Here is a 71,065-nt window from a genome sequence, read left to right on the forward strand (position 1 = left end):
CGATCCCCGGGAAATCGAGCATTTTGAGAGAGGCTGCAGAAATTATAGATGTTGGTAATTCCTCTGGGTCGGAATCGGGAATGAGGAATCACAGGAGCAAACCTCCGATGATCGCGCTCAGCAGAGAGACGGAGGGGGATCGCGTCAACGTCGGACTGGAGCTACGTTTCGTTCGACTGTTCGTAAAGGCGCGAACGCATTGACGAACAGTCGAACGAATGGCCGGTGGGTCGAACGTTCGTTCACTCGACCGGTCAGTAGTCGGTAGCTTCGTCTCACAAAACTCTCTCACACTCCTCTCTAGGTCTCGTTTGACTAATGGAAAACCTGCTGAAAAGAGAGAAAATGAAGAACACTTTAGAAATTCATTAATAATCCCGACAGGCAGAATTTTATGATGAGGTGCGAAAGACTATTTAAGCGACCGCGAATCTGTCTGGGTGGCCGAGCATTGGGCGCAGACTTACGGTGCGGCCGCTGCCGCCGTAGCTCGCTCTTCACGATCAGGCTTCCTCCGGCAGATTCTCTTCGAGGAAACCAGCGAGAAATCGAGCGACAGAGATTCGTACGTGAGTGGGTCAAATGAAAACAACTGATCGTGTACACAAGAAATCTTCTTCGCGTGAATCGAGCGGAAAACACCCATGAAGAACCCAAGGCCCTCAGTGCTCTCGGTGACGAAAGTCGAGCTGAAAAACTTGAAAATTGATTTAGAAAAGGAACGATTTTCTAGGAAGCGATCGTTTTCTTATTTTCTTCTCGCATCGCCACGCAGACGCCGGATACGACGAGTGCGACCGTCTCAGCTCCACTCGTGGACGGCCTCCGCGCGTCGGCGTTCATAGTTCGTTGGCGGCCAGATGCTTCGTAATTAGAATATCATATTCCGTGATACAATCGCGCAGCTTTTCTCAATGGCGTTCCTACTGGGATTATTGGCCGATGGATGCCTACCGTACGTTGATTAAAAGCAATAAATCGTCGTGTGGCAGCCTCCGGCAGCAGCATCGGGGTAGCGCTAATTTCGTAGAACACCAAATTTTCTCTCACCGCTCACACCGTTTGTTCAACCGACTCCTTGGGCTCGTTGGGTTCGCCGTTCACTTTCGTTTCCCCTCCTAAAAACTTTTGCTGCACGTCGGCTAAACGTCAATGAGCGAAATCTTCGCAGTCAGGTGCCGAATTTTCCCAGTCGATCGTCTGAAGCTGAGCCTCAACAAGGCGTCATGCTTTTCTTCGGTCACACATTTCTGCTCGGCTCACGTCCTCCAAACAGCCCGGGACTCATTCGCCATTCGAGCGGCGTTCATCGACCACGGAGTTGACGCGACATCGAACCTGCTGAGCGATGGGAGGCAAAGTTCATTGCACGCATGATTAATAAAACTTCTTTTCCGAGCGATTTGCTTCCCAGGAGCCCTCCGGATCCCGAGTCGAAACCTTCATCGAAGATTCAAGGAAGACAATTAATTATTCCCATGACTGGGAAAAAACGGATTTCTCTGCCATGGTTTCCTATCGGCGGAGAGGCTGTGTTGCCCGACCGAGCGAGCGACCGCTTACTTCCTCCCCGTTGAGGCTCGTGGATGAGGTGAAAAATCGAGCGAAATTAAGCGCGAGCCCATGTCAACAGGCTGCCGGGATAATTTTCGTTCGGCCTTCAACTACTAGAATTGAGAGCTCACCCAGTCGGCGCTGCGGATGCTGCTTTTGGAGAAGACGAAACAGCTACGGCCAATCGCCCACACCAATAAATCTTCGGGGCAATTTCAGCCGCATTGATCGCTCATTCGTTGCCTCCCGGTAGCTAAATGCTACCTCATCGGCTGGACGCTGTGTCTGTCTGATGCTTTCGAGGAACGAGCCGCTGCTGCGTAGCGTAGATGTTGCCCTGCCTTGGAGTCCATGAGTGAGCCGACGACATCCGCGGCTCGTATCGTCGGGTTCGAGAATGGGTGGACTGAGGTCGCTCGTTTCCCTTGGCCGGTAAATAAGCTAGACGGCCTTTGGACGGACGTTACACGCTCGTTCGCATTGCGTCCGGGACGAATGGCTCTGCCAGTATATACGGAACGTTTCCGATCGGACGCGAGAGTAGAGAGAAACTAAAGACGTATTGGCAGGCGGAACGAAAGAAGGACAATACTGCGCTGGCCATTCCTGGAACTCAATCCGGTTCTTCGATATATCGATCTGTTGGTCAGACCATGCTTGGCATCAACACTGGGAATCATAACACATCAGAGATCAATCGACGAAACTTGTTGATGGGCGATCAGAAAATTCGATTCAGGGTGAGGGAAATTGCCAAAAGCAGCGGCTGATGCCTCTCTAATCACACTGTGATCGAATCGTGGGAACATCGCTCGACCATCCGAACTTCATGGTAATATTATTCCGGCGCATACCAAACGAGAAAGAGTAACCGCTCGCTCGTGCAGAAGAATGGTTCGCACTGTCGAGCGTCTTGCAGATATTCAATAAACTCTCTCGCACGCGATTGCCCCGCGGAACTCGATCTCTGTCTGCAGGGAAAGGAAGGTGAGAGAGCTCTCGAGTGGGGAACATTCAGACCAAGACCGCAAGAGATCCCTCAGCTCTCAGGTCCTGATTCCCACATTAATCCTTGAATCGGTCCATGGCGATTAAGTGGTGAGAAATGGAGCTTGTTCGCCATGCTTCACATTTAGGAAGCGCTTCGATAAATAAACATACACGAAACGTAGTGTACCCGAGCCCCGAAATACACCCCACCTTTTGGCATATGTGAATCTCACACAGGGGAATAAATCAGGTCAGTCTCAATCTTCAAACTTCATGAGTCCTATCTTTGGAAAAAGTCAGACTGGACTCGCTCAGAGGTCACCGATGGGTCAACTCACTCCTGCGGAAATAAAACCCAGCGATCATCATGCAGGTGGCTAAAATCCCTCGAAAGTGCCCATTCGCGCCGAAGCTTGGGTCAGCCACTCGGCAAGATGGAGACATCAACGCATCGGTATCTGGCGCCATTCCGATTTAGTGACACGTTCCTCAAATGGTCATTTGCCACCCTCTTAAGTTGCCTTTCGAAAAGGTCTAATGTCAGCCATTTCGTTAATCGGCTCTGTATCCGCGTCAAGGGGCTTTTTGACAGCTGGGTGCTCGACCACGCTCAACGACGAACTTGCCTTTGAATTATCGGGGTTTAGACAGGGATAGCGAACGATGAAGCTTGAACGAGCCGAATCTGGGAATGGAGTGCGTCTAGCCGCAATTCCCCGGAGGAGAAGAACCTCCGAAAAACACAAAATCGACAGTAATCGGACGTGATCTCAATTGGTTCCTCGCATTCGAGAGCCTTACGTTCCGTTGGACTCAGGGAGACTTCTGTATCGCGAGCGGGAGTGGGTCTAGAACTCGACGTACTTCACACATCGTAAGGCCATGGAGTAACGGTAAAATTGCATTAAGACAGATTTTCTCAGGCGCTGCTCAGGTCTTGCGGCGATGCGTAGAGCTATCAGAAACGAGCGGTCAGTTTCTCAAGACTGTAGTGGTTGCTCGCTCTGATAACTCCGAGCGGGGATTTCATTGAATTTCCGAGGCCGCCATTGGACGGCTCCGGACTTCGGGCGCGCTCCGGTCAGAACGCCTCCGCTAGACCTAAATTAGATTATCAATCAAGCTCAACGTATTTCTAGATTGCGCAAAAATTCGGAGCGTAGGTCTTTCCCGCTCTGTCCGAGAGTTTCTGAAGCCGAACTCGACCGAGGGGAACGTGTCGAGACTTATTGAATTTCCGTGAGAAATTAAGCAGATGCGCGAGTCCTTCTCACAAACTGAAACCATACAGGGAATACAGCGCCATCTTCCGGGATCCGGTGCGACTGACTGAGCCCGCTCGTCATCGAATTCCCGCTCCGACCTTTTCGACCCCGTTCGTCTACCTCGAGTGAAAACTTTGCGCTCTCCCTGTCACCGAGAGCAGGACGGAGGTGCGTCGGAGAGGAATGATCGTTTCGCTGGGGCAGACTAATCGTGGCGTCCATATGAGACTGCTTGTTCGTGGGACGTGAATGGGAAGGACGTAATTGGAAACGGAACATTTTCCGCCTCTCAGGAGGTTTCACGAGCGGATCTCGGGGACCCCCGAGGCTCTTAGCGCCAAGTCGAGCGACCTACCGAAGCTTAACTACAGCAAACCGCTTCTCATCAAAAACGTATCGTCCGACGTCAGCGCGGGAATTCCACGAGCGTGGCCGGCCAGTCGCTCTTTGAGCTCGCTCATGAGTGCTTCTCTGAGAGCGTACTCCAGTCGCTTTGGATTTGCATGACCGCGTAGTACGGGCTATATCTGAGACGGCATATTTCCTCCGAGAGAGATTCCGGGGGAATATGAGCCGGGTGGCTCTTTGTGGGCTCAATTCGATTAATAAAATTTTCCCAAACGACCACGACGGCAAGTCGTTTGCTGGAGCCGGGACCAGGATACCCAGATGCCGAGAACCCGCGGACTCGTACTAAAAATCCGTGAAAAATCGGAGTTTTCCCCGAGCGTGCAGTGCACAATGCGGACCTCCGGAGGTCCTCGGAGTTACAAATGTCGGAAATCATCGGGGTTCTGTCTCGTACAAGCTCTACACAACGTGGACCTCTGGAGATCCTCGGAGTGACGAACTCGAAGATCATTGGAGTTTTATTCGCGGCATAGAGCTCTCACGAGAATCTTTTCCCGCTCGGTATAAGGCAGCGGAAAATTATCGGACTCCTATCCACGGCATAGAGCCCCCACGAGTTACATCTACATTGATAAGAGCTCTCCCGATAATTAGCTCCGAAGATCCCCAGGGGAGAAACCGGGAGATCGTCGGAGCTCTATGCACCAGGGACTGAGCCCCGCAAGACATCATCATCTTCAGACCCCATCATTGAAATGGTTTCAGCCCGCCTTTGGTTCAGCTTGACTCCGCAAGGCATCTCGAATGATTATCAGTCACTGCCCACGAAGCAAGTTCACCGTTTCTGCCGTATCGCCGCGAACGGCATCCCCCGTACCGAACATTCCGAAATCTCGCTCGTTCCTTCCAGACCTCTGAACACCCGGAGCTGCCGATAATGGCTGGAGCGTGTTGGCTCAAGTCGACCCAGCAGTACGCTAGAGTCCGAAATGTCTGTGATATCTTAGAACCATGGTCTGAGGTCTTCGATCAAGCGCTTAGAACATGAAAAGATCGCTTGGGATTCTGGCCGAGAGTTACCAACGGCTCATTGGGGATTCGGAAATAAGCGCGGGGAGCAAATGGTTGTGGAGTTCCCTTTTCTAATACGGTAAAGTCTGGCTTTCGAGCCGGAGGAGGTTTCGCGCAAGACTGTTCACAGTTAAAAAATGAATTCGGGGTATACGTATCTACGAACGATCGATTTAATGATTGTCGCGAGGTAGCAACCACAGACATAACTTCTTCCGTTCGGCTTTTTGTTTACCTTTATTCCTGCATTAGATTTTGCATAACTTGATGTCACAGCTTTCGACGGCAAAATCGATCCGAGACAGGAAAGAGGGTCAGGCGCTCGACACGGGACGTCCATCACGGACGACTAGCCCAGTGTTCTCCAATGGATGGATTTAACGGTTTTGATTGGTAGACATTTGACACTCACGCCGACGAGTCGAGGACCGGTGAGGACGCAGGTCCCCGCTTTGATCTCATGCGTCGACACGCTCACAACGGGCACATGCCTCGATGCCGAACCGCCAAATCGATCCGTTGCTGTGGATCTTGCATGCACCTGAGAGTACGCCGCTGTAGTGAAACATGCGGCTCTATTAGGATGAATACTGTATGCCTAATGATGCGTAACTATATTGACTAACCTATTGGCGCGCTGCCCGTCTGCGGCAACCGGAGCGATAATCGGGAACCTTCGACTCCCGGTCGCGTTCGGCGAGCATGCCGCCCCTCGACTAATGTTCGAGAATTTAGACAAAGGGGGACCACCTACACCTCTGGAAGGCGTCTCAACGTCGACGATGCCAGAATTCTCAATGATCGCGGACTGCTCCTCCTTTCATCCGCTGGAAAACTATAGTCTCGCCTCTTGGCTGGATTTACTAACCTCTTAGCTGGATTCCCCTTCTTTTTTTCGAGATTTTGCCTGGGGCTCAGCGCAACGTACGTCGCGCACATGGTGGCACGTGTAGTCGGTCTAGGACATCCTCGCGAACCCGAAGCGACAGCTGGCGGAAAAGACTCGAGATTCCACAAGAACGCGTGGACATCGAATCGATATCGGCCCCAGCGAGCGAGTGTCGCTGGTCTTATTCATTGATGTAGATTCTTTCGAAGGAAAATTGCCGCAAATATCGGGACGTTCGCGCTCGGAATGGATTTCGCCCCTTCTGAGGAATCGCCTCATACGATTTTCAGATTCACGATGCCGATGGTCCATCAAGGGAATGAATCGGTCGGGACTTCACAGCATGTCGGGATGCCTCGAATGCCCACAGATATCTCCTCGCAACATTAGATTCGCGAAAAAAAAAAAGAAAATCTCCTAAGAGATGAAGAGAGATGCGTGTCGTCAGCACCGACTTATACCATCATCATGATCATGAGAATCACCAGGGAAAGCGTATTCAGCTATTACATAGACCGATTTTTTCCGAGGACTTCTCATAGAGTAGCATCGTCTTTCTGACAGGTCTGCTCGGAAAGCGACACGGGAAGAATATCAGTGGGTGCCTCTCGCCCGTCCTGGGTATCCCAGCTTTCGCCCCGAAGCTCCTTTTCAACCGAGTTCCCCGCGGATTGATTTTTTCTGAATGAAATCTTGCGTTCTCGGATGAAGCTTCCATCGACACGGGACACCCCGAGGAGCTGATCGTTGCAGGAACGATCATCGGGCTCTCTTCTCCTCACCTCCCACAGACCAAGGGATTCGCTGGGTCTGACTTGCGCCTGCCTCTACAGTTCGGCGCGCTACCATGAGCTAGTCGCTACAGCCTCCCAGCCTGAGGTGTCAGGCAGACGGTAGCGAGTATGCCGGCTGATCGAGAAGAAATCAGGAGGTGGAAGAGGAAGGGATCGTGGGCGGCGAAGAAGACACCACGAACCCCAAACGGCGTTCAATCTATCAGATGGCGAACCGAGGAAAACTCGGAAAACAACGAGACACGGAAACCCTAGGATGAGCAAATCGAATGCTAAAGAAAAGAGCAAGGCCGTTCTTCAGCGGATGGAATATGTTACTTCCATGTTCAGGCCTCTTTCCATTTCATATTTGATATCAGTTCCAGCAAACAATCGCACGATCCCGTCTGGCGTTAACGTTTAGCTCCTTCACACGGAGTCCTTGAGACCATTTCATCATCATCGACTGTGTCTGTACCACTCTGCTGCCGCTTCTCGATCATCACCATCATGTTTGCTTCAAGCAATCGATCAGGATGATTGTGGGCTCCCCCTCCTTTCTCAGCTACCGCAACGATGGTTTGGCGCATCTTCCCTGCCTCTGCTATGACTCTTGATCCCACGCTTGCGTGAAGAAGTCGGTACCGTTCCAATGGCGGCAAAAACGGTTGGACCATGTATGTCTCCTCATCTTCATGTTCAATTCATCATGTACATCCTCCTCCGAACAAGCGTTTCGTGGTTGTCTGATCAGGGGAGAGCAGAGCCGAAATAAGCGCAACCTCATACTTGAGCTAAGAAAGAAGAGGAAGATCGGAACGCATTGAAAAAAGACCGCGAATCGATCAGCGACGCTTTCGTTTCCAGTATATGAGAGACCGTGCATATCCATTGATGTACCGAGACGTCTGTGACGTCTTGAGAAGAAGCTTCCCGACACTTCAACCCTTCGCGTTCTTCCCGAGTTTCTTCTCTCTCGAAAATACGTTCCTTCTAGAGGGCAAGCATGGTACCATCTGTGATCGCGAGAATCAACGCGAAAAGATCACATGATCTCGGGTACACGGGGCTTAGTCGGCTGAGATTGCTCGGTTTGAGGAGAATGTGTCACTTACGGCCTCTTCGACTCAGAAGACGAGTCGGCTTCCGCTTCAGGCCTATGAGGTGATCCACAGACTGCGTGAGTGAAAATTTTGGTGAAGGACTCTGCGCGAGGCCGATGCGGAAATGAATCATATCACTCACAAATGTCAGTATCCCAAGCCGAAGACTGGACTTGCGAGTTTCCAGGAATGAAGGAGCGGCACTTCTCCTAAATAAAGCATGAAGTCCTTTGAAGCAGTAGAGAGCGTCGGAGTGTCAATAATACTTGGCTTCCGAAGTTGAAAGCTGGAAGCCTTGCTCTCCGCTCGCTCTCCCAGCAGCGCGCGCGCTGAAAGACATGCTGAGCCTCCGAAGCTGCCGGACCAAAATCGCCATCTGTGCTATTTAACAAGGAAGAGATCTCTTACACGGTTCTCTATGAGACCGGGTTCCCTCCACTCTCCCGCAACGTCGAAAGCCCCCTCGATTAGTCTCCGTTCCGAATTTAAGAACAAACCTGAAAAGGGCTGCAACTTGAGATACATCGAGTCCCTGGTCCTCCCAAGGCCATTTCCCAACATCGCCCAGCAAGTCTTCAAGGGGGTAGGGGAGGGGGCGAATTTCGCGTCTTGGAGACTTTTGCCTGTGGGAGTGAGGGCCAAAAAGAGACTGACCGGGGGAGCGGGTACTGTGGGAACTTCCGTCGCGCCCGAGGCGGGAGACGCTTTGTCTCGAGACGGTTCGACTTCCGGTCTAAGTGACTGTCCGATCGATTGACTTGTTTAGTAGGCTTGGGAAATCCCTTCGATGACTTAGGGCAGAGGACCAGAGGAGAGATATTTCGCCGAGATATTTTGCCCTCGACGGCGCGGCGGTTCTCTACGGTCGTTTCTTCCCTGTTCTCCGAGGGCTCCGAGGCAACTTACGACTTTTAAGTGCTTTCGAGAAGAATCTCATTGTCGTAACTAGCTCAGCGTATAAGCCAACTACCGTCTGCGGACTTGACTCGTGAGTCTATTCGGGTCGTAAGTACGCAGTTACCTTCCGACTGCCATCACCGTTAAGCAACGTATACAATCAGCCGGCAAAATCACGGGCAGCGAAACTCGGAGTCTCGCACATACACTCTCAAAGACTAGAAACATACAATCAACTAAAGTGGATCACTGACAAGACACATCACGTCTGCTGTCGACAACCGAAGTCGCCGAGGCGGTCGACAGGGTCGGTTCACGTTCTTCTCTTAGCCTCAGAGACACTCGGGAGAGACGTCCGACTCCTTCTTCTTCTTGTTCTCGCTGGCACAGCGGAAACACCGTCGCTTGGCCTAAAACAGACCCATAGAGCTGACTTCCCCGCTCCCATTGAGAGATCTATTCCTCTCTTCCCTTACGGCAAGTCAAAAACGTGGATGTCGTCGCCGCAGCCCGCTGTCCGTAATGTTCTTCGGAAGAAAATGCTATCGATATCTCGTGGAGAGTCGACTTCCTCATTTATTTTCGCTAATCTACTCCATTTAGACCTCGTCGGCTATTCATTTATTTGCAATGGGCTCCGACTATGCTCACGCAGTGACCTTCCTACATCATTATTACATTGTTGGAGGAAATACGAAATCGGTAGAATCCTGTACAGACTGGAAGCTACATACTGAGTGAGTCATTTTCGTATATACAATCCATGTCCAACATCATATTCAGCATCGACATCGGACGCTGCCTTTTCGATCTGAGTGATCGTGAGGTGGCAAGTCCGTACGACGATGACGTGGTTTCACAAAAAATACGAAGGACTTTTTTGTTCATCTGAATCAGTGGCTGAGCATGCTACTTAAGTACACAGAGAGATCGCACGAGCTCATGCACACCGATCGGCGGACATACGGTATATACAGAGAGATACAATCGTCCGCTCGTCCATCCGTTCGTCCGAGTCCGGTCAGCTTCATCATCGCCGCGAATCGGTCCAGCGTTCGTGTCGTCTTGCGCCTCCGTCATAAATATATGCGTGATGATAATTGTAAATGGAAGTTGTCTAATCAACACTTGAGAAAGTGGCCAACAATAAATAGGCGAGGCCGAAGACCCAATGCCGGCTAGTCGTTACTCTAGCAGGAGGTCTCCGACGCTTCGAGTCGGTGGTTCTTATATGTACATGAGCGGAACAGCGGCAACGCTTCGTATTTCCATCTTAAACGTATGAAGAAGGAGCCGGCTACACTTTCGATCCCGGGGGAATCTTCCCCATTGAAGTTCGAGGCGCCGCGGTCGGCCGAGCCATTGTCGCGTACACGTGGGCAGGATTGCAGCTTTGCGCAACCGGAGGATAAGCCATCAGATTCGGTTGCATTCGACCTTTGTCGCCTCCGTAGTTCGCAGGTGGTCTTTGTTTCATCTGCGCAGTAGGTAGATATAGCTCATTGTTAGTCTCGAGAATCAGCTGGGAATCCCCTGTCAAACTCTCGGAGAGAGCGGATCGGACTTCCAGTTGGGGGTTCTCAGCGAGAAAATCCGTTGATCATCCGAATATTAATTTCTCGTGTTTGCCTTTCGACATCCGTGATTCCTAGAGACTTACGTGTTGCGCCGGTTCGCTGCTTTGTCGCTGGTGAACGAGATGCATGCTTTGCTGTTGAAGCTGGTTCACATTCGCGTAATGGGGGAACTGTCGGTTATGACTTTGCGGATGATGCTTCTGCTGCTGCTGACCAGGAGGCGACGTCGGGTCTACAACCCCCACTCTCGACCCCGGCCGTTCGATCTCCCGGTATACAGTGTATTGCTTCATCCCTCGCGTCACGATTCCGTAGTCGAGATGCGACTGAAGGGCATAAGAGAACTGGGTTATTGCAAAAGTCACTCTGAACATGGATTCAGGAGGATTTCTTCAATCAGAGTCCCTTCGCGATTTTGACGTCGCTCCCGCATGAATCGAGAAAGATAATTTCTTGGCAGTGGGGTGTGTATTCCCTTATCGTCCCAGTATGTTACTCACGTGCGATGACCGATTACTCCTCAAGCTTATACTGCGACTGAAGTGCCCCAGATCATCGGCTCGGAATTGCGATTGACTCGGTTGAGCGTGAAACTGATTCAAATTGTAAGCCGGGATAGGTGGCAACGGTCTTCCATTATGTTGGCCATACTGAAATATTTCGAAGCTCCTGATGTTGGCTCGAATCTCTCTGAAGCTCATTTCGCTCAAGCAAGAGACGATTTTATGTTTAGGCTCTACTTTCTCCGTTCCTGAGAAAGGGAGAACTTACGGGGTCAAACTGTTGTTGGTACTGTTGATGCTGCAACTGGAGTTTCCCGTGATACCACTCCTCCAGCTGCTGGGGAAGTCTTTGACTCCGCGGCTGAGTGCTCATTGGAGGGGGCCCATGGGTTTGCAGACCGTTGGCCATCACTAACGGAAGACCGTTTTGGTTCGGAGACGATCCGTAGTCAGCTGACGTTAGCCGACAAGAACTGTTCTGACTTCGCGTAGCCGCTACCTGGGTCTGAAAATACGATCAGAATCAGGCGCGGACAGGTGAAATTCACATCTCTGGCGGGACTCCTCACTCTCATCTGCTGTGAAGCTCGGGCAGATGATGACTCACCCTCTCCCAATGAGTTGGGTGCAGAACTCGATGCGAGGGGGGTCCTTGAGTTGTTGAACTGCATTGGCTAGGCAAGAGCGCTTTTTTCTGCTCTTCGACAAATAACCTCCTCCGCTCAGCTTCCATCGAGTGCTTGCTGCCACCGGGCTCCGGGATGGTTTTCCTGTTCTTCCCGAAACGGAACATGCCCCGGAAAAAACCCTTCTTGCGGGGTTTCTCATCAGGGGATAGGGGCGAGAAGGAGTCGAGAGGGATGGCTCCCCTCAATGGGGTCTGCACCGCATCGGGAGAAAGGTCTTCATCCACTGAAACGAGCAAGTTTCGCAGTCAGCATCGTGCAAGGACACACATGAGACACGGAAAATGTACTCCACAGTAACTGGAGTTTAAACATTCCCGACGAAGTTCTTTACAGGACTTCCCCAATAAATGGAGAAGAAGCGATCTTGGCCTTCCTCACCTCGTTGTACACGTTTGAAGCTCTTCGTCGGCGGCGTCGACCCATCCCATGCGGCAGGCAGACTCTTATCAACGGCTTGTCTGAAGCTGGGGTTGCCCCGCTTTTGAGGTTGGCTCAAGCTTTCGAGACTCGAACTCCGTTGCATAGAGAGCGGTAGACATCGCAGAGAAGGTTTCACGCCGTCGTACGATACCGTTGAAGACTCCGTTCCGGGCGATTCACCGTTGGCCATAGCTGTATGGTAAGGACAGGCGTTTGGTGAATTGGGCTGGTACTTCGCAGCTGCTAAGAGTTAGGACGGTGTTACGCGAGAGAATTCATCATTAGGTTCACGATCGGTCAACCCCACATGCAGCGCGACCGCGAGTCTAGAACTCGGGACGGATTATCCAAGTCACGGCTCCGTGAATTTTCCGGGCGCGACGATCGCAGGGAACGGGGGTCAGCAAACGATTCTACCATAGAGAAGCCTCCGGAGATTCGCAGCGGGAACGTTCAGAGAGACAAGCGTCATGCAGGAAGGAAGCTACAGCAATTTTTTTTCGAACGATTACATACTGCAGCACGCTGGATAAAACATCTGCACCGGGAAGAGCATTGGAGTCCTTGGCACCATAGGTAAAGGTCGTTGATAATCGACTACAGGAGGAGTAGTTAGTTTAGAGAGGGCACCAGATGGTTAGGATTTGATTACACCAAAACAGAGAATCGGCTCATGACCATCACCACGCTGGAGTCGTTCAGGAACGCTACTGGGGTTCCGACTGCCGTGCTCCCATGAGAAGTTCTTTTCGAAAAATCGATGACAGCGCCGCAAGCACTTGACCGATTCATGATAGGCCAGCCGAAAGAAATAGGTAACACCGCTGAAGGTCAGAGCCCTGACTTCAATCGTCGAGATGGAGGTCACTTGGGATACCAGCAGTCAGTCACCACAAAACAGAGAGAGACTCTGTCTCAACTCACAGTCAGGACTTGGTTTTCTGTTCTCCTTGTTGCTTCCTTGCGCAGTCTGCGGTGAGGCCACGCTATTCGCTTTCATCAAGTAATTCCCGCGACTGATCGAGTCCATCGAGTTTGAGCGGTACAGCGTTGTGCTGTTGGGCGCCCCTTGTGACACTGGAAAATGAGGGAGCATCATGAGGATTCCTGCGCGACGGTTCCCCCAAAGTGGAAGCCTTCCCGGGAGGAGGCTCGAGGTTCGGACTTCGTTGAGGAAATTGGCGGATTCCTGGCTATCCCAATCACAGGCACTTACTCGATCGCTGACGAAGATCTCCCCCGCTTCTAGATTGCTCCAAGCGATAATTGCCACCTTGCTGCTGTCGCATCATTCGATTCTCCTTATTTTTCTTATAAGTGTCGGTTGACTTGGCGTCTAGGTGTGCGTGTCGCTTCTCAGACATCGACTGTCGTCCGAATCCGTCTCTCGAAAACGCTCCATCGATGGCCAAGGACATACTGTGCAGAAGGAAGGATGTTAGTATCATATTCGCTGAATTTGAATTTATCCAGGGTTCGCCCTCCTTAATGTACGGAGATATAAAGTCAATGAAATCAACAGTCGGGATTCTCGGAAGGGATGAGGTCACGTATAACTCACTCGCTCGTGTTCAGCGCGGATTCGGAACCCCCGTCGTCGTTAGTGACGTTGGCGTTGTAGTCGTCATTGAGTAAAACACCATTCTTCTCTAGAGCTCCGGTCGAGTTATTCGGCGTTAGGTCTGGAGGACTGCTGCTCACAGGCGTGGGCCTGATGTTGCTCCTACCGTAGATTACTTGTTGCAAGCCGGCTTGACCGATCGGAGTTCCAGGGCTATCTAGGACCGAGGAAACGTCGACCTGCCCCGGAGAACCCATCAGCTTCTCGATGACGGGGTTCCGTTTGTTGATGGAGCCGTACACCTCGTTCCTGCGATCACGATCATGCGGAGGTGTGACGTTCCCATTGTACGGTGGCTGGCTGACGTTTTCTTTCGAGTCCATTATGGAACTGCTCCCAGAACTTGTGGAGAGGAATCCTTCCTCGAATTTGAGGTTTTCTTCGGAATCAGCACTTGGAAGCCTTCGAGCGACGGTTAGCTTGATGTACGGGCCGTCCATCTTGAACATTGAGTGTCGCAACGTATCCATCGCCTCCGAATTCGTTTTGCCGAGAAGGCTCTCCCCGTTGATCGAGAGCAGCTGGTCGTTGGGTTTTAATCGGCCGTCCTTGGAAGCTGCTCCTCCGTTAATGACAGACTTGATGAACAGACCCATGTCTTGCGACAGGTTGTTGTTCGTCGAGGTTTTGCCTTTCACAGAGATGCCCAACCCAGCTGACCCGGTATCGGTGGGTAAGATGTCTAACGCAATGATGTGCCGCTCCTTCCAAGGGTAGATTCCCACTTCCTCTGGAGGGGCGTCTACTTTATCCGGCGGCTGAAAAATCAAGAAAATCAATTGAGCATATCATGATGGAAGAAGCTACACCCGGGCCCAACTATCCGTGAGGGAGGCGAAGGATCACGGAGTGAGATATCATCATGATAACGGTTGATATAATCTCGAGAGCATTGAGGGAAAGATTGGACAACTCACGATTTCCCTTGGGAGGTTCTGCTCCAGGCACTCTTGTCTGGAAACTACGAGATGCACAGTATTCCCAGAAGGGATTGCTCTCAGCATGCCGACAACGTCCGGCTGGGTTTTTCCCGTAATCTCAACACCATTGACTTCGAGCAGTCGGTCTCCCGACCTCAGTCTCCCGTCATGAATGGCAGCGCCTCGGGGAAGAATGCTCTTTATATAGATTGGAGCCAATCCCCCCGAGAGGTTGTCTCTCGTCGTTAAACTGAAGCCGAGTCCCTCTTCTCCTTTCACCAACTCTATGTTGACCTTCTTGCCGATCTTTCTAGTATTGGCCGCGTTGAGAGCCGCGATCCTGCCGGGAGTGACGCCGACCACCATTTCTCGTTTGCCAGGGGACGGAGCGCTCTCCAACGAACTGTCCTTGCTCTGAACAGCGGTCTCGTCTCTGCTCCTCGACGGAATGGCCGGCGCTGCTTTCGAGATAGGAGATGCCGGTAGCGACAAAGATTTCCCAGCGACTTTAATAATTATTTGAGGATCCTTCAACGTCGAACGGAAAACCGCTTGCGCCTCAGTGAACGACAGTTGCAGGAGCGATTTGCCATTTACTTCTACGATGCGATCGCCTATCTGAAGCCGGCCGTCGCGATCTACCCGCGAGCCGGGCTCGATACCCTGGATAACTAGACCCAGACCCTCGAGGCCGTTTTGGTTCTGCTCGGGAACTACGTGTATTCCAAGAGGTTCGTCCTCGCTGGGCAAGATTACCACATTTTCTCGACCCGGATCGCTCGCTCCCGACACGTGTCGCTCATGCGATGCGGCGGGGCTCGAAGGCGTGTCTACGCCGGCCAGCGTACGATCTGCCGCCTCGTACCATTCGTAGGCACTTGCCAGCATTGAGCGACGATTGGCACTACGACTGAAATTGCTTTGGGGTCTTCGCGAAACGACTTCATCTTCGTCCGAGTCATCGATGCGGCCGGCTGAATCCTGCAATTCACGTATTGTTTCTTAGAAAGCCATCTATCGTATCCATCTTTCGGTTGGGAGCAGTCGTTGACGCCACCGTCCTCGTCTTGTTTGTATAGCCGCGGGTAGAGCGGGCGTCGTGGAACGAGAAAGTAATATATAGGCAGGTAGGAAGGAGATTGACGTTTTTAACGCGTATTTATCAAGATCATGGAAAGGAGAAAATCGCAGTTGTCATCATCAACACCTCACACCTCGCCCCTATATTGACAAGTGAGAGCCAAGACTCGCATATGAAGTTCGTTCTATTCGGGGCAACGGCTTGACGGCAGTACAGCCCGTTTTGCAAGAGCATCGATGGGGCTTCGTGGCAACTAACGAAACGCTATGGAGACGTCAAAAGTTTCCATCTGGAACTTCGTTGACAGTTGCCCGATGTGGAGCGCCGTTCACTTTCCAATTTTTTCGTCACATTCTCTTCTTCCGCTCCGACTGAAGGAATGGCGTGATTCTCCAGACCGCGGAGACTCACAAAATAATCTAAGCCTTGTGTCCGAACTTCGGAAAACTCGTCTGTATCAATTTTTTCCCACCGAATTCAAGCGAAAAATGTTCCGAGAACTCCTTGAAAAGACCCCGAAGCATCACGAGCAGACGCAAATGGCGAATTTCGCTGCTCGTGCAAGGCGCTTGAATTGTCGCGTTTTCGAACAATTCTGTATCAGGGCCCGGACTTTTCTGGTACGAAACTACGGATAAGGCAGAAAGAATCGGCTCCATGTTCGGCGATCGTGATCCATGGGGGTCGTCTGTGCTACTTGGGAAGCGAGAGCTTAAGGCCAGCTGCCAGCAAACTTCCAAGAAGTTCCTCCTCTGTTTTTACAATGCACCATCAGTGCGAAATTGTGTCTTACTTCTGGCATTCGTGAGCAGAAAATCTAGGCAGAAAAAATAAAGAATGACCCCTAAAAAGTCATCATGTATTAGATCCGAGGAAGAAGACATCGTGTGGCTCGGAAGCCTCTGATGGAGAATTCGGATGAACATCGAACGACCGTTAGGCCAGGGGGATGTGAGTGACGACTGGACTTTCCACGATTTTCGGCGGAAACTTTGGGACTTCCATACCTCGATCGAAAAAAAATGAACATCCACACTCACCCTATGCAGACTCTGACTCCGCCGACGATGGTAGCGGTTGTTCATTTGGTTGATATTGGAATTGCTGCTAACGTTGTTGATGTTGCTATTATTATTGTTGTTGTTGGTGCTGCCGCTGGAAGCGCTGTACTTCATCGACTGCTGATCACTGTTGCGGTTGTTGTTGCCATCCGTGGCTGAGATTGTACTAAAACTGCTACTGTTGTTGTTGTTGTTTTGCTGGTGATGATGAAGGTGATGGTTGCTGATCTGATGGTTGTTGAGAGCTTCTTCGGGTACGACGGCTGCGGACCATCTCTTGCCGTGATGATCAAGAGTGGCCACACCGTTTTCGCCTGCCATCAATCCTGCGGGTAGAGCAGTCCCGTTCAAGAGAGCTGGCTCGCTGCCTCGCCGAACATGCAACGTAGACATCCCTGCGTTCGGGAAGGACACGTTAGAGGATGGAGGAGGATTCACGACCTTTATGTGTAATTCCAAGAGCCGGGGATCGAGCACGCTTCCTATCGACATGCTCACTCCCCATCGGTACCTCGACTAGACTAAGACGAATTCTCGAAAGATGACTTGGCGAGCCACTGACTAGAGATATGCCGGGTCATTGTGCAGGTGAGTCAAGCATCTTTATGTAGAGCGTGGCATGCCTTACACGGATTACCACAGCGTGTGCGCAAGCGCTTGGAATAAGCTTCGATAAACACAATACCGATGATTCATGGATCGATACTCGATGATGACAAGAAATGGAAAATATCGTTTTGGATGAAGAAGAATTCGATCGCTTCCAACAATCGGTTCTATACGCTCCTCCCGTTGCTGAACTTGACCACATGGTCGCAGCTTCTTCGGAGCTTCGCACCAGACTTCTAGCGGGGAGCCGTGCAGCGATCAATACATGTGGCATGTCACAGAGACCCTTCTTCCACGCGACTGGAATCTGATCGGGACGATGCGACGGACCCTCCCATGAAAACAATGCAGTCCCCGGATCATATGAAGAGAAATCGAGTGCGATTATCGGCGCCGAATCTGACTTCAATGGGCTTCGTATACGCATTCGACTCTCGCCGGTCTTCGACTACCGGAAATCTCATCATCGTTTCCGTGATTTTCCTTATTTTTGTGCGTTGTGTGGACGTGGGTCACTCATTCTTTGAGCCGCCCTTCGATCTTTTCGCGAATAACCCACACCAGAAGCTTCGACCTAGATTTGAGCCGGGGGAAGAAACACAAAGAAGTGCGGCAGAAGACACCGAGCGCACGGCGGGAAGGAAGGAGGCGATCAAAGCGTCGGGAACCTCCAGGAGCGATCCCTGTCGTCGGATCAACCAATAGTCGAGGAATTCGGTGTTCTCCTCTATTCTCATACGGCGGTTCTCCGGTTCACAGAATGAATATGTTTAGAGGTACCATTCTCCAAGGAGAGCCGAAAGGGTTTCCGACACCTTACTCCGGCATCGATAAGACAGGGAAGTCGTCCCAGCCGTCGAATCCCCGTCGATAACTTGGCGGCGCTCAAAGTCATGCGCGGTGCACGAATGTCTGAGTCTTTAAGAGCGCATCGAATGATCTGGGATTAGACTTTAATCGAGGGCTTCCAGCATCGAGTCGGGATGAAAAGCGGAGATTCGAGCGTGGAACGAATGCTCGGGGCGGAAAATGAGTAGATGAGTTAGTCTGAGCTTCGAGTGAAAGGAGCAATCCACGAAAGATCCGTCGCGAACCCTGCGCCCCGGAGCCGGGCAAACCTATTGAATCTCTTCGCCAGCTCGAAAATATGGCGAGAATGCCAAACCTCAACCTAAGGGTACCGTTCGCGTTCCTCGTCTCTCGGAGATAATTATTCAGCTACTCTGCACTCACCTAACGATAGCTTCTCGGTCGTACAGGAGTCGGCATGATTCTCGATGAAGAGATCGGGACTCTCCGTTCCGACAGAGCTCGCGCTCGTCCCATCGCCAGTGTGATGCTGCGAACTCACGGGAGAACTTTGTTCGGCGAATAAGGCGATCAGGTTCTCCCGGTCATCACACACGTCTCCAATAAGGTCGTCTTGATCGAGAATGGCATCGTCTTTGTACGATTTCACATTGTGCACCGTGACCCAGGCGTCGTGTGGCTGGAATAGAATGGTTCGAGGTCAAGTACGGCGCGACATATGGATTCGAGTGGCTAATGAGAGGACCTTCGCTTCCCCAAGACGTTTTCCCGAGAATTCCACACTCTGATTGCGACCTCAACATTCTGTCGAGTCGGGGACATTGATCTCGGATGGTGCCCGGCAATCCGAGCATGGAGTCTAACGGGAGCTGTCCAAGCCGGATTTACCGCAATACGTCCGCCGAATTTCGGAGAGGAGCTCGTGGCAGGTATCAACGAATAAGATGCCGCGCAGGACCTAGCCCTGGAGAAACTCGTGACGGAAACTCGCGAGATGTCGTTTTGTGAGAACGCAGCAAGTGGAGGACATAATTTATTGGAAAGACAGAGCTTGCTTCCTAAATAACAGCTTGACACTGTCGAGAGAATGCGCGTAAGCAAGAGATTACTAACTCGAGCCGAATCAGTTTTCCCATGCAGCTCGTCGTGGCGAGGAGTGAAAGCCCTGAAGTCAGTTTCTCACAGTAGTCGTAGACATTTTTAGTTTGGCTGAGCCGGCGTGTATTATCTCATTAACAAGGAGCTCAACGTTTGCGGCTCAATTAAAAACGGACGGGAAGAATCTTGCTAAAAATAAAACCACTCCGCGGGCGTTACCCCAGAGCTGATACATCGGGCCGCTTCTCAACCACCGCCCGATAGTGTCTGAGCGAGGAAAAGCCTCCGAAAAACATGACTGGGGCAATAAACAAGAAGAATTCCGAATCGATAGCGATGCCAGGATCTCTGGAGAGACCGATATCGGAAGAGAGTGATCGGAGGGACACAGATGCCAGGTGTCGGTGCCCGTGTACCGTCTGCGACCGTCCCACGATCCGTGAATAATGTTCTCTCCTCGCCGCACGATTTTGCTTAGGGTTATCTCAGTCCGGGAGGGACGCTCCGACGGTGAGAGAAATCCCGAATGTCTATCACATCACTGATGATCCGATGAACGAGCAATATTCCGAATCCCTGGCAATGTCCGAAAATAATGATGGAGGGGGCGCAGGGCACTTACGCACAACTCGACCCTATAGCACGGCTTCGAAGACGATATCAAGATGAGCGTCAGCGGAAAGGTTCAGATAATCGATGGAGGGACATCAGGTCCATTCTCCAGTCGATTCGAAAAAAAAACATCACATTTTCTCACTCGGGCACCAGAAAAATGTGCGGAGCCTTCGAGGCAAAGACCTCCGGACTTGCAGTAGCTAGCCGTGATCTGGATTTTTCGGATCCTTATCGATACCCCCTCCTTGCCTTACGACCAAGGTCCTTGTCGACGTCTGCTAATAGTTTCCGACATAGAAGATGTGGAGTATAATGAATCTTTTCTATTTCGTTCAGGTCTTTCTGCCTCCAGGTCAGCGATTTCAAGGTGCTTCGCCTTCTTCTCGATGACGATATTTTAAAAATGATAATTTTACTGGGTTGGGCCCTGTGCGCCGATACAGGCCTCAATATCGGACGCAATCACAGCTCCAGAATGGTCTCATTTCTATGCGTTTGTTTTGCATGAGAAGAGGGCTTCACAGGTCATATTATGCCGAGAATGGAACTCGACTCGCTGGAACGTCCGAAAGGCGAAAACAAAAGCTGCTCATTATCTCAAATACCGCGTCGATGTTCCTGATCTCTTTCCGCTCTAAGCGTTCTATATTTCTGACACCTACATACCACCCGCTCGGGACGAATCTCGTGGGGAGGCATCTCGCAGCCGACCCGTCACCATAGAGAACATCTCGAAAGCCCAGAAACCGATTCAAAGTCTCTACGAATCTCCGTCTGCCACAGACCTCAGGGTTCGGAAGGGCAGGACTGAACGAGGTAGCATGAGATGGAACGAACTGAGACCGGGCTCCCCTTGTGAAATTTTATAGAGAAATGATCTGAAAGGCGGTTCCGGCATCGGCGACGAATGTCATGCTACCCCCACAGTTTTATCGCTTGACCCGAACCCGTTATCTCGGATGAGAGGTCAATATGTTAGGATCGCAATTCCAGAGAGACGGCAAATCCAGTCAGCTCCATATATCGTATGCTGGGGATTCGCAAACCGTGTCGGGAAAGAGACGCTATAAGATAGGGGTAGATTCCAGGTGGAGTGGGAGTGGGGGCAGGAATACAATAATGGCGAAGACGAAGAGTCGTGATCAGTGAGAGAACGATCCCCAGAAAGCGTCTCAAATCGCTTTTTCTGTGCGGGGGACCCTGTCATCGCATTGAGCAAAATCCAATGAGCATTCCAATAGTCGACCTCATGACTCATGGCGATGGACGATGCTCGTTCGCCTCCATCCCGCGACACGGCCACCGGAAAGAAATCTCAAGCAGGATGAAGGGAAGTGGCAGCACACGCGACAGGAGGAAAACGAACACGAGCTCCTCTACGCATGCAATTTTTCCGCGGAGCTCATCACCCTTCCTCCGCCGTTGTCGGTTGACTCGAATTTTGGTTATGCCCCCAATATCTTCACAAGGGATACGCGGTCCGGCTTCATAGACCCTGTACGCCGCAAGGGCGGACTACGATAGCTCGTACGTGGGGACGCAAATGGGTACTTGACGTCGGGGTAAGTCCAGCGTGTCGTCACGTGGAGGCCGTTCCATTCATTATCGTTTTCGACGAAGCAGAAACCCGCCAGGCACTCCAGGAATTCACCCGAATTGCCGAAGGATGATCGAACTTCTATTTTCGTAATTCCACTTTCGGGGATCGCGACCATCGGACATCCGTCAAACCTCAGGAATCAGTCACAGATGAGGGAACTACTCGAGAGAGCCATGGGATCGATTTATAAAAATTGGAAGCAGGACATGAATGCCCTTGCAATGGGCAGTCCACAGGAACTCTACTCGAAAATTCCGCCTCAATCTCTAGGGAGCGGAATTATCAAACTAGGCGACGAGCGACTACAAAGGTACAAAAATCTCGAGTCTCCTTTCAGCGCGTCCGCGAGCGAGCAGTCGTACCACTCGAAACTCTCACGACTGTCCAAACAAGAAAACGTCGAGGACCACCGCGACGGCAGGTCTGCTCAGCTTTCATCACGTGGCTGCACTGCAGTAAATTTTTGTTTGCTGGGAATTTTCGACGCCAAAACGGCGTGAGCGATCATTTCACTGAGAACAAGCGAAAACTCCTTGACAGCTCGCGAAGAGCCCTCTCTTGAATTATTCAAAAATACACCGTATCGCTCACGCTGTGTGTAATTCTCCCACACGTTAGCCCATGATCACGTCTCGAAATCCCAATACTTACTGTCGAATCACTGGTTCCGTTGGATCGTGTCAGATTTTTCTGATTACGAGCAACGCTATATTTCCGATGGCGACCCAAGAGGATAGACTTGACGTTGGACGTCATCTCCGTGACGTCTTCGTCAAGGACACATGGCCACCTCTGTAACGGAAATTCATCAAAGCGTGGTCACCACGGAGCCAACACTTTCACCAAGCGTAGCAGAGGATGCCTCGAAGAAACTGGCAGCTTCTGACGGTAGAATTCGCAAGACGACGCAAATAATGTTCCGTACTATGTTAATGAACTACGCGAACGGACCTCAAGTTCCCAAGAATGGCTAGACCCCCTTCGAGTCATACTCAGGACAAAAATCCAACCCTCATGCCAGTACCCGACTCGGCTCACAAGGGGATCATTGGCGCGTGTTCAATACCTAAGCTCACTGTGATGAGTTTTGCAATCCAAACACCGAACGCCGCCAGCCATAGGCACCGAGCAGGGTAATGAATCGAATCTCTACAGTCAAGTTCCGATGTCAAGACCAGCTGATTCAAATGTAATTTCCGACTCCGGCTCGATGGGATCGGAGTGAACACACGTGATCAAACGACAGAGCTGCTGGTGGAAGTCTGAGGAGAAAGCAAACAGGATCGCTCTGGGACGATGATTATGAACGTCAAACGTCGTTTTCGTTTTTCTCTCTTCATCTTTCGATTGGTTCCTGTATATCGTTCATATGGGAACCCGCGAAAGAAGGGATTCGCGCGGGGGGCGGAGCTCAAGGAAGAAAGTTGAAAAAAAAACTCTGACAATTGGCACCTCACCTTCATTTCGCTTGCAACGGGTACCTGTCGTCCGGATCGTCATCGCACTCGCCGGAGTCCCATATAGGTATATAACTCAGCGGTAATTTTTGGGGAAAAGAGGAAAAATACCGGAAGCTGCACCAAACGCCCGAGAAGACAAGCGACTTCAGTTCACATCAGCTGTGCACTGTGCCGATCGAGGCGGTAGCTCTTGAGAAACTGAAGCAAAGACTTGTAAAAGTCGAAATCGGAAAAGGTGACGGAGGAGAAAACTGGAGGAAGAAATCCAGACCTTCAGATAAGAATACAAAAAAAAAGCCAAGCTTTGAGCCGACACTGGAATGCTCCTGCGACCGAATCTTCCAAAAACAAGACTTCATTCTGGATGAATGTCGTCGCACTTGACCGGAGAAAAGGGGAACACAAATTACGTGCCAGAGAAGAGTCGGAGTAGGAAGACTCAAAGTTTTGGCCAACAATGGTGAGCCAGGGGGATGCAAAAGCTCAAGATTCTACAGGGCCGAAAGAGGGGCAAATTATCTCGGTCGCTCAGTTTATAAGCTTAGCCTTTTTTCCTAAGCGGCATTACTCGGTCGACCGATGGACGTCGCTCCTCACTGCTATTAAGCACTCGACGGAACAATGTCTTGCATTCTTTCTCGGCCAGCAGCGAGGCTCTTCGCCATTTTCTCGGATGATAAACTGTATCACAGGGGCTGGAGCTACGGCAATCCGCTCCGCGCTGACCAGAAATGGGACAAATAACCACACCGGCAACAAAGCACCCAAACATAAGCAGAGAAGGGGAAAAACAGCCCATGAGTGGGAGACTCTGACCAGCACCAGCAATGAATGCCGAGCGGATGATTAGTATGCGCGACAATCTTTCTTCTTAGGCACGCCGACCGAGAAAGCTGAAGAACGCATCGAAGACCGTATGGCCGGAGGGTCACTACTCACTACGAATCATGATGGACAACCACGTCGTTTCTACATCGACACACCGCATTGAAGCTAATGGGATGTATTTTTTAAATGATTCCCATTGGGTGAATCAAAGCGACTCCCCCGGTTTTCAGAGCAGGCTCGCCGCTTCCGAAATAATCTCAGAGCTTTAATTAGTTCTCGAAACTAATCAAAACAACGAGCGCCCACGGCATGGCAAAAACAAAGGTTCGTAAATATAGATCTTGAAGATGGAATTGCCCGGGAATTTCCATCCCAAAGAGACCCCTCGGGTTAGGGCAACGCTTGAGAAATGCTCAAGACACGGAGCGAGTCGGATTCGGGGCGGCAGCGCGGGCAAAAAATTAAGAGCTGCGACTGGAGGTAATGAGGCTCGAGAAAGCGTCCAAATCACACTGTGTTGAGAACATTATCGATGACGCTCATGAATATAAGCCCATGGAGGCTCGGAAAACACCGCTCATCTCATCGAGCCCAGTCGAACAGGGTCTCCGAAGCTATGAGAGCGAAAGACCAAGCCCCCCGTCACAAGCGTTGTTTTCTCCCAAGGCAAATATACGGTTATTTTTAAATGTTGAGCAAGCATTTGTCAAAGTCCTTCTTCTTCCTTGGGTATCGAAAGCGGACTGAACCTCACAACGATCAGACGCACAGCTTGAGACGTCGAAAGATTTCCGTTGCGAAGCCGTGAACGGTTTCGATTCGGAACGAAGACGCCGTCTAGCATTATACTGTCTGAATGTCCATCCGTCCGTCGACTGGCGGGTGGCTTACTTCGCTTGTCCGCCATGAGTCCAGCCAGCTCGCCATTCCGGAGGAAGCAAACGTACTTCCCGCCCCTGTCCATGAGCAAAAGAACGAAAGCGTCGATCCGTGCGACCCGAGAAAAGACATCCGAGCTCGAAGCACTTGTCTCTCTTCATTCCTATCACTCGCCGTCTTGCATGGAACTTTTGTCCGACACGAAGTTTTCCCCACCTCCTGTCGCCGCGGACACGTTTTGCCTCGGTTAAAAAACTGGGTTACTCGACGGAGCAGAATTCTGTCAGCTCCCGCCAGACGATATTCGGCTCAAATTCAGCGCGGAGATCGGGAGGCTGATAGCTTTCTCAAGCCCCAAAATAAAGGTCCTTTCAAAATCCTCGACAGAGCCATGTCATGGTAATTCTCAGAAGACGACTCGCACCGTCGTGCTCACCCCGTTTTCTGCTCTGTCCATACACAAAGAGGCGAATCCAAAAATATGAACGATTCGGGGTTCATATATAATCCTGGGGCGCGCACGACTACCCCATGACACGCTTCAGTGGCAGAATTTAACGATGGCGAGATACTGAGTTGAGTTTATTGCTCGCTCAGCTTTTTTTAATTTTCGAAAATGAGCCGACATGAACTTCAGAATCGAGTCGGACTAATTGCGCTTCCAGCCACGAGCAAGGCTATCCTGAGCGTTTCGAGCTTCTGTTCTGTGAAGGGTTGCGTGGGCTCTCCACGAACCGCTTTCCGATGGCTCCATACAGCCGCGATACGAAACTTGAGAATTAACTTCGCCTGTCCGCTCAGCCTGTGCCGAACTTCTGCGTCCTTGGCATTCCCGGAATCTAAGAACGGAAATAGCCACCGAGGAGAGCAGCAAGCTTTTCGTCGGGGAGGCATCATAGAGATACTTATCCTCATCGGGGTTGATACCGAAACCAAACGGACAGTTCGGGGCTCGGGAAGAGCGACCCGAAGCACGAATCGCTGCCGTTCACTAGAACTCACAGAGCGACTTATCGCTTGTGGGTCGAAGCGATGACCATCCCCACATCTAGTTCCATTAGAATTCCCTGGAACCGCTCCGCAGCTTCCGCCTCCAGGAGGCCTACTTTCCATGAATAAAAAGTTGAAGTCATTCCAAAGATCTCCACAGGAAGCGGGCAGCTCGCCTCATTGGGGGTGGGGGTGTTCTGCAGCGATCTCTGAAGAAATCTGGCACTTCATGCTGTCAAGATGTCACTTCAGCGATTTCGGGCAGCGAGCTCCCGGAATCTTCGGATAAGCAAAGACGAGCTCGGATTTGCTTTTTCGACAACAGAAGAACCCGATGGATTCTCGGATTCCAGGTACTGCTTATCTGTGCGCACAAGCCGAAACAGCCGAATCGACGATGAGAGCCGCTTTTGACGGTGGAATCTCGTCGAACGACTTCAGCCGGACGACAGACAAGGCTCGGAACATGTCTACCTTGGCCGCGATGCGCGATTCGTCATTCCCATGTAACAGTGCGGTGAGTGAACACGGTGAAGATTCATCTCCGCCCACACACCATTCGCCTTCCAATTTGCTCATCGTCTCGTCCCAGATAGGAAATACATAGGAGCGGCGCGAAGTCATTAACGGCTATTCGCAACAGAGACACGGAGATAGTCCTCTGGAATCGATGGTTTGAGTTTTGTTCCCGTCCGACTACGTGGTCGACCCCGTAAGACCCCGCGGAGGCTCGGTCGAAATGTCATCGATATGATCATAAATCATCGCGAGCTCCCCCTATTCGAACCGAACCTTTCAGTCCGTGATTGAACAAATCCGGAAGCGAGTTATTCACAACTCATGGGGAAAACGAAGCCAATACGCAAGACCCTTCGGCATCCCTCCCATTCTGGGAAGCTTGAAGAATTACGTATTGTGGATCTACACCGAAACCCCCGGGCGATCACTATGGCACCACGCGAGGAACCTGAATTTTATTCCCAACATCCCTCGACCGCGATTCTCCGGTGAATGTGGGAAAAGATTGAACAGTGTCAGTGTTTATCCAGTATGACGGATGAGCTGCCAGGCGCCCATACGACTCCGCTCCCACACCGTCACAGCAGTGTTCATCCCCTCAAGATCGATGACTAAGTGTTTTCCCGTCCTAACGGTCTTGGCAACATGCCTTGGCAAACGTGGAGTAGCGCGGTAATTGGTGCTTTCACCGCAAAGAGCTCCGCGGACAGGATCTCGCTCGAGCTGCACGCGACGTCCCTTCCCTTCCGTCGTATACATGGCACGCAGCGTCTTCATCCGATTTTTTAGCGTTTCCGATTCTAGGGCGGATAATCTCGTTCCAGAAGCACCGACAACAGAATGGAAACAAAAGCCGGAGGCAGCCAGGTAGTCAGCCATTCGGCGCGAATTGAAGCGTAACATTTGTTGAACAAAACTCGGTCAGAGCTTGGAAACAATTCCGAAAGCGAAGCAAGAACCCTTATTCCAGAAAAGCTAACTGTTCGAATAACGACAGAACGCGTTCACTAGATCGGATCAGTTCGGCCTTCAGATAAAGCGAGAGTGGAGCTTAAACATCCGGTTGTAGGTGGAATCATGAATAATTTATTCCTCGAACCTCCTTTCGACGCAGTACAAGCGTTGTACAGTTTTTGCCTCCCAGCTGTTTCGAATTTCAAACAATTGCTCGAACGCCGCGCCGATCCCTTTTCTACAAATGGGAATAATTAACGGACTTATTAATTCCCTCCGGGGAACGAACGGCTTTGAAATGGATTGCTCGCAATCAGGAATAGCGAAACGCCTCAATACGGCGCACGCCCATCGAGGAAATGTCATGAAAGGAGAGATCCCTCCCAAGTGACGAGTGAGCTCGGAGCTTTCTGCCCCGAGCTCTCGTCGGACTGCGGTGAGAAAATAAATTATTGAACCATAACGTCTGACGGATCCGTCAGGATCTAACGATCGGATGGCAAGCGTCCAACGGAGCGGGGATGAAGACGCATTAGGCGTACAATGTCACAACGATTCTTTCGGTGGTCGAACCAGCCATCCGCCAGACAAGCGTCACTCTTCATCCGAGTCGATGAAGAGAGAACAAAGATGCTGCCGAATAAAAGGGGACGAAAGTCGAAAACGCGGTTAGATCAGGCTGTCTCCGAAGCAGCGTGCAAACCTGATGGCGATTTTGAGAATCGAATCGGCTATTGTTTAATTGAAGTCTTGCGACGTTTTGAATGGGAGGCTGAACCGGGGGAATAACTGCCGCCGAAGTTGCCGCCGCTGCTGCTGTCTACTTCGACTGAGACCTTGGCCCGTGTGGGAGTTCGCCACCGCCCTCAGATTGCGCACTGACTGAGTGAGTGGTTGCTTGTATGCCTGGCTGGCTGACTTTTCGTCTTCATTTTTTTCTCGCAGTCAGCTCTCAGAGTTACGCGTCAACCACGCACCTTCGGAACAGAAAGAATATTCTATGACCCCCGCTGTCAGTTCCCCTCGACTTCGGCCACCGATACCCGATCGAGGTTCCACCGAGTCAACCTTGAGCACAGTCGAGAAGCCGATGGAGCATTCCGGGATTCAAATGCTTACAGGTACACCAACGTTGGAACCCAACGCTCCTGAGGCGATTCTTCTGCGCGCGCCGATTTCTTCTCCTCCCGATGCGCATCGCCGTCCGGAAACCCAACTCCGTTATGACCACAAATATGAGGAGCATCGCCGCTCGTGGAGGCTTGGATTCCCGGACAAACCCCCGTCTCGCCTTGCGGTATTCGGACGCATTGTTCATCATCCTTTTCATTCTCCTCGTCGCTCACATATTCTCCTAATCAACCCAATCACGGATGATCCCATTCTTCGCTGCTTGTTCTTGATGTACAGAACACCTTCGCGCCGCTCGTGCGTCAATGACGTCTCGCGTGATGTACGTATGCGAAACGGGGTTCCATCAAAAGTCAACCGGATAATCGATTGGAGCCGCAGGCTGAGAGCCGAGCGTCAATTCAACTCGATTATTAATAAGGAGAACGTGGCAGTCTGATCGATGTCGATCATGCTGCTTTCTGTGGATTTTCGCTCTGTTTCAGTCGCATCAGCGAAGAAATACGTCAACGTTTGACCGCGTTTGTTGGCGTGTTGCCGCTTGAATTTTCGCCAGAGTGAAAAGAACCGAGGAGCCATGTTGCTCTGCTCACAGTAGTCGTTATCCGGGCGCGCAATCCGCACTGAGCGAGTAACACGATTCGGCGATTCTCATGAGTCCATCCAGGAAAATCAGAATTCGCTTCTGGCTTTCCCGGAATATTCTGCAGCGTCAGAAGGTGGCGCAACCGCTCAGACAGCTGGAAGTTTCAGCTCGAGGAGGGGTGAACTAGGGGAGGACGCTGTGCCACGAATGGACAAACTCGAATCTTCCGGTGCCGCCGCATATCCTGGGCACGTGAACGTGTCCTCACAGAGGCGGATAAATGCCCCTTTCTCTGAGTTCCCTCCAACGTGACGTGTTGGCGGAGAATCGAGTCGATTGAGGAATTGGGCATCAGAAAGATGTGCCGGTAGTCTTCCGCGAGGGCATCCTCATGAGGAAAACTTCGGAAATACTCGATGCTGGCCTGTCGGTCGGGGGCTAAGAGCTCGTTTTCAGCTTGTCCAAAGCCTCGCTTGTTCCGCTTTCGCGAGCGGCGGCTTTACTACAGGAACACATGAGACGATCACATGAGCGTATTTGACGACGAGACAGCGACCGAAACCAGATTGCCGGTACTACAACAGACAGAGTCAAGCAAACAGACGGCGACTCAGAGCCAAGAGCCAACACAGACGCTCCGTATCACGATCGGCAGAACACGCGTTATTCACGACGCCGTCCTATCCACGAGCCATTGTCAGCCTGATTAAGCGGGACTTTGTCGCTTTTCTGCTAATATAAGTCTTGTATCGTTCGAGCCGAGGGGTCATCGGCTCGTCGACGTCGTGTTAGGCCAGGCCGCGGCGGCTAGTGGAATGATCGAGTTCTCGAATCGCTTGACTCCGCGAGAGACTCTCCGAACTGCGGTATTCGATGAGCAACGACATCACCATCGAACGATTAGAAAGGATTGAGACTCGCCCGGAAGCGAAGAGTGGAGACGCGTAGTGACGAGACAAGTACCACGCACTTGATAAGAAAAAAAACGCTAGAACCAAGGGGACCGCGTTCCCCAATCAAGATCGAAAGTTGAGAAGAGTTGCGAGGAAAAAACGGGACACAAGAAGAAACTACACAAAAACATTCCACGGTGTTTTTCAGTGTTTCTGAAAGGGGAGTCCCTGCGGAACCAATAGAAAAGTCTCCCGTGCAATCTCGTTGACCCCCCTGACACCTACAGCGAGCAGGAAGAATTCATTGTCGCCCACCCTCGTCCCACTTCTAGGCTGAGAGCGAACTTTCGACCCTGTGAGCGCTTACTCCTGCTTCGGGTATCGTCCGCAGGGGGGTCTTCTCCTAGCGTAGCGTGACAAGTCCGATTCAGTGGCTGGTGGTCGCATCGTTCGTCGGACGGGAAACGCTCACTGCCACGAGCAGGAACGCCTGTTTTGGTCTGACAGACTGAAAACAGTTGGCTCGGCAGGCAGGCGGACGGGCATGCAGGCAGGCAAGCAAGCGAGCGAGCACACAAGCGGGTGGACGGGCGGTCTTCTCGACGGAAGAAAAGGCAGACAGACAGACCGACTAACCAACGAGTCAAGTGGTGGCGGTCAGATAGTAGTATGTTCACTTCCATTTTGGCTCGAAAAAGGTCTTCGCATCGCTTGTCCGCCTTTCGAGCCTGTCTGTTACCGGACTCTTCTTCTTCTCCGACCGTTTCTGGTTTTCAAAACACGAACAAAATGCCAGCATCACAACAAGGGAACGCTCACACGGAACGACGTGACGACAGAACGTGTGCATAACTCCGGCTCCGCCAAGAGCTACCCCTGACGCTTCCCCGTCCCATGAGCATGCAGCGTTTAACTCGAATTTCCGTGAGTGGAATGATCAGAGCCGTATTCTGTGGAGGCGTAAAACGAATAGTGAAGAAAATCGAATGGTCGTGGTCGTGCAAGAGAACTCGACCGAGAGAGAATTCGAGATTTTCCATCGGGGAAAATGCAGCTATATGTACGTGACGTCGCGCGTTGTCTTTCTGTTCGAGCTGCCAGAGATGGTATCGGATCCACACATTCGTTGTCGGTAACACATGACATGATGACTGTGTTTCCGGCGCGCCGCCGGCGACTTGCTCGTCATGTATAGATCATGATCGAGCGGAAAATATCAAAAGCCTTCGATCTAGATGGAAATCAGGGGAACCTATGCCGCCCCCCCTTATTCCTCCAGGTCAGATCTGAACCGGACTACAGCGCGAGAATTCTATGAAGTCGCTCGTGAAGCCGATAGAGCCACGGAAGCTACACAGGCTCCCGGTCACAAGACAGATTGCGAAATGTGAACGACGATCGTCGCAAAATTATTCAGCAAAAGCATCTCGCACAATACCGCGAATATAAAACTTCAGTTTCTCACGGCAGTGTTTGCAGCGGTGGCTGAGGTTATTTTCGCTCGGACGTCAAACAACAAAAAAATATGGGTTAGACCACAAATTGGGTTGAGAAATGCTGAGCGCGAGAAGAAAAATCGCGTTATAGCCCATCGTGCCGATGTGGATTCCGACTGCGCGGTGGAGAAAACATGAAAAAACAGAACCTTCCCGGTTAGCGGGATGGAGCCGATCGGCTACCTATCTTCGATCATCCCTTCGGAAAATAAATCGCGGGGCGAGAAATCGAAGCCGTCCCTTGGGTATCCGATTCCTGCTCTTATGACTCTCGGCTGAGTCTTCGTCCGCAACAGAATTTTCCTCCTCTCATCATCTCTGAGGCGAAGCGGCCGCTTCCGCTTCGAGAAAAGTGATTCCGACCGACAGAGTGCTACTGCGGGAAACTGCGAGAATCCATGAGATAACTCCGCTGTCGAACGTCGTAAGTCCGCGAGAATCCCTCGGAGAATTCCAATCGGAAAATGGATGAGTGAATAAATAAATAGGACACCGTCGGAATATGCGGAACGATTTGTGACGGGTCAATATCAAGTCGGGAGGTTTACGTGAAAAACTTGATGATTAAATAGACACGACTTCTGAGGATGGACAGCGATATTTTAGAATTAACGATGAGGAACTTCGGAATCAGGAAAGAAGAGGATGACCCTTGTGGAGTTTCAAAGTTCACCCGACGGAGTAACTCACTGGAAGCTCCGTCCGAAAGAGTGGCTCGAAACTAGGCAAGCGTCTAGAATTTCAAAGCGGCTCCCTCTCTAGACGCGAAACTTGTCCCGCATGCCACGAATTCTAGACGATCCGCAATCGGATTTGCCGACCCTCTCAACATTCTAGCAATTCCGAACTAGACTCCTTGAGCCAATCATTCAGAGTCCCTAAACGTGATCGGAGCTGCCAGTGCGATGGAGGAGAATCTTCTCCTTTCCTATTCGATCGACGATTTTGAATTGTCTAATTTCTGGTTGCGTCTTGCGAATTCACCGTCCGTCAAAAACTCCCATCATGGAAATACTTGAGGTCCCGCGATGACTTTCGAAGTATCCAAGGGGTTGGCATCCTCTGACACGTGATGACTATATGTAGGTATACGGTATCCACAAGCTGCACTGCATACCAAACGGCACTCGAAGACACCTGCTGCGATCAGAGACACTTTTTTCGAACAGCTCGTGCACAATAACCCTGTCCGGCACTTTGACCAGCACCGAAGGCTGGCAAGCTCTTCGACCGACTGACTGACTGAGTGGCAGACGGACGGGCGGGCTGGTCGCTGACTTGCTTGCGGGGCTGGCGTTCTGTTGCCTTCGAAGCGGGCACTGGATATCCACGGAGCCGTAAGACGTCGCCGCCATTTTGGATTCGGCTCAACTATGGTGAGGGAACTGGTAGCGAGAACGTAACGCCGCGTTACCAGAGCCGCCGACAGGACGTTCGACTGACTGCTTTCGTATTTTCCTTGCTGCTGCAAGCTGGTTGCTTCCGATCAGAGAGCTGCATTAAGATCCGCAAAGAAAGGATAATGCTGTCGAGAGTCGGATAAATATCGAGTTCAACTTTCTGGCGACCGTGAAGCTCCCGACAGTTTCGAAATCCATACATCGAACTCACAGTTGGTTTTCGAGATCGAAACACGATCACTCGACTTGTTCTGGATTACTTAATCTGCTCCAAAGTAAACGAGGAAGAGTTCGTCGGTGGTTTTCGCACTCACGCAACGTCCGCCAGCCAGTCATGAAACGTAATCCGCATCGATAATTTCCACAAAGCGGACATATTCATAACAGAGACATTCTTCTGAACTGTATCGATTTGACCGCTATTAATGCTGCAGCGACAACATCAAAGAGCTCTCCGGCGCGATCACAGTATTCGTGATTCTCAATATTCTTGTAGAGTATTGTAAATAAGTGGCTCATCAGCCTTCCGTCAGGCTTGCAGAGAAAGTCAGGCGCTTTGACCTGCGAGAGGTCGCGCTGGTTCCACAGCTGGTATTCCTCCGCAGCAGTTCTTCGATAGTGTTCCGGAGTCCAAGGATGCGACCTTCGCGACCTCCGGAATCCGGGAAAATCGACCATTCAAAAAAAGAACACGCGATCTCAACAAGCTCTCTGATAGCATAATCCGAAGCTCAATCACAATCCCGCTAAAAGGAACCTGACGGATATGCTCTTGGTCCAGGTCTAGTATTTTGGGAGTAGGAAAGTCGTCTGGCTCCGAGCAGGGAGGGGCCTCTGAAAAGAGAGATCTCCAGCGGAGGAGTATTTATCGTAAATCAGCTTTATTTGGTCACCTGGTCGTCTGACGTGAGGGAGCAGCGAGCTAACGCCGCCTGGCCTCGGAACAACCTGACGTACAGCAAAACGATTCTGACCGAGCATCATTCACCGGGAGTTCCTCTGTGATCAGAAGAACAAGAAAAAACCCCACGGGTACCCTTCTGCTCGATATCTCCAACGATTGAAAAGATTTCTGCCCGTAGCGATCCAATCCTAAAATCGGGCGATGTCCACGGGTGTCGAAAGCAACCATCCACATTCTCTCCAGACTTTATCCCATAAGCGATCTCATGATCTCTATCTGCAGGCTCGAGACTGAGGAGAGTATTCGGAATCTCCCGCCTTGGGAAATGCGAGGCCATTGATCGGAATACTTCCGACGAAGATATTCACTCCGGCATCCGACACAGCAGCATCCGCCTGAATCGAAGCCGATAGAATTAGACGATCGAGGACAAAGCAATCGAGACCGAATTCTCCGCGGAGAGAACGAATGGTCATTGGCCAAGCGGCGAGGCTCGCGAAAGAACCCATTGCATTCAAACACAGAGCTCGTGAAGAATTCCAGTTGAGAATCATTCAAGAAGAATTCCGAGTTTCAACATCGATGGAGCGACGCAGCTTCTCGAATGGTGTCTGTCTTCTTGACGAACTGTCTCGTCTAATTATTTTTCCATTGGGAATCGAGTCTCGCAGCCCTAGTAAGAAATTTTATAGGAATTCGACTCGACAAGCTTCGTCACGGAGACGTCGCATTCCGCGCGCTGTCGCCTCGCTGCAAGTTTGGCTGACAGCTTGAGTCGCGCTTTCGCGGCTGATTTTCTTCCCGGGTAATCCGAGAAATGAAGCAAGTTCCAGTCAATAAGGACCTGCTCGGTACCATTAGAAGAGGATCGCGATACTTCTCTCGCACCGATTCTGCCCTTTTCCCGCCCCGAATTTCTTAGAGTCCCTCTCGTTCTGATCTGTGGAGAAGAGACTGCGCCGGGGTGGCTCTCCGGATATGTATTCTGTGTCCGATCGGTTCTTCAGTCGTTCCAAATGGGGAAATCTTCCTGTGACGCCAAGTGGAGAATCTACACCTGCATTATCACCTTCAGAACCCTCACCGGTTCTCGTCCGCGCTTGTTTTTAATTCTCTACGAGGTGAATCATCCAAGCGAGCATTTCGTGAGCCATCGTCTCCACGATTTTCGGAGCATGGCTGCGATTCCGCATTGAGAACCGCCCGAGGAAATTCCATCGTGAAACTCGAATAGATCGCGCTCTGTCATCACAGTGGACAATAAGCATGAGATCCGCTCATAAATAAGCTAATTTGATGCTCGAGATGCCCCTTCGCGTCTTTCAGGGATAAAACGGAATTGATGGTCGGGAATTTCGACCCAATTCAATGACACTGCGCTCTCACCGCGCCCAGATCGGGTTTTCATTCGGTGTCGATACTTCGCTCCAATATCTCTGCCGGGTTCCCGCTGCATCAGAAAGCGATCCGCTCTGAATTACAGGGTAAGTTACACACACAGCCGCTTTCAATGTCAAAGTCCGTCGTCGGAGGTCCAGTCAAGAAACTGACTAAGTAGCGCCCTCCGTCGGGAGCTCGCGTAAACCAAGTTCATACTCTCTCACAAACAATATCGATGTTCTCTCCCTGAATTACTGCCGAAGCTCCCTCTCTCATGTGTGACCGAGCTGCGGCATGGCCGACGGGTCAGCTGCCCTTTCTCAAATAGACGACCATTTCTGATCGTCGCTGACTTGCTGCCGCTACTCACGTGGCAAGCTCCCCTTACCTACAAGCGGCAAGGCACCTGCCTCCACCACTTTCTGGTCGGATCCAAAGTTTACTAACAGACCCTTGCCCATTGAGTCTCCCCCTCCCCCGAGCAGCTCTTCCCGTGTCAGTCGACGCTTGCCGTAAGGTGGAGCCACCTGACGCGACACGGATAAAGCCGAGACGATGAACTGATTGTCACCGGCGCTCCATGTCGGTGTCCACCAGCGAGGGGATCCATTCACGATATACACGGCAATCAAAGAATAACCCTCTGATCGGGACGACCACGAGTGAGGTGGGGGAATCGCTTTTTTCGAATAGAGCGCAGTAGGAACTCACGGACAGCGACGCATTCAATACGAAGTGACATCTATCAATCGGCAGCCACCATCAAGCTTCACTGAGTCCTCGCCTAGCAACGTCGATTGATCGATGTTTTCTCTGACCAAACACGGAACAACGCTGTGTTTATTTGTTCGTCAGATGTTAGCTGACATGAACAATAGTTTCCCGGACTAAAGCGAATCTCAAACACTTCATCACGAACTCATCGATTCGAAGCGGAACGGATTACTCTCGCCCTAAAGCTCCGAACAAGTAGGGTACAGACTCGAATTCTCTCAGTACATTGGCCTGCGAAATCACGCTAATCACGCGAGCTGGGGGCCATGCGTTTCTTCTTCGGCACTTCGAGATTCAATTACTGCGAGCGGCAGAAGTCATCGGCAGCTATTGAAATCGACTGTGGACTTTTGAATCTTGCGGCGCGTTCATGAGCCGTTCCCGGGCGTGCTAAAGCGAAGCGCTTTACTTGCACTCCGTTCTCACGCCATTATGTAGGTAATTAAGACGGACGCACGCTCTGAGAATACACCTTCATGACATTACTTGTTATGAAAGTGAAATCATTTTCGCTCTCTGCTCACCACCCATGCTGCCACAACGAAACTCTCGGCGACCACAACTGACGGTGGTTTCGCAACTCCCCAACACGGCACGCTTCGTTCTTCGCACGCTTTCTCGTGGTTTCTCACGCGCAGCTGTGATTCCGCTTAGCAAGAGACACATCCACGAGAGAATCATGGGCATGGGAGCCATGCGGACAACATGCGAATGCAGTGAATCCATCCATCGAGCGACAAGTCAACAACGAGAAAAAAACGGAGGGTTCTGATGCCCGCCCGGAAGACCCCCGGCTAATGCCTACAGAGAATCACCTACATGTCGTCCCGTCTCCCTCTTCTGAATAATCACCGGCAGGGCGGTATCTACGTATTATGTGCCGGTGAATAATTAGCGAATCAACATCAACGGTAGGTACATAAAAATTGCTCCGAGCAAAGTTTTTCTGGCACGACTTTTCGCGTGGCCGACGATTCGCAAAAGTCGTCTGAAGCGCCGATACATAACGATTACGGTCTAGTTCGTCTGCCGCGGCAAACGATAAGATGTCGAGGAATATCGCTGTTCGAGCCTTCATGTCGCCAGCAGCGGGCCACTACCTCGGTTGTCGCTCGCACGCTTGATGTGACAGTGACGTTAAATACCGAACTCATTGACAGCAACAGGACGTTGGTCCAGTTTCGGAATTCCTCCGACCCGGTCGCTCCTGATAGTGGACTGGTTCTCTTCCTTCGCCAAAGAAGCTTGTTTCCGACAGCATAGCGTAATCCTCACCTGCAAGAGAGAAGAAGCATTGTCACTTTAACTCGATACGGAACTTTCGCTAGCTGGCCTTTCAATCATCAAATCCCCCTTCCTCCCCCGTTGAAAGCCGCATGACTGCGTCAGCGAACCACCCGCGGATAATCGAGACTCGAGACACAGCATCACCTATGATTCATTCCCACTCAGCCATACGGTCGCTCCAATTCCACGCCCTTGATCTTGGGGAAATCGTGGCTACATGGATGGAGACCGGAGCAGTGTGTGCCCCTTAGCTTTCGGAGAAACTGATTGACCTAGACCGGATGATCCCTTGAAGCTTTCTAAAGACCTGTCTGGATAGCTCTGGAAGAGGATTCCAGCTTCTGATTCATGTTCCAGAGTTCTCTCCCTTATGGCCTTAAGCTCGATCATGAGCTCATAATGAATCCTCTGGTTCCGGGCAACGAAATTGATTACTGCCCGAGGTCGTCCCTTAGTTGTGGGAATGGACGAGGTGGGTCACCTGCATGGGGTAATCTCGAAGTTGTATATGCTCCAATTATGCAGTGTGGAGAACAATTCCGCTCTCTAGGTGATCTGCCGCGAGACACTCCGATCTGTTTGGGAATGCTTCTCAGGCTCTGGCAACGAGCAAGATCCAAACAAACATTCTCGAACAAGTTGTTTATGAGTCGTTCAGTGGGAAACAGAGCCTAGATAACAAAACAAACACGAGGATCCCGCTACTTTCAACCGAGACCGTTCGACTGGGACCGGGCAGCTCCTACTTTTCGGAGCGTGCTGATTCCGTGTCCGCGAGACGAGGGAGCGAGAATGGCTCCGCTAGTCCGTCAGTCCTCTTGGAACAGGTACTCCCAAGTCTGCTTGTGAGAGTTGTGGTGCCTCACGATTGAGCACGGAGTCTATCGAAGTCCCGTAGAAAATTCCTCACCTAAGGGCTCGATGGAGGAATTCGGAAAAGAAACAACTCGCCCGATGTAGGACCTGGCTTTCTTTCATTCAGCTCCGGGGCCGAATAGAGTCGGAGCCGGCACAACGGCATCGACATCAAAGCAACTCGTTCGCGATCGGGGACGAAAGGATATTGTTTATTCCATCGAGTACACAGAAGTCGACGCTGGCATCGTCCATCTTGTACACTGCTCACCAGTTTTCGCGGCCATCGCGTTGAGGAAGCGAGAGTCAGATCGTCTTCAGATTCACCCCGTGGAAACAAAAATCAAAACAGCGATTTGCCTCGTTTGTGATGCGAGCCATTCACGAAGCCGATTTCTATATCCCGACGCCTGGCGCCATTCCAGGGCATCGAGCGGCTACGATTCGGACCCCGGGGGGACCACACCCTTTGCAAGATATTAGTTCGTTTGTTCTACTTCAATGACATCGTTCCGAATTACGAATTATAAATGTCTTGGGTCCTGAGTCTTGACCATATAAGTTTGATAAGGATCAGTCACGATGATTCCCTAGCTAATGGCGCTCCCGAGCAATCGAGCAGTTTCGAGCTTTCCCACTAGGAGTCTCAGTCGCCCTCAGAAGACATTCTCGCGAATTTTTCAATCGTCCCGGTCATGTCCATTACAAGAAGCTCCCTTCGCACACCGCCTGAGTTGGTGCACACCGACCATCGACTACAGCGAGTCTGTTTCTCATTCGTGGCGCGGACCCAATCAACATCGCTCCTCGTAAGATACGATCTTGAGCGGGTCAATCAACGGCAAAATCAGACAGGTCGGACTTCGAGCAAGGTCACCAGATCATCATTCGAATGAGTCATGTCTTATTCTTGTCATGATCTCGATTATTAGATGCCTTTCTAGCTTCATTCCAAGTCTCGTTCCTTTCAACTGCTCATCTTGGCTTTCGCATTGTCGCGGAGCCTAATTGTCTCAAGGGCTCGAAGAAGTCCAGAGGAACTCAATCAGACCCGGTTGGTGACGGTGGCGCTGGATTATGGCACCCCGCCTCGTGGACGGACTGGGTCATCATTAGTTCACCTTGCGTAAGAGAACAGAGGTAGAATGCTTTTTTTTCTCGTATGCAAAACGAGGGTCAGTCCCCAGTGATCCAATTGATATTCTTGCTCCGATGTCGGCTCTGACGTCGCCGCGTTGACAATGGTGAGCTCTGCGTTCGATGGAGGCAAGCGTTTCGATTTTTTGAAAGCCTGTTATTACCAGGTTGATGGAGTACAGGTGGATGGCCATTCGCCGTCGAATCTCGGCAGGAATACATATGTATTCTGTTTTATAATTCCACGCTGCCAGTTGTCTGTCGACCCAGACCTTTTTGAGGAGCTCTCGACGATTCTTCTGGGAACGAGCGAGGAGAGGTTTCAATTAAAATCACGAGACGTCTTCTCGACATCAATCCTGGCCCGGAGTGCTTCCCAACACCGTCACCGCTTGCCCGAACGTCGTCTGCCAATTCACGTATCTGTCCAACCGTCTGTCCGACGCTGCCATTTCTCTATCTGTGGACAGAAGAGATAGTCGGATAATGACTCGAGGAAAGTCTTCAAGCGACCTCCCTGCTCCGACAGCCAGAATATTTGGACCACTTGATGAGGAGGGTCACGCATCTGTCCGCAGTGCCGACGATCGGGTGCTCTGATTGGCAAGAAAAGCGATCAAATTCCATAGTAAAGTATTTGACATCGTGGCAGGCAATAAGGGCCGTCGTGTCGCATCCAGCAAAACATGCAATCACGCAACTTTTACAGGGGGGAAGCGACGACTAACAGTTTCATATGCATTCGACTTCGGACGAGGGAATTTGTGGATCGTGCATTAATTGGTGACTTTCGCCGGAATCGTCAATCCAATCAAATCACGATCAATTCAATGAGTTCTCGGGAGGAAGAGGCGGGATTCTCTCTTCAGGAAGGGGAATGGAGAGATTCTCCCATCCCTCGGATCGCTGTCGATCCACGCACATAATTATTAAAGCGGATAATCGAGTGGCCGACTTGAGCCACTCAGGGGCATGGCGGCGATCAGTCGGAGCTTGCGATTGTCCGAGAGCTTCCTGAACTTTAGCCTGAAAATCCAAATTTATTTTGACCCCGACCGAATGGCACCGGGTCATGATCGTCATTGCATTCCCTCCGATGCGGATACCGTTCGGAAGACGCGGGAAGACCAGGAAAAATATGAAAAATGAGTCGAAGCACAGAAAGCACTCTCACAAGGGGGCCCTTAGGCTTGGAAGTCTGTTCTGTCGGAGCGCTTCCCATTCAGATGATCGTCGCGAATCGTGAGGGACGGTCGCTTGCTTTCGGCAGAACTTCCGAGGAGAAAAGAAAGCGAGAACGGAGCAAAACTCGAGCCGTCGTTCATTCTGGCATACAGCATACAATGTGTCTCGGTAGAAGAAACGATAGTCTTCATCGCATGTTCCTGGGAACAGAACTCTGACCGACAAACTGAGCCCGTGTGCACAAGAACCTGACGTTTTGCTGCGTCTTTCGGACCGGATCCGGCGGTTCTTGGTTCATTTCGGACGTTCCCAACGACCCCCGTTGTTACTTCCACACGATTGACGCTTCCGCTTTGGAAGACGTCTCCCTATCGAGATTCTTCTGCACGGAAAATGCGAGATGGAAAAGTAGGCCCACGTCTGAGGACGCACTGCCGGCCGAGCATCTCAACCTCATCGCCCAACTTATTTCGACCTTTACACCTCCCCGTTTCCTCCCCATTAGCAAATTCCCTGTAGACGAGAAGACTATGACTTGCATGCCGTCATCTTCAGTATTGGAGAGGAGGGGACAGAGGTCCCGCAATCAGCTGTATGATCCTGAAGGTTTACGCTTATGGCACCTTGATATACCATCATTTGCATGACTACGCGCGATAATCGCGACGAGTTTCATCGCCACGCGAGGCTTCATTTGAATACGATCGAAATAGAGCGAATACCGCACCCATGTAGGTACACCCATGATGTTACATCATTGATGTACGACCCGTACATCATGTCGTATATTTCCCTTTTTTGCGCGTTTTCGTAGAGGATACAGTCCTCAACCCTTATATCGATCAAAACAAATACCATGGGATCGCAGTCCCGTAGCCGAATCTGGAATTTCTTGCTCTACGTTCGCCAGGGACCGTTATTCCCGTGGAATAATCACGGTCGCCGTCATCCATCCACAGGGCTTAACAGATGCATCTTGGAACAAACCAACAGCGTAAACATTCGACTCAACGTGACTTCAAAGAGGACAACAAACAGAAACCGAAAGCGTAACTGGCGACTGGCGACCCTACGGAGTCGCGGGACACAGAATGAAGGTGGAAAAGCGGGACTCATCGCATATCAAGAGTTTTCATCCAATCAAGGGAATTCGTATGTCACGAACTGACGGAACAGGCACGACGCCGACCTCGTTGTTCTGAAGTTCTCGCTGTAAGCATTGCATCCCCGGGACCGTCACGGATGAACTTCACGCAAGGACACGTCAGAAATAGATAGCTTATCAAAAATTAGCTCTGCCATGAAATTGAGAGGGAATTCTCAAACTATAAATCTCTCGTCATCGCTCCGTCGAGCAGCGCCGATCGAAACTCTCCCACGCACCACGGAAGCATTCCGGATATTTTCGCACTGTCGTTAATTGCATCAGCCTCACCGCTTACGCCGCTTGAAAAATGATCCCGGTCACAACCCCAAAACTCCACGACTCATGCTTCGCTTCGCGTGGTTTTTCGGCTTTCTCTCGTTCGATTCTCATCATGCTTTATGATCGGCACTTATGACTGGTTTGTTGCGAAAGCTCATACAAACTTTGACGACTTCACCCAAACTCTAAGAATTTACCCGCGCGATGAACGTTCACCAGCCTTCAGTCAGGAAATGCCGCGAGCTATTTTTTCGTAGTTGATTTCCCCCTTCCCCCTCCTCGATTTGATTTTCTACAAAGCCCGATTGTACCGGGAGTTCCACTAAACGGTCTCGATATACGACCTGAGCGCTTCCGAATTTGTTTTGCAAAGTCGTAATCGTGACCGCGATTCTGCTGACCACGTACCCTGGGGAGCCGTGAGAAAGTGACCGTACTCGTAAAATGTACCTTCGGTATCTCCGTCTTCGAAGTCCGTTCGCAGAGCGAGCAACTGAAAGCTTGGGGATGATCTGCGTATGTTACCGGGAGGGTCAAGCTGAAGCCGTCCGTTCAACGGAAAACCCGTCGTCTCGCGGTGGCAACTCGCGTAGATCTGTTGAAAGCTAGTGAGTCGGACAGGATTCTTGTTTACTGCCGATTTCCAAAGCTGGAAGCTCGGAAGCCGATGACTTGAAACTTCACCTTCTGAACGAAGCGCACAAACAAGCTTCGAACCCTTCAACAAACTTCCTGGAAGGGAACGTTCTTCGAAGGAACCCACGACGTCGCGTCGCCGATCTCGCTCTCAATGCCGTGATTCCGCAGCGCATTCGCCGCATTAGACTCTTGGATCCAACGAAGCTATTCCAACTCGCACTGAATCTTCTGACGGACCGAATTCTGGCGAAGCATACTCAGGGAAATTTTCCGAGAAAAGCTCGATGTGTAACCGATGTATCAGCCTCGAGGGGAAGAGTCAGAATCGACTTGGAAACGTTGTAACGCGCATACTTGCGATGCACGGCTTTCACCACAAAACTTGCTCCCGCAGAGGCTTCCATGACCCCTCGGACGAATGCATCTGTTCTCTATGCGAGGAGATAGGCGGAACGTATCATCTTCGGCATTGCACGAAGAAAGTGTCGCTCTCCATGTTGATGTAAATGTCGTATATTTAAATTAGGTATATAAACTGGTCAACAGTTAATGAATGGTTGAAGTATCGCGCATACGGTCAGTCTTCGGAATGGCTTGATTCCGGACTTGTGTACCGCTGTGCTTTTCCATTCTATTCCGATTCCGAGACCTATCGGGAGAGGATCCGAATCAGGGGAACAATCGTATGCCCGTCAGCCGGATCCGGAACAAGTCATTCGAGTTGAGGTACAGATCTTCAAGAGCAGCGTCCACTTGAACGCACCGGAACGTGACTGCTTTGAGTGAAATCAATTATCCTCTCTGACTGAGGAACTCAATGGGAACTTCTGCACGTTCCGACAACAATATAATGCTTCCATGAGGAACATCTGAGTGATCTGCTCCCCCAACAAGCCTGGAGGGTCAAATGAGTGTTGTCGGATACACTCTCGGTTGACCCCAGCGCTCACCAGCTCTGATTGTCGATTGTGAATCGAGACCTATGCGCTTCCGAATAGAGAGGCAACAAGTTAATCTGCCGAAGCACGTACGCCCCCAGGAAGAATATTCGCGGATTACGAAGCGCTAATCCTGGATCTCTAGACACGCAACATGTTGATCGATACATGACGTTGACATTATCGATCGATATATCTTCTCTAAAGTGTATGTTCACCGGGTTCCATTAATCTTCGGGAGTCATTTCCCCCAGGGCAAGCCCCGGGCTCGTTGCTTCCTTCTCGTCTCGATTTGCATCACCGACAGGCTCCACGAGGACCAGAGTCTTGATTTTCAAAATAGATATAGGTAATCATCCCTGAAGATCTATCAAATAAGATCAAGCATTCTTATCTGAAGAAAGGTTATTATTTCAAGATATCCGACTCGCGATTGATATGATCGAGCCTGGGAGAGATGATCGGGTGCGTTGTCCGCTATCCGTATCGGCGCTCAGTCATCGAAATTGACAGAACTCTTCATCATCGACGTGATTCAAATGGATTAGTGTAATCGATTCCGTTGATTAAGGATCCCGAGGGAGCTTCGTCACATGCGATTTACCTCAGCGACAATCATGTGCGGATAATTATTACTTGAGTAAAAAATGTTCCGGCGAGCCTTAGGTAAAAATGACGAGAACAGGGACAGCTGACAGCGACCCGAAACGCTTAGTGCTCCTCACAGCATGAGCATAATCGGGAACACGAAGCCGTGGGTACCGGAATCAATCGACGTTTTTCTTGACATGCACATAATTCACAACATGAGCGTTTGACAGCGACATCGAAGTGGGTCTGGAGACGTCTTTTTTCCAACGCCGAAATCGAACGCCGTCGATCAGCACTCACTGTAACCGCTTCCGTCAACGGGAAGACATGAAGCCTCCATGAGCCGGAAAATACGCACTAGAGTGAATTCAAGAATGAAGAAATTCACTCTGAAAGGAAGCATTCACGAGCTTCCGACCCGAAGCGGTCACCTATAGGTCGCTCGCAGCTTTTCCGGGGTGATCAGCCAGTCGGGCTAGCTCACGAGAGTGGTTGCGATCCTGAGCTGAGTCGACCCGCGGGCGAGCGACTCAGTATGCTGTCCGAGGTACTGTATGGCGACCGCTCACGCAATCGAAACACTTCAGAATACTTTCGAGCCATTGAAGCATGTGGTGGTCGTTACACGCTTCTCGAGCATCGGACGAGGTGAGAGAGAAACGCTCTCCGGGGGCCCTGTTCGTGATGAGGAACAACCTCTCAGAATCGAGTCATTCGGTTCAAACTTCATCCGATGATCATTGTGGAGCTCGCCAGGTTTCCATCGTTTCTTGTAAGATATTCCTTTCGTTGCCCTCGGCGGAGGAATTCTTCCACAGCGGCCCAGAACCCGGGTCGATTTCGGGAGCCTACAAAATTTATTAATCCTGTCCGATCCGATAACACCGGAGTGGATTTTGTTTCGGTGGAACGAGACGACGAGAAAAGGTCTCAGTCTCGGCTCTTTTAAGCAGCCCACTGTGAGAATGGAATAGAACGGGAAGGAAGTCTCCCATAGGTATTTACTTCTGGAAACCGGGATCCGCTGTCTTGCTGTCACATTTCCCCTCCTTATCCCAGATGTGTCTTTGGACGAGTCATCTGGCAGGGTAGGTAGTAGTCCCAGATCTACCGTCGAGAGGCTAGCCGGTGTAAGGCCCACTCGAGAGAAGAAGAAGGAGAGCGAGGAGGAAAAGTGAACACAAGGTTCGCCCCACACATGTACCCCTCAAACAAACGAAACGACGAGCGAGGACAAGCATACGCGCATCTGCCGTCGGTGTTGCTTCTCGGATGGAATCCGAGGGGAAAGTCGGCGAGGGGTTCAAGACCGCCGAGTAGAAGGTAGTCAACTGTTTCTTGCTCGGTGCCTCCAGCGGACGCTATACCAGAAAAAAAACGAAAAAAAGCACACCATCCGCCATCTTCTTGGAGGATATCGCGTTTGAATGGAGGCGAACCCCTTCTCGGAACTTCCCGTTGATACAGGTGTAGAGAGGTCGCCGATAGTAATACAGCTTCTTCCCACTCCAGCCCTGGAGCTCAACTTTTTCTCCACTGACTTCAACCCAGATCGGTGCTTATCATCAGCCTGATCGGGATGGAGCAGCATATCAAGGAAAATGAAAAACTAATGAATTGCCTCGCTGATGGTCGAGCGAGACTTTCGACAGCGCATCGGAGCTAATCAAGCACCTGAACAGGAGCCCTTCCGATCGAGCCGATGTCGTGCAATACACCGAATGTACATACTCAAACAAAGGGTTGCCATCGCCGCCGGGCGTTTCCCGCGCTCATTTGAAGTCAATCGATGGCACCTCCATGTTGAGCAGCGAACAAGCGCGCGGTCCGCTCGCTTGTTGGCGGACGAACGAGTGAGCGAACAGGCGACCGAACTAGCGAAGCAGCCAGCCATGCATGGCTGGTCCTACCTGGTCCAGCTCGGTCTCGCACCAGCCGCAACACCAACAGCCGGTTTAGAAAACCATGTTGGGGTAGATCGTTCTGGCGGCGGCGGCGGCAACGGTTGTGACCGCGCCAACGAAAATCGAGCTATGACGCAGAAACAGATGCTTCTGTCGCGTGCAGAACCGCGGCGCGGTTGACGGCGTGTGGACGCCGGGTTGCTCCGAGTCACATTGTCTAATGTTGCCGGCTCTGTGATTTCATCGTCGCGGGCCCTCAGAGGAAACGGCACCGGATAACTCGCAAGCGGGCGCCGGACGATCAAGGTCGGCAAAGCTTCAATCTAATGAGCCGTCTCGAACTCGACCGCTAGGACTTCTACGAGAAACCCGGGATTCTACTGTCCCCACAGGTCCGTAGTAAAGATAATCCGTTATCAAAGACCGTTGAACTCTTTTGAAATCGTCGCATTGCGTCCCGAATCGGAGCAATTCGATTCTTCCCGCCAAACGCAATCGCCCCATCGATCGACCGGGTCGGAACGAGTGGGAGACAAATAATCAAAACTGTTCTATTTTTGTTCTTTTCAGCGCAGATATTCCGCTGGATAATTTCTTCCGACGAGGAGTACTTGTCTTATCCTCACTATTAGGGATTTCAGATCCGATTTTTTCTGGAGAAGTCCCCACGATTGGTACGTGGATCGGGGGACCCGGAGGCATCGACCGCTACGGTCGAAGGTCGTTCCCTTTCGGCCAGAATGTCGAATTCGAAGCCTCCCGAATATATCCGGAACGCTCCTGAGCCGAAGCTTGACTGAAGCGATTACCGATTTCCTAATCGGGTGTCTAGCTCCCGATGACTCAATCCGATTCCGTCTCAAAGCAGATTTAGATCTGCATTGTTTCATCTGTAGTGATCGCCTGAGCGCAAGTTCTTTTGTGTTCAAGCTGGCGTCCAATCGGGAAAATTGAGAAGGCTCCCGAAGGGAATCGAATTCCTTCTGTTCGAAAGTTTGATCGAAAACAGCGTTCATGAGGATCGTCTCTAAGATTGATAACAGAGCTCTGTGAGAACATCGCAACTTCGATCCTTCGTCGATTATAATTTCGAAACCGCGTCACGTCGAGGGAGAGTCTCACAGTTGAATCCTTCAAAGAACTCCGCCGGAACCATGAGTCGAATTCGAAGGGCAAATTCTCGAATTCGATACGAGAATGGATTTCCCTGTCCGAGTGAGACTCCTACTTACGGGGGGTCCACGGAAGTTCCGGAAAATTCTCTTTCCGAATTAATTTCCGAGAAAACCCATTGCTGCATCTCCGGTTTTCCGATCCCCTCCGAAGCGACATCGATTCGATCACAGACCGGAGAGCGACCTTGACGCCCGATTAAAATTTATAGCATCTCCGAATGGACGGCCGAAGCGTCCCGCGTGGCACGTATCCACTCGGAGCCATCGGCATCAGGAGCCTTGGCTGAGCCAAATACGGACCTAGGTTCCATAAACGCCTGGATATCACGCCCTTGAATGCGTGAGACTTCGGGCCATGATAGCTCGATCCCAAAAGTACCACCCGCGCGAAAGACGACGACGATCGCGGCGGCAAGTGCAAGGCACGTTAAGTGCTTCATCAAATGTTGCGTGACCGTCTCCTCCGGCTAAGTGGAGACACCGCGGTTTGTCGTGCATGCTAACCATATGCCCATCCCGGCAGTGTACACCAGACTCTCAGGCCTGAGACACAACTTGAAAAAGGGCTGACTGTGATACAGACTTCAATGAAGACGAGGGTTTCCAAACGGGCCCGACGGGCGTCAGGCAACAATGACAACGATTCGCGTGCCAGAAGATGCCGAAGTTCATCGTCCGAACGAGTCACCGCAGCTCATAGATGACTCCTGTAAGACCGACGATTACGATCCGCCCCTCGGGATTCTCTCAGAATTTCGCTATTTCATTCAGAAAGCGAACAAAAACACACACACACTCTCACACAGAAACCAAGACACCCTCATCGACTGCAAGTCAATCCAGAGCGCCGACCATTACCCGAAAGGTCGGTGTCGACTCTCGCTCGTCGAGACGAACTATCATTCGGGACAGCCAAGTTCGGATCTTACCTGTAAAGGGAGAAGAGAGATTCGATTCAGTTGTGGTGTTTGATTTCGCTGGGTGCCTCGATCTTCCCTCCTATCGAACGATTCAATTCTCTTCGGTGGTATCGAGGCGTCGTTTCCAAACTCGCCGGTCTTCGATCGATCTACCGATCCAGCGAATGACTTGACATCCTAATCAATGCCTACGCTCTTCCATGGAACCGATTCGGATCCGTTCCCTGGAATTCTGGCAGGTGGAATCGAGCACCGACTTCGCGTGGCAGCATTGAACACCTTAGGTGCCTTCTGGGATTCGATGGGCACGACGATAGCTTGCAACGACGCAAGGATTGCAAAAAAAAGAAACTCGGAACAGAGAACGGCTCAGCGAGAATGAATGTTTTTCACTTTCCGTTCTGACAGGTCGTTCGGCGAGCGACCGTTTCGCTGAATGTCCGGAAAGAGACAGAAATAAGCTCACGGGAACGAGTCCGATCAGGTCGTCTCGGGGGCCCTGCCAGAGCTGAAAAAGCGAAGCATTCTCGTCTTTCACTTTCCCTCCCGGAATTGCATGGGTTCCATTTTCACTTCTACCACCCGGACTTCAGAATTTTTTTCCAGGTAAATGATTCCACAAAATCACCGAACGACCGGTGGCAATCGCTTTCTAGGAGGTTCGAAGAGCGCCCTAGCGGAAATCTTCGAACGACAGCGGCGCGTCAGAAACGCGTATTATATTTGGTGATGAAGCAATCAGAGGATGACGACCGGCAGCCATTAGTGCAAAGTGCGGCGTGGCGACGGCATCACAGGTAACTTTGGGTGGAGCTGCGTCTGTCTCGCTGTTCCGCAGAGACGAACGGATGAATGAATAGATGTCTGTACGCTTGATGGTAAGTTCGGTGGTGTCGACCGAATGCCAATCGAGAGAGTGGACACAAGCGGCATCAGCAGCTCACGCACTTGCCTCCTGACTATACGGAGAAGGTACGTCACGGCAAAACTGTCGTCCCAAAGCTTGGTCTATATTCGATTTCGTCCTGGCCACGCGATATTGTTGAGCAGCGCGACATGGTCAGGGGTCACTTCCCGTTAAAGCTCTCACGCTAAAACGACATTCGAAGCTTATACGACTTGTCTTTTCGCAGGACGAGATACTGCAAACTGCAACAACCGCCGGTAAATGGGAAAAACATTCCGCGGTTTCCGGTCGGCCTCTCACAAGGTTGTGCTTGCGTAGATGATCAGCGGCGGTTAGTACTCGAGGAAAGAGAAATTGATCGGAACGTCGATCACGGATTTCTAAAGCGTGATTGATTGGAAGCATCGCTCGATTCTTCCCGATTCGGATGTCGCGGGATTCACCTGCGCGGGCTTCTTAGCTGAACCGGGGTCTCTGCCTCGTTGATTAGCTGCGGAATCGGCGTCGTGAGGACGCTTGACAGGATTCCGTTTTTCATTCCATTTCCTCGAGGTCGAGCAAAATACTCCGCTCCTCGACGCGCGGAAGGAAATCGTCGGAATTCCGTACTGCGTAGTGTCACTCACAATCCCTACCGAAGTCGCAGTGAGGCCCTGCTGCCAGTCGAGAGGAAACTGCTGTGAGTGACTCATGGGCATCCCGATAAACGGCGCCTACCGAAGTGGAGAATGAATTGGGAACATTCTCGAAAGTAGAATGAATCGACACTCGACACATACGTATGTAGATGAACTGACGAACGGTCAAGGAGAGGAAGGAACGGCGCTTCGCTCATAACAGTCCACGACAAACTCACGCGTTACACAACGCAAGCGGAACCGGTTTCGAGTAGAAGCAATTTCCTCTCTTCGCTCTGACTTCGAGCGATCCGGAGCTCTGGACAAACTTCTCGGAGGGGGATGTCTCAGTGAAGTAGACGAGGATAACAAAGGGGTCAAGAGTAATTTCTGATGTGACCGGATGACGAGTCGAAAGTCCATGTGCCCCTCATTGCTCCTCGCTGTGAGAGGCAGGAGTCGACGCAGCGCTCAGCTTCGATAGCGAGACAACGAGAAATGACTCAGTCCCTCCGTCTGTTTGGGTCCTTAACCTTGAAACGGCTTCTGGGTAGCCGGCAGGCGACACACGTAGCCAGAAAAAAGAAAAGCGTCGTCGGCGACGGGAACTCTGGGAGGTTCTCCGGCGGCGGCTTCATGAATAATATCTCAATTGTTGTCGACATCGTCGATGTTTCGTTTCGAGGATCAGATCTAAGATTGTCTGTTCCTCTATGTGACACAATCGGATGTAGAGCAGTCCCCTTTGAAACCTCGACTCGGATGAAGAATCCGCCTATGGCAAATATTTAGCCCGAGGATTGCCGCCGGAGCGAGTTATCTCGAAACGTTTCTCAAACCCTGTCGACGTCAGAGGGAAAATCATCCCGACTTTCACCGATTGGTATACCTCATTGCCACGTCGTGAATTCGAAGAAAGACAATCAGCGAAGCCTTGAGCCTCCTTGATTGGGGTAGAGTCGTCGATGATCGGTAACAAAGGAATGTCGTCGCCTCCATTCCCGGAAGAATTCCCATGCGCAATCTCGATTCATCAGATTGATTTCTTGGTTTTTCTCTCGAGCTCCTCATAATATACTTTCGGTATCGATGCAGTTTCATTCGGGCGGAAAAGTTCGCCGTATCTCAGAAGACTTCCATCGGAAACTCCATCAATCACCCGAGTTTGGCATCTATGTGCGGTAGAGTCTCGATGATCAAAACACTGTCGAGGCTTGAATGATGGAATAGTCCGAGGATCGACTCTCGCCACCACCTTGCGCCGCCGTGTTGTTTAAGGTTGACTGAGGAGGGAGAACGAGCGCGGCTAGTCGGCCGGCGCAGCGCCTCGTTCCGTTGGCGATCGTTTGTGGAATGGCGCTCGACGTTTTGCACAGTTTGCGTAATGGAAATGCCTCAGAGAAGCAACGAACGAGCGGTCGAATGAATAACTCTGGACACCAATGCCGCAGCCATCGAGGCGACGCCGGCGCCGGACGAGCCAGCAGCAGCAACAACAACAACGGCGATTGTGCCGCTGTCTGTCGTTGGTGTCATTGTCCGCCGGATTCGTACCACCGATGCATCGACGGATGTTCTTTTGTACACAACACCAGGGATTACTCCTCATGACATTCTGGGAAGTCCTTGAATTCATCTACTTCGCACTTATTCTTTCCGGCATCTAGGCTTCTGTTTTTTCCTCTGCCCGTATTTAGCGTTTCGCTGCCGCCGTCGCCGCCTACCCCTGGAAATTGAGGGACAACTACATCGTGCGAGGAACATCCGATTTGTATTCCGATCGCTATCCCGGCGATTACATGATCGCTCGGAATTCTGAGTCAAGACGCGAAGCTCCTGCCGGCTCCGAGGTCGACTGTCCGAAATTTCCTTTGGCAACTTCCCTGCAATGCTCATTTTGCAACGCTCTGCGGTCGTCGAGCGAGGCTCAACAGTTCCGCCGAGTACGAACATCTCCGAAGCTGCTCGAATCGAGCGGCTCCTTCGACCCCTCAGGAATTCCTTCACATGTAACCCGTTGTAGAGGTCCGGCCAGGGTGTATGCTCCACTTTTCTTGACGATTCAAAAGTACGGAAATCAAGTCCTTCTTTCTTCGAGTCATCGTGCATCGAGGGAGCATTCGAAAGCCATATCGCCACACCCAGATCAGCACAGCGAGTGTTCTCCGTGGTTCTCAGCGCCTCCCCGGACCACACAGAGACTATGAGATGAAGAGGAAAGTTCAAACTCTCACCGAATGCGACAATGATTGTCGTTGTCGTCGTGCCGCTCGTCACTGAGAACATTTCTACTGAGGTAGGTACACGAATCCATCAGGATGACCAGGAACGCTTTCGCCTGACAATCAGGGGGCAGCTCATCCACCGAGCATTTGACAAAGAGGTTTAGCCGAATTCTTTCCCACAGGCTCATTCCTACGAACTCTAGCCGGGTCTCTGAGACGTTTGGGAGCAAGAAATGTCAAAAGGGAGGGGATAATTTACTATCATGAGTTCACATTTAGATCGCTCCTCAAAAGAACTATTACGGATTGAAAATTTCATTCTCGCATCCAGAAGCCAAGGCCGATGTCACGCTCCGACGAACGACTGCGGCAGAAATATTCATCGGTCTCAGAATGGTTCTCCTGCCGTTCGACGAGCGGTAGCCGTAGTAAGTGAGAAACCCAGCCCTCATTCAGAGGCTGGTAAAACGACGCTGCGCAGGGGAAAGTGACTTCCTTGTCAATGTGAAGCAAGCGAATCGCGGGAACAGAATCGAGAATCGACGTGATCGAACGATCGAGCCACCGTCACTCTGAGGTTTCCGCCGGAGCTCGTCCGTCAGTCAATCGGATTCGATTGAACAGGTTTCTCATTCATCAAAGTTGCATCACTACTCCACCCATAGAGCTGTCACAAGAAATTCTGTGGGAGGTTTAGCCTTCGCTCGCTGCTTATTTCGGACTATCAGAGCTTCAAGTCCCTCTCCTTTCGAGAGGGGAGACATCAATGAAGCCCACACGTAAAAGTGTCAACTACCGATGGCGCTTCCCAAGAAATGAAATCATGTACACTGAGTGGCTAGACAGCGAAATACAAAATCCGTCTAAGCCGAAGCGAGTGATAGCCATTCGCATCGCGAGGGGAAAACACCTCCGAAGGGAGCAAGAAGCTTCGTCGAGGAAGAACGGAGGGTCGACCATTATCGTGATGCAGATCGCCTACACGTCAGAATGTGCGAAACAGCGGCTTTCGATCTTTCGGCTGCGTCATGACTGTGGAATTCTGAGCTGACCATGAAGTCTCCGAGGCTGCGTCCGTTATGACGAATGATGAACGTCTCCCTCATTTCTGTCCTACTGCTCCCCGGTGACTGTTTCTCCGGAGTCAGTCACGTAAATTTCTACTTTCGCGCATTCTAGGAGAGCCTGTATCTATGGAACGGATTGATTTTTTTCTCGCAGAAAATATTCACGTCCTCCTCTTCAGCGGATCTAAGATGCGGTTTGAGAAGTCCAGTGTGAGGAGGGTCGGATCCACCGTGCCCCGATATGCCCTAGGGATTACCCATATACAGTCCGGCATCTGTGCCCTATATCTCTCATGGATCAATGATAAATCGATCGAGAAAGACTCCGATACCGACGGTTCCGAAAATCGCTCCACTTTCATTCGCTTGTAACGACATATCTAAATCCACGGATTTCATTCCGAAAGATCGGTCGGACAACATAATTTACAAACACGTCGGTTGTCCAACGAACACTCGAAATAGAAGAGTGAAGTCTACGGGGAGCTGCCGGCTCATCGAACAAATCGCATAGTCGTGTGAGGAAGATTCGCCGCAGGAGTGTTTTCTCGTTTTTCAACAATTATTCACCAGCGCTTCCATATTTCAAACGGACGGTTGTTCTTGCTTTCGACAAGAACGCTTGGACTCGGATGAGCTCACGCTCACCACTTGCCACAAACGTTCGGAGAGCTCTGAATGTTTTGATTTTCCTCGTCGAAAACACGTGCACGAATGTAAACGTCTCGTTTATTCCTCCGGAATGCCGACTTTAGTTTCCGATGTCTTCCCGCAAGGCTTGTACGGTAACGAGTCCGACGGAATTTTCCAAATTACTGATTTCAATCGCCGCGATTTCAAATGAGACACGGAGCGAAATAGGAAGTGACTTATGGAATTCTCCGTCACAATTCCGTTTCCCACCTGCCGAGGGATGCCACGATCGGCGGAGCAACACCCAGCGAGGATGAGTTTTTTCTCGGCACGGCGAAGCTTCCGCAAGGGGTCGCGAAGAGCTCGACCATCTCAATCTCTCCGGAAACAAATTGTGGTCGTTGAGAGCAGCTTCCGAATTGCGACGAAGCGTCGAGTCGTATCGTGTAACAGAATCAGATAATTCACCTGGGGCGAAGTTGTCACGGTGGTTCTGACGTGCCGGATATTGGATTTCGGATACTGGACACGGTTATTCATCCGGCGGATTGAACATCTGGATCACTTCGGGATCCATCCACTCTTTTCGCAGCTTGTATTGTGGTCCCGCTATTGAGGGCCACAGTCATGAGTCCCCGGTCTCCACGACAACCAATCGGTCTCGCGGCCATCAACGGCCATCCCCTTGCCGGAGGCAGTTGAGCTCCCGGAGCGGAGGACTCTTCCGGGGATCAGATCTTTCTCCGATGATTCGGAGGATTTTAGAAGAGGATGATTCAGGGAAAGGGCTCTGAAGATTAGAGAACAAAGCGTCCAAAGGTTCGTTCCAGGAGGAGTTTTAAAAAAGATGCTCCAATCAATCCTAATTGGCACAATGAGCTCCATTGGTCTCCAAATCAAGGGACCGAATAAGAGCGACTACCTAAGTGGTCGACTGGCTGTGAGTGAGCGTCAAATCTAGCGAGTTGAGTGAACGTCTTAGAATGGCATCCAGCACCAAGAACAATAGAAGGACACCAACGACAACAAAGAGCCCTTCCACATGAACTCGGAGACATCCATTCGCACATACGAGCGTCGAAGCAGACAACCTGATTTACGGCATAAAATAATACTCAGCGGCTAGCCCAAGCGACAACAACATTGACAGACAAGCGGAGAAACGCGTGCTCTTTTTTCTAGACAAAGCGGTCGACGATGCTCTCGCGTCGGTTAAGCGAAGCTACACCGAGCGGTGAAGGAAATGACTTGACGTTCGAGAAAAGAGGAGGAACTCCCCCTCCCCCCACTCTAGGGGGAAAGCCCCTATTGGGGAGGGCGGGGAAGAGCAGAAGTTATCCACTGATGAAGAACCCTAATATTCAGTCAGAAATAGAAGTACCGCCATGCCACGGATCTCGAAGCCACTGACGCTGACTTCGATTCCACCGATAAGCTTGCAGAGCTTAGAAGATTTCAGGAGCATCACGAATCACGAATCATGAGAGATCGTAGGAATGAAGAGCACTCTTCCAAACGAACCCACTCTCCCTTGAGGACCACCGATGTCGCTTCGCGGCAGAAAGGGAGTCGGGCATGCCTCGGCTCTTGAAATAGCACGATACATTGTTCTCCCTTCAGGAGGGATTCTTCTCTCATTGGATAATCCTCTTCCCTCTTGGGGGAACAACGGTCCGTTGCAGCATGATTCGATTCCGCTACCGTTCAGAACACAGCTCACGTTTTTTTAAAAACAAGTTTCCCATCTTCGATTGTATTCCAGCCGACCACTCAAAGCATCGGTTCTAGCAGTCGAGACGGAATGCGAGCGGAGCTTCGTCCGCGTTGGAGAATATCTATCCCCCGTTGAGCATAACAGTGTCTGCTCTGAGTTTCCTCCTCCGGATTCAGCTGTATTCTTGACATTTTTCTCACTTGTTTCATCACAATGGTATCATCGATGTTTCCGCGGACCGTCCGGGAGCGTCGCCGCATCGACGGACGATTCTGAGTGAAACATCGCTCGGGAGTCGGGAGGCATGTGCCCCGCATTGATGACATTTCTACGAGAGGTTAGGGAAATGAGAAGGATCGAAAACCGAAAGTCGGGAAGGGCAGGAAGGCTGAGTGGGACAGACCCTTAAAGAAATCGCTCTCGAATCCGAAGCTTCGTCCGCCCGTCCGAGTGAGGCCAATGTCTGCGAATTGTTTGTTTCCTTATGACGACGGAAATGATATTCATCTGAAGGATCACAAGAATCTGTGGGAACTGAGAAGATGAGAGACTGACAAACAGCAGACCCGGGTTCTCGCGGTTATCATCTCCTGTTCGAGGTAACGAGACGACAACAAGAAGGAGGAGGAGGAGACTAACCGGCCGGTCTGACACTCGCTCGCCCGGCCTACAGGCGAACACCCATAGATAAAGAATTGAAACGAAAAGCGAATACAACTGCAGTCACACTGACAAACAGACGACAGAAAACGGAATAATGAAGCTTCGCCAGAAGACAAAAGCGATCTCGCCGGACATTGACTTCGGCCGCTACAATAGCAACTGTATGATACACGAATGTGAAAGTTCCGAGGATAGATGAATCGGATGAGAACTGTGGGATAGTTCTCGTATTTTCCGTTATTTTCAAATATCGATGAGAGGAAGGATCCCGGTGCCTCAGGGTGCACAATGTTTCGCTTTTATACTTTTTCCCTCAAAGCTAAAACGGGATTCTGAATCTTTCAAATCTGCCGGCCGGACGGGAACCCAGAGGAATCGAGGAGTTGATCTCGAGCGGAACTTCCGCTCGGGAAGGAGCCCTCAAAGAGGTTCCCGTAGGGCTTCTACTAGGGTGATGGGATAGTGAAAATCGTGAAAATACGGAATCAAACTGTTTTCTCAGACATCAGGGGTTTCATCGACAAATCCACAACTCAATGGTCTCTTGGAGCTGAGAGGGGGCGAGAAACTTCCCGCAGCGAATACCGTCGCATCGTCTAGTTCTGAAGAAGCCGAATCGTTTGCAAATTGCGAACCGGACGAGGAGACAGTCGCGGAAAAATGACGTAGATGATCAAGCGAACGCCATCCGACAAACCAGCTATTCGCTTTGGCGATTGATCTGTTCGATACAACGGTAGTAGCTTACAGCACTTTAGTGTAACGATCACTGTCGAGCATCCAAAATGCTGTTCCTAGTTGCACTGGCTATGACGTCGATTCCGTGGACGTCATCTCCGAAATGGTAGCGACATTACACCTATCTCAATTAGACGCCGGACATATTCTTGACAACCGCAAAGGACCCCAGGTGATTCCTTACTGCTGATTGAGAGCTCAGGGCGATAGCCCGCATAGTGCGATGATTACGGTGGACAATGGCAAGATTGTCGCTGTCAATAAGTTTACGCGGGGAGGAATGAACATGTGCCCAGGAGGACCATCTGATTCCGTCGAAGGAAGAGGCATCGAACTACGAATTCGGGCAAATGGCGAAAACCCGGACAGATTTGTCCGGAAGGATTCTACGGGGCAGAAGAATATTCTAATTTTGATAGTAATTAGGGATAAGATTGCGGGCCGTCTCATCAACCTAGTCGGATCGATGGAAAAACTCGATTGACAGGAAAGGGCGACCGAGCCAGATGACCTGGTAGACTCGGAAGCTGGCGAGATGGCTTTGAAAGGTTCAGAAACAAGAAAGCCCGGAGTATCACTCTATTTGTGCTCTAGTTCTCAGGGTTCGAGTCGCTTGTCTTGAACACTGTTCGGACAAATTAGCCGCGGGCTGAACCTGAGAACAATGTGATCGCTCGATGAACAATTCAAGGCCTGCGCGATATGGGTGGGCAGGAATGGTGTGAGACCACTTTTGATGTATGTAACCTGCGGGACACGTCACCTCATATTCGAATAACTTTCTCGCTTTCCGATACCGAACCCTAGGAGCTTGGAATGGAATGCAAATCTCAAGAGATGCCCCGCTCCTAAACCGTACGGAGCCGCGGAGATCCAGCGCTCAGTACGCCGGATCATCACACATAGTCAGGGCAGTCCTTCAAGTGGAATCATCGAATCGAATGATGATAACAATAATCATCGCATGCACATGTATGTGTGAATTCCCGGGAGTAGATGTTTCACCCCCCTCGCGAAGTAATTTAATGCTCAACAAGAGTGGGGAAATTCTCTGATGATTACACCAATTGGGTATCACAAATGAAACCTGGATCCACTCATGTCCCCTGCATGCGAGCCTCGTCCCCGACGGCCACCGAATCGATGAAGGTTTTTCTCGATTAATGTCTGGTGAGCGTCTCAACATAAGAATTGACCACAGCTTACCGGGATAAGTACCGTGTTTCTCCTGATAGAAGCCCTCCCCGTTATAGAAGCCCGGTTCAAAATCCCCCAAATAGAAGACTCCCCCCTCAATAGAAGACCGATTTTTTTTGGGAATATGACGTGACTAAAAGTTTATTGCACGAGGAAAGTACTCGGGGGTGATGCAAATATGAAAGATGCAAATCTCATGATAGAATGACTCTGAAGAGAGGTACATTTTTCTTTTTTTATTTCTCCGGCAGCAGGGATAGAACCCAAACCACCCCCCGCGCAAGCGGCGCTGGCGCTGCTTCACGAAACGAAACGGCCTTTCATTGAGCGATTCGCAGGGCACGTTTGCACGAGAAGTGGCCGACGATCTCGTCACTCGACCACTCGTAAATCGTACCCCATAAAGGTTGTTTGAGGTGACGGCGCGTCAGAACGAATGACGTCGCGTTTGAAGTCGCGTGAAAGTGGTCGAGTCTCGTGGAAAAACATGGTCCGGCCTTCTATTGGGGGAGGTCTTCTATTTGGGTGAATTTGAACCGGGCTTTTATAACGGGGAGGGCTTCTATTTGGAGAAACACGGTAAGGTCGGTGAAGCGCCAAGGCGTAGAAAGTTCCCATGGCCGCAAAGGGAACTCACAACACGAGGAATCGACGCTCAATGATTCCCTCCGTCGGATTCATTTCATTTGCTCAATCGTAGGATTACGTGACATCATTCGCTCGCCATCGTTTCTGCGACCCGCTCTTCGGTTCTCTCAGGCTGACACTTTGCCCCCTGATCTTTCCCGGAAGTGTCTCTTCATAAGTATGTGGCCGGGATGAGCCAGAAGCAGGAAAATTCTCTAGAATTCAGACACTCGCAGAAGTTCTGACCTCCCCAAGACCCCACGAGTCTGCTGTGGAGTTTAAGAAAGGAACCCGGCGCACAATGATCGACAGAGTAGATTGCTCTGAGCTTTCTGAGTTCAATCAATCTCCCGCATTGCCGGCGCTCGGCGCATGCATCGGAGTGAGCCACTTGATCTCCGTTCGTCCGATTCCGCCTTTTGCACTCTTGATTTTACGTTCGAATCCTTTGGAGTCTATGGATCAGGGTCGCCGGGACCGAATACTTGCCCCGAAGTTCCATCGGGACAACGTCCGCCTGCTCACGAGTCACGAGCTACGAGCCGAGCCCGGATTCGTGCGGAGCTCTTGGTGGATATTGAGCATCCCGTCTTCCCGGGGCTGACGTATGACAGAAAAATTTCTCTCGCGAAGGGAGGTTCTGGATTTGACTCCAATCCGATCTGATTGCGGGACGATTCTTGATCCGTTAGCCGGAATACTTATCCGACGACTAAGCTCCGTGACTGGTTAGCTCGTTTGTTCCGAGCCCGGTTCGAACCATCGACGTAATCCACAGCTGTCCGAACAAGCGAAGCGTTTATCATCACCGCAGCTTTCTGTCAACCACTACGAAAACCACCGGAATTCAAGGCGCTCTGAGAATTTCCCCTTCGCCGCATTCCGTGTCTCAACGGCAGCCTTTCTCGCGGTTTTCTGTCCCGCAGCAACACGAAAGACAGAATTCCACAGCTGGCCGTGATGATCGAATCCATCGCGCAAACAAAGTCTGTATTCTATACAACATATTCTCATAGGTGAGATGGTTGAATAATTCCTGATGAATCTTTCACGCAACCAATCATAAGGCATCAGCCCGAAGATCATCTCTTGACGGCAGGAGGATCAACCCTGAACTGGAAGATATATTGACGGCTCTCGGTCTAGCGATACCTCCCGAATTGAGGATTGATATCTCAACGCTCATGGATTTGGGCAAGACTCTTCGACCTCAAGTGCCTGAGACGGCTTTCTGTCCAAATATTCTGCTCGCAGAGCTTTGGGGGTGAGAACAGTTATCGAGCGACGCGCACCTCGGGGTGTCACAGCCGTAGCAACAAGTCGCCGAGCATTCTAAGCTCGGATTCGATTCAAGAGCGATCCGTATCAGCGGCCTTGCGGGCCGACGTAGGGCCACATAAAGAGCGGCTGGCTGTTTGGACAAGCAGACATGAGCATCCCGTCGCTCCTGATTATGTAATCATATGGCTAGGTATTTTTTTTTCATTCAAGCTCCACCGAGGCTCCGAGTGATCTCCAGACATGCTTCGGGAAAAGAGTCAGGAGAACAGCCCGGGCATCCCGAGAAGCACCCGAGCACTCCTATAGTTTACTCGTGAGATTCTAGCTCCACGGAAGCAGCGAACAGAGTTCACTCGTGACACAAGACCGCGAATTAGCGAGCGTCGTGGCTCCGGAGATTGACAGGAACGTACCTTGTTCGAAGCTTTCTTGTAACGGATCACGGCTAGTTCGAGCACATCTCGGACGGTTATGTCCCCACTACCACACGGCACGATGACACGCACCGGACCGAAGTTGACGGTAACCTTCATTGAGGAGTTCATGATCCTATTCGTCGACCGTTGACTGGCCGGAGTGGGGACGTTTATTTCACATATTCCCTGAGCGCGCTGACTGAATCACTTCCAATTCCACTGAGCACTTCCAGCCGCCGACGAAAACTCGGATCTCCGCTGACACTACTTCACTTCGATGAGCTGACTGAGTGTGGAATCAACCCGGACACACCGTTGTTGTGATTCAGAGCACACCACTGAACTTCTTCCTACTCCTCAAAAGAAGGCAATAACAACAACAGCAGTACTGGCCGTACGCATACCCTGTCGTGTATGCGTACGATTCGCTTGCCGCCTGACTGCCGTTTTGTTATTCCCGTATCGAAATCTCGTGTAATGTCGCTGACACCGCTTGCGCTGGCTGCCGATGAACGGGCGAACAAACGGACGACGATATAGCGACCGACCGAGCCAGCCAATGCTTCTTTCTCCTGAGAGCCCGCGCCTCGCCGAGTACCGTGTCCAGGTGGCCGACCGGAGCGCCCTCTACGGACGCTCACAACAGTCAACTTCTTCTGTCGCTTCCATTTTCACCCATCAATCATGCCAGAGGAGGGAACAGAGCTCCGAGAATTCGGGTTCGATGATTTCAGAGATCCTGCTCGGATCGAGAACGACCGCGATGCATAAACGCTGCGGCACGCTCCACTGAAATCCGGGAAATTCGACGGTGATGTCAGAGCGGCGCCAAGTTCAAAAAAGAGGGGCCAAAAGGGCTGCAAGGTCCTACCCGTCCGTATCTCTTCTGGGATCTGTGAATCGCATAGCTCAGGGTGCCGAGTGAGCTGCTTTTCTGCGACACCTTTCGATCAGCACCCTCGGAGTGATGATCAGATGCACATTGACATGAGAGATTCCGTTGAGGCGTGACAGTATACTTTCGTTTCCGATTCTTGCGCGCGATGCAAATGTGTTATTGTTGTAGTGCCTGCTTGAGTCCATGTGTGGCCGACCGCCGACATTACCACCACCGCGTTGTACTAGCCTCATGCTGACAGGACCCTCCGAACCTCCCGCCATTGGTTCAAGCGATATTCTATAGCGAGAAACTTTTTGAATTGTGTGCAGCGCAGGAAAGCGACGATCGAAATCGCCAATCCCGGATGCCCCTCCGGTTCCCCCTAAGGGACTCGCATGGGATACGCGTATCCTTTAGATAGGCCGGGGCTTGCCGATTCCGCCTCTAAGCTAGGTAAATGGCCGAGGAAGGGTTGATGGAGCTGGAAGTCTTCTACGGTTTCGACAAGAGCCGGATGTCCGTCCCTGCTACATCGGATTCGAGTTTGGATCCAGTCTCTGGAAGTTGCTCACTGTGGATATCCGGAGAATTCGAAGAGTATAGAATTGAATCCGGATTGCCCCGGGTCCCAACCATTTTTGTTCGGACACAAATATCAAACTTTGCTCGCTAGTCGTTCCTCCTCGTTTGCGCAGCGCTCAATGCTATGCCGTGGATCTATTCGAGTGGGAACTTACAGCCTTATCTTGATATATAGTGGGCAATGGAGTCTTTCACCGGAACTCGAAAACTCAGAAGTCCTATTAGCTTTGCTCTCAAGGTCGCCGTGTGGAAGAGGCGTTCCACGGTAAAGTAATATTACCCAGTACCTGATGCTTCGACCATACCCATTGTCAGCTTCTCGGTAGGAGCCGAGCTTCGTCCAAGGTAGAGAAGTCGGAGGCAAGGAACCTGATCCATATGGGACGGAGACCAAGAAAAATGAGATCTTCCCCGAGAGATGCACGTGCATATCGGAGCAAGGCAGCTTGCATTCCTTGTAGATTGACAGATTGGGAATGGGGACTGCGGACTCACAAGCGACGAGGGTTTAAGAACCGCTGTCATTCAAAACCGTCAGCCTCATCCTGGAGTCCATCACCGCTGCTCAACCCTCCCGCCCTCGGGGCCGGACGGCGCTCGAGCAGAGCCCTCAGTGATTCCTCTCCCTCAAGGGGGCATCTCTACCACCACATTTTCATAGTCCATTTCATATTTCATTTCCATATTTTTGAGCATCGGAAAGGTTGATGATTCTCGGCTCCATGACGGTAACTTCCCGGTAGCGCGCTGTACTTCGCTTCGACAGCGGCAGGATGGCAGGGTCGCATGTATTTTTGGGGCGTCGAATGCACAGAACAGGGCTGATTCTGGAACTCGTCGTGGGGCGCGAACGAGCGCGATTCATCGCTGGGAGCCCCTGCGCTTACTCAAGTAGCACCGGCACGCCACCGCTGCGCTCTTGCCCGATGGCCTTGCGGAACTCGAAGCTGCCTGTGTCGAAGTATATTATGAAACAAACGGGAGAAGCCGCGCCGTTCCTACGATGATCAATTCTCTTCATGAGTTGCGGCGAGGACCCGGGCTCTTGGAGATCTGTGAGAACGGATCTGTGCGCAGAGATCTGACGTATCGTGAGTGTTTTGACACATTCTTACCTAAGAACTCGGAGCACTAGACCTCTAGCCTCAATGAGCACGCTCGTCCCGATTCATCATTCTCTGGAGTAATACAGTATTCGCGCTATCCTCGAAAAAACGCTGATTCCGGAACGGAAGAGCATCGGGACGATTGATGTCGACGTCGGTCGGAAGCGTTAAATGGAAGCCCTAGGCGCCTAAAGATTGGAGCGAGAGAGGGCTCTCAAGGCAGACCTCTACTGAGAAGTGTTTGATGCGGACTGTTATCGGCGAGACAAGCCCCCTCCGCGGAAGATTTGCGACATCCCCGGTGGCAGAGGAGACGAGGCTCTACCCCGGTGGCAGAGGAGACGAGGATCTACAAGGGTGGCAGAGGAGCTCGGTTCGACGGTCGATTCGTGCAGCGACCCCTCGCAGCTCTCGTGGGCTGCTTCTACAGACATCCTAATCGTCGATCGCGGTAGGTGACCGATCGAAACGCCTGGAACTCCGGAGAAAAGGCAATGAATGCCCTCTCCCCCGATTCAGGCTCTTCCGCGACATTCTGCCACCTGGGCTCATCCGGGTAGTTTGCAGATTATGCTCCGGACTCGATTTCGGATGCCGCTCAAAAAAATATCCCGTCGAAAAAACTCCAACTGACTACCAGTTCGACCATGATTCCCGAAGCCGTGACAAGACGTGTCAAGAAATCCTCGAGAGACCTTCGCAGAACGCCTCGATAGCGTAGTATGAGGAAAACCGCGAGGATGCGGCCGCCATTGGAAGAACGGCAGAGCTTCAATTTATCGATACGCTCCATCTTGCATCGGTAAGCGTGAGAACGGAGCGCTCGTTGTCTCTTCATGAAGACGCACTGTCTGGTGCAATACATGGCCTCACCGCCGTGGACGTGTGATTTGATACGAATGCTGCACCCCAAGGACCCGGATGAGGAGCTCGACTCGTATCTGGGTCTCACCTGATGCGTACCGGCAGGTTTTCGTGAGTGTACTCGACGCTGGTCTAGTCTGAGGAGAAACGCGAGTTGGAATCGGGCTAAGGGTCAAGGTCGTCCCTTTGTCCGAATCGGTCGCGTAATTGGCTCCCAAATGGGGAAAATGAATACCAGCTGCGATTCTCCCAGGGAAGGCTGACTCGAGCGTTCTCCACCTTGCGTACCGATGGAAGAGTGTGCGGCTGCGCCTTTAAGTTCCTAGTTCACAACATCGGATACGCTACTCTCTCAGCGCGGAGCCTGCGGCGATCCTGCTCTGTGCCGGCGACAGCTTTGGAAACGAAGCTGTTCACGAGAAGAGCTGAGGGAGTCTGCCTACATTTTACTGTCTGTGCTCGGCAACATGTGCTTCGCATGACAGGTTCTGTCTCCGCTTTCTAGAAACTTTGAACTACTATATGGTCGCGAATATTCATGATCGCGGCTTGGAGGCGTGATGCTGAGCCGCGATCATGAACATCGCGGCTAAGCACTCCGAGCGTTCCTGCTGGCGCTAGAATCTCATTCCCGTCCGAGGCCTTCTCATGTTGGATCACTAGACCAACTCTGATTTACATCGAAATCTGTGGAGAAGAAATAGACGAGCTCCTTCAAAAATTCTCATTTGTGATTGCGCTACGTGACAGGACGTCCCAGGAACATTTAGTCCTCGATTCCTCTGTCGCGGAAAGTTTTCAATCTCACGCTGGGGGATGGGGCCTTGTCGTGGCGGTAGTTTGATAACTGCACGGATAGAGCTGCGGCCGATAATCACGGGGAAGAGCTGAGGATGCACGGCTGCCTCAGAGCTCCCCGGGAGTGCGTACACGAAGAGAGATCTCGGATAGGACGGGAACACCCAGAGGAGAGTCCGAGGAATCGGTTCCCCCTGAACGAGTCGATTGTTTCAGCCAAAACTCATTTTTTGGCGCAGCCCAGCTCTCGTTTCCCGATCAGCGCTCGTCTCATGCTCGTATTGATTCGAAACCTTTTTATCCCTCGCTCACTGAATCCCCTGAGCTCGTTGCGGTCCTTATTTCGGGCTCTCCGAACTCCACCGGTATGTCCAACTGTTCACGGCTGTCCTAGCGGAGCTCTGTGCCTACATTCTCTCCTGATACTTGCCACTTCGTCCCGTACTCCACCAGCAGACGAGGCACGACCGTCAAACCTTGGAGCGCCAGGGCATCAGTGTCCTCGCTCGACGAGCTCGCAGCATCAAAGCGCGCGACGAGCTCATCAGTCTTCGCTAAGGCTGGGAATCATTCACGGCAATTTCCTCGAAAATTCACGGCAATTCCCACCCCCCATTGACTTCCTTGAGGATCGTCTGAAAATACCGCGAAAATTGACGGCTTTCGGCGCGACCGCGCTTCCCAGCCCAAGTCTTCGCCCACCGATGCTCGACGTCGGGCAGAGGAACTGCCAGTAGGGTTAATGATTTTTCCTTTGGTTCTGTCCCCGATCATATGAGGAGACACTTAGAGGATTAGAACTCCTTTCCGAACAAGAAGATATACGGAATTCCATAGCTCCGTCCCGGTTTTACCATTGACCACCCAGTCGTGAAGAGGAGGTCAACTCTCGTCGCATCGATTTAGTCACTTTGAGAAGCAAATATTCAGCGCTGGGAAAAACCGTGAACTCACTGGGCGATACCAAGCATATGCGGACCTCGATGAACCACCATATCCGGGGTTTGTCGAGTCTTCAGGGATCACCTTCTCGAGCAGACACTCGCGGGGAGCTCTCGTTCGCGAAACCGCCGTGACGACCCGGACAGCCGGTCCGGCGCATGGCCCACTGCGGGCACTCACCGAAGAACGGAAGCCCTCTTCGGGCTTGTCATCGACTGATTCGCGAGACTTTCCGGCGAGGATTCGCTTGCTCGTAATGTGAATTTCGCGACGGTTTCATTAGGGCAAAAATTCCAGGGAGCTATCGAGTCCGCTCCGTAGTCCAGGAACGACGAGTAATAAGCTTCCGCGACGAATTAATGAATGCCACCTGCGTTCCTTTCCAGCGTTCTCCTCCATACACACCGATGGAATATTGGTCGGCTGTATCCACAGTTTGTGAGATCGGCGACTTTTCGGCTTAGCGCGAATGGCTCGTGTATATTAAGCCTTGGATCTGACTCCGTGGCCTACGGTGATTTCGCTTCAATCGAGTGACGGACCCGGGTCCGATGCTGTCCACAAGAAGAGCGAGGGTGGTGTACACTCTTCTCTTCGTGCTCGGTAATATGTGCTTGGTATGAGAGTTTTCTGTATTTTCTGAACTACAGCATGTTTCATTGTTCTCGCGGCCAAGCATTCCGAGCCATGCCATCGGGACCATTGTTGATGAGAATATATCGCTCCCTTCCCAGGCCTTCTCGTACGGAATCACGGGACCGACTCTCATCGACTTCGCCGAAATCTATGGAGTCGAGATAGACGAGGTTTCGGAACTCTATGTATCACGATCAGCTGGGAATCTCATCGGCTCTATCCTGGGTTGTTGTCTATCTATGAGACAGAGATCGAAAAAATTCAGACCACGTCACGGGCAAATGACCCGCTGTTCACACGTCCTGATCGGATTCAGTCATTGGATTCTTTCCCCTTCCACCTTTCAGAAAGCTTCGCCGTGAATGATCGAAATTCGAGGCGAGTCCTGGTGGGCGCACTCTTCATCGAGGGAATAACCACAACTTTGTATCCCATCTCGAAATATCTGTGGGCCGCTCATATAACATCCTTCTTCAATGGTCTAGTGCTCGCTCTCTTTGAAGCCGGTGAGTGGAAATCTAAATCTAGCTCAGAGATTCGATGTCTGACGGGAGAAAACTTCCCCCACCCCGAGAGTCTCACGCGTCTCCCGTCGCTTGCAGGGTCCTACGTAGCGATAGCGAATCTCTGGGAGAATCCCAATTTCCCTCTGCAACTTCACATGTTGGGCTACGGCTTCGCAGTTTTCGTCGTTCCTTTCATTTCTGAGCCGTTTCTGAGTAAGAGCAACCCCCTAGATGCTGGCAAACTCCAACAGGCATCGGTGAGTTCCTCCGGGACATTGGCCTGCCAAAGTGGCTGATCAATGGATCAAACCTCCGCTTCGAGGCAGCGTATGCCCCTTAATACTTGATCTTTGTCGGCTCTCAGGTTTCCCGTATTTACATTCCCCATGCCGGAATCGGCGCGTTGTGCGTTATACTAGGCATTGCGCTAGCCATAACTACTGCCTGGGTACCATACCCGCCGAAACCGACGATTGCCGAAAAAACCGACGCCGACACGTCCCCGAAAAAGCGTGATAAGGTTTTCGAAACGACCCTAGTGATCCTGTTGGCTGTGATGTCATTGTTCTGTGTGAGCCTGGAGATGACCTTCACGGGTAAGCACGCGCATACTCTGGAATATCGAGGAATATCTCGTCCTGAGACGAAGCGAAATTCTTCATGGGTACGTGCGAGATCTACGAGTTGACGATCGAATCATTCTCAGGGATGATCTCATCGTTCGTTATCCGATCGGATCTTCATCTCACCAAATCCGATGGGGCGTATCTCGGGGGCGCATTCCGTGCGACGTTCTTCGTGGGGCGAATTATCATCCTGATCTTGCACAACCTCCCGCTCACCCTCGTCATTGTGGTGAGTTTTCCGCGAGCTTATGATTTTCGACGCGTTGACAGCGTGCAGCCTTTTTTCATTTCAGAATAACTCATGTTTTCTTTCCTCAACTCTCCTGCCTGAAGTTCAACCTGGTTTCCGCCTTGGTATCGTCGTTGATTTTCGTGTTCTTCGTCCTGAGTTCGCCCTACGTGGTGTGGGTCGTGAACGCTGGACTCGGACTGGGTCTCTGCGCGATCTTCGGTACCGACATCGCTTGGGTCTGCCAATACGTGACTCTGAAGCATTGGCATATGGCAGCTTCCATGGTCGTACTTTCCTGACATTCTCATGAGCATTCCAGATATTCGTCATCCGAAACACAGAGAATCAAATAATGACATGAGAAATTCTCAATATTCCAGATCGGGGTTTGCATCGCCAACTCTTCGCCTGCTTTCATCGCCGCACCGTGGATCGATTCATACCCGATGATACTGCCGTATGTGACGCTCGCGCTGTCGACGATTCTTTGCATTACTTTCGCTCTAATGCTCTTCGTGGTGAGAGGACGCGAGAAATTAGGCTCGAAATAAAAATCTGCCTCCTCGTAGTCATGACGCAGATCTTCTTCTGACTGAGGAGCGAGCGGAAAACCGATCCGAATCAAGGAGCTTCAGTCCTACAGAGGAATAAGCTTCGCACGATGGGGGTGTCACGTTTTTTCGCCCAGGGACTTTGAGAATAGGGTGCCGGATCGTCGGTGATACATGGGCTTCTGAGTCTCCTCTGAATTCTGAGATCGTTTCGCAGTGCACTCCCCGATGTCGGATATTTTTCACGAGAGACTTCGGAAATTTTCACGAATATAGTTTTTTTGAATGTCGATCTCGAAAATGCCGCCCCAAGAAAGTGCCGCCCGGGGCGGACCGCCCCCTCCGCCCCTCCTTGAGCACGCTACTGTCTGTAAGGCTTGGGCGTAGAGATCTGCGCCAAAGGATACTCTCAGGAGTCGCCACAAGTCCGATTCCCTGATGGAAGCTTCCTTTAGTAAGCTCCATCTCGATACTCTTCCTTTGGTTCGAGAGTTTGTGGGGAAAATTCGATTCCTGCCAACACATGTAGAAAACCCGCTCTTCCTGAAGGATCGCGGATTGCCATCTTCCACTCCGCCGCAAGGATATGCCCGCGCGCGCATATTCAAATGTGCCTAGTCTAGCTGTGTCGGCTGCTGTGGTCGTCGATGAAGAGCCACATCTGCGTTCCGACTTCCGACCCACGTGGTGAGAGAAGGGAGAGGGCATGTCCTGTGTCTCAACAAAGCGCGAAAGTGACCGACATGTTCGATTTCGCTGGCGATCAGCGCGGGAAGTACGTATCCTTCTCAGCAAGGCCCGAGAAGCATTCGCGCAGGTGAGTTTCTCTGGTGTTGGAGGAAAGTACCGGAAGCGAGGAGTTCGGAGCAAGTTTGGGTCTGATTCACATTCTCAAGCAGTCTTCTGCATCCCATAAGCATTGCCGGCGTGGGGGTTTCATAAACGGTAGTGGATTGTTGAATGATTACATGGCGCATCGTGGTCTCAATCCTCAGATGCCGAAGCGGAGGGTTCACGATATTTCCGAATCTGACGCGAGTGATGATGGAATCACCGGTACCGAACAGGAGTCCTCTTCGACGGGCGCTGACCCATCGAGAGGAGTAAAGGTTTGTTCGGGTGGACGTAGGCACTCCTTTCATGAGACAGATTATGAATCTTTCTCCCGAGTCCGAGCCGCTCGAGGTTCGAAAGCTGCGGAAGAAACCGGCAAAACACGCTCCTTTCGCTGTCTTTCACCGCTGTTTGTCGCACTGTTCTGGCAGCGAGCTAAGAGCTTCGCCGGCGGTGAAAGGATTCGGACATGCCGTCGGAGAAATAATGAGATGGTGTTTTGATTACCTGACCTCTATCAGATCAATGATCCTTAAGCTCGAGCGCAGGTGTTCCGGCTGGCCCTTGGATTCCGAAGCCTGAACATCAGATATTCACAAAAATATCGCGCAAAACCCCTCTCTCGACAGAAAGGCCGCACGCATGAGGCTCTCACTGATGGAGCAGACGGGGAGTCGTCACCATCGGAAAGAAGTCCGACGAACGAATCAGATCCTCATGCGGAATCGAGGGCTCTGGCTCTGAGGGGCTCTCCATCGTCAGCAAGTCAAATGTCCATCCTGTGTTTGGATGCGGTGAGCGGTCGAGATGTCTCCATTTAGGTTCTTGATTGAAGGCGCAGGCGATCTGCGGAATGAGAGTCGTGATAAATCAATCAATTTACATTCCAGCACGAGGAGGTCGAACGAACGCCAAGATCGTTCAGCGTCGTGGACGTGCCGAAGCGACCCCCACGGAAAGTGCAGACTTTGATGTTTGCCTACGTGGTGGATCGTTCCCCATCCGAGACGTGCAGTTTCGAAGATTACGGATTCTACACCCTGAAGCGGAGAGTAATCGACACTTTCATGCGGATGAGATTGGATAAGGTCAGCCTTACGGAATACCCCGGGATCACCCTAAGGAGACTCATATTCGCCCGGAATTGAATATCCTTCTCCTCTTCTAAGGCTTGTGTTTTCTCATTCGCAGTTCAAAAAGCACCATGCTCTGGTCCTCACATGCTGTGACGCGAGGACGGATAATCTGAGCAATCGACTCCAAGCGAAGTCGCTCAACGAGCACTGCGTGGAAATTCTCCAAGCTGACGAACTATCCGTGGATCGGGTAAGGGACGAACTGAACGAGTAGAACGCGACGCCGAGATTCCAGAACAACAATTCCAAGATCTCTGAACGCTGAATACGAAATTCCCGTCCCCAGATACGGGAGCTTCCCGAAACCTCCAGTTTCACATCCGAAGAGGAGCAGTTTTCGAACGTCATTGCGGGTTTGATGACTGCAGCCGATATAATAACGCGCAAAGCTGCTGATTGCGGAACATACGAGCGAATCGAAATCACTGTGAGTGAGATTCCGTGAGCATCGACGCTGTCCGCATGCAAACATCCCTCGGGAAAAGGAGGGGACGAACGGGGAGTCTCCCGCTTCGAGTCGAGATCTTTATGCGTGCCACGGAATTCGATTAGCTTGGGCTTCTTGTATCCGTCGACTCCACAGTTGTTCTCCGATCTCAAATTCGACTTAAAAGATCGATCGGTCAACAAGATGTCCCGGGTTCTCTCCCATGTGTTGTCAGAAGCTGATCTCACGATAATCTCTGACGCGTCGGAGAAGGAGTATTTCCAGCGGAATATGGATTTCTTGAAGGATATTTTCAATGAGGTCAAGGTGTTCTCTCACAAGGAAGCAAAAAGACAGGTGAGTCTGATGGCAGGGACAGGATTCCCCGGGGCCTGGATTGGAATCGGGGAGGAGCTGAGAATCAATGAGGACTAGCTCTCCCGATGCTCAGGATCAACGAACGAAGATCCTGGAGTGCGTCTCCATGACTCATAATCGATTGTTGTCGTCAGCTCCAGGAGCAGTCTATATCGTCCGTTTCTCACCTTCTTCCAGAGCGAGCAATGGACGATGGCTGAGCAGATACCAACGAAATTTGCGGCGACTATAAAAATTTTCGAGCAGGAGCTCCCGATAGAAGCATATCTTCTTTGCAACGAGAAGAACAGCTCACTCCTGAAGACGAAACTGGAGAAGGGTTCGCAACGCCTACTAAATCAGCATGAGGATCCGACCTCCTCGAATATGTAGAAGACGAAGACAAGATATAATATCAGATTTTGCTCGTTGCAGCCGATGACAAGACCCAGACCGTCGAAGTTGCGGAGAGCTCCCTTCGCGAGGAGAAGAAACTCGTCAAGCTCACCGACGATGGCCACTACATGAAAGACGACCATAATCGTATAGTGACTGTCGACCCTGAGCGCGCAGCCATGGCTTACCGGTCAGTCTCCTATGATATCTGGCCGTGAACTCAGAGACATGTTTCCTTTCCAATTATGGCCAGAACATATTATGATATCAAGCAAATATTGCCCGGCAGATTTGGAACAACAGCCGTCCCGACAGAGAAAAAACTCGCCGAATATGTACCGTCTGAGCCGAGTCACAAA

The 71,065-nt window shown here is 51.3% G+C and overlaps 3 protein-coding genes across 3 annotated transcripts in view; 2 read left to right on the plus strand and 1 right to left on the minus strand.

Moving 5' to 3' along the window:
• Positions 1-9,877: 9,877 nt before the first annotated feature.
• Positions 9,878-59,950, minus strand: baz (par-3 family cell polarity regulator). Its single transcript, XM_029112510.1, has 14 exons — positions 59,831-59,950; positions 18,608-18,863; positions 16,745-17,160; positions 14,621-15,604; positions 13,644-14,461; positions 13,299-13,501; positions 13,007-13,159; positions 12,599-12,679; positions 12,041-12,325; positions 11,581-11,885; positions 11,242-11,478; positions 10,971-11,120; positions 10,554-10,796; positions 9,878-10,370 (listed from the first exon to the last, which is right to left on the minus strand). The coding sequence occupies exons 1-14, from the start codon at positions 59,948-59,950 to the stop codon at positions 10,191-10,193; spliced, it is 4,431 nt and encodes a 1,476-aa protein (XP_028968343.1). The 3' UTR covers positions 9,878-10,190.
• A 5,498-nt stretch (positions 59,951-65,448) lies between these two features.
• LOC100905557 (sodium-dependent glucose transporter 1) lies at positions 65,449-67,556 on the plus strand. Its single transcript, XM_003737926.1, has 8 exons — positions 65,449-65,622; positions 65,740-65,866; positions 65,989-66,147; positions 66,244-66,404; positions 66,512-66,743; positions 66,854-67,002; positions 67,107-67,289; positions 67,386-67,556. Exons 1-8 carry the CDS (start codon positions 65,557-65,559, stop codon positions 67,554-67,556), a joined length of 1,248 nt encoding a protein of 415 aa, XP_003737974.1. The 5' UTR covers positions 65,449-65,556.
• A 771-nt stretch (positions 67,557-68,327) lies between these two features.
• LOC100904687 (uncharacterized) overlaps positions 68,328-71,065 on the plus strand; it is a 3,592-nt gene continuing 854 nt past the window's right edge. Inside the window, exons 1-10 of the mRNA XM_029112489.1 lie at positions 68,328-68,373; positions 68,552-68,665; positions 68,939-69,184; positions 69,281-69,478; positions 69,582-69,716; positions 69,813-69,953; positions 70,110-70,310; positions 70,509-70,650; positions 70,746-70,896; positions 70,996-71,065. The exon at positions 70,996-71,065 is cut by the window's right edge and continues 42 nt beyond it. Of these exons, the coding sequence (XP_028968322.1) occupies positions 68,552-68,665; positions 68,939-69,184; positions 69,281-69,478; positions 69,582-69,716; positions 69,813-69,953; positions 70,110-70,310; positions 70,509-70,650; positions 70,746-70,896; positions 70,996-71,065 (1,398 nt within the window). The 5' untranslated portion in view covers positions 68,328-68,373. The remainder of the gene's footprint in view (positions 68,374-68,551; positions 68,666-68,938; positions 69,185-69,280; positions 69,479-69,581; positions 69,717-69,812; positions 69,954-70,109; positions 70,311-70,508; positions 70,651-70,745; positions 70,897-70,995) is intronic.

Source organism: Galendromus occidentalis, unplaced genomic scaffold, assembly GCF_000255335.2.
Source record: "Galendromus occidentalis unplaced genomic scaffold, Mocc_1.1 scf7180000075683, whole genome shotgun sequence".
NCBI lineage: Eukaryota > Metazoa > Arthropoda > Arachnida > Mesostigmata > Phytoseiidae > Galendromus > Galendromus occidentalis.

Coding starts and splice junctions, on each gene's coding strand:
- baz (XM_029112510.1), bottom strand. CDS start 59,950: ATGAAGGTTACCGTCAACTTCGGTCCGGTGCGTGTCATCGTGCCGTGT. Junction 12,680..13,006: donor CAGAAAACCAAGTCCTGACT/GTGAGTTGAGAC, acceptor CTCCTCCTGTAG/TCGATTATCAACGACCTTTA. Junction 11,121..11,241: donor ACCAACAACAGTTTGACCCC/GTAAGTTCTCCC, acceptor GAAATATTTCAG/TATGGCCAACATAATGGAAG.
- LOC100905557 (XM_003737926.1), top strand. CDS start 65,557: ATGCTGTCCACAAGAAGAGCGAGGGTGGTGTACACTCTTCTCTTCGTG. Junction 66,405..66,511: donor GCAAACTCCAACAGGCATCG/GTGAGTTCCTCC, acceptor GTCGGCTCTCAG/GTTTCCCGTATTTACATTCC. Junction 67,290..67,385: donor GGCATATGGCAGCTTCCATG/GTCGTACTTTCC, acceptor TCAATATTCCAG/ATCGGGGTTTGCATCGCCAA.